At 37.1% G+C, this 72089-nt stretch overlaps 2 long non-coding RNA genes and 1 other non-coding gene across 5 annotated transcripts; all 3 read left to right on the top strand.

The window, feature by feature from the left end:
• Positions 1–5927: 5927 nt before the first annotated feature.
• TRNAV-GAC (transfer RNA valine (anticodon GAC)) lies at positions 5928–6001 on the top strand. The gene has a single exon. It is a non-coding gene; the product is annotated as a tRNA-Val (tRNA).
• A 45709-nt stretch (positions 6002–51710) lies between these two features.
• Positions 51711–62289, top strand: LOC135322855 (uncharacterized). 2 transcript variants are annotated; one of them, XR_010383750.1, is made up of 6 exons: positions 51711–51992; positions 52084–52339; positions 58610–58729; positions 59001–59220; positions 59745–59880; positions 61607–62289. It is a non-coding gene; the product is annotated as an uncharacterized LOC135322855 (long non-coding RNA). The 2 variants fall into 2 exon arrangements; XR_010383749.1 differs by lacking the exon at positions 58610–58729 and having other exon boundaries at positions 61607–62287.
• A 213-nt stretch (positions 62290–62502) lies between these two features.
• LOC135322854 (uncharacterized) lies at positions 62503–70949 on the top strand. 2 transcript variants are annotated; one of them, XR_010383748.1, is made up of 4 exons: positions 62503–62698; positions 65889–66075; positions 66193–66435; positions 68595–70949. It is a non-coding gene; the product is annotated as an uncharacterized LOC135322854 (long non-coding RNA). The 2 variants fall into 2 exon arrangements; XR_010383747.1 differs by having other exon boundaries at positions 66190–66435.
• Positions 70950–72089: the final 1140 nt, after the last annotated feature.

Raw genomic sequence — 72089 nt, 5'->3', positions numbered from 1 at the left:
TGATTTTATAGAGGCCAGTATAAGCACAGTTATCTAAATTTGGCTTTCCAATTAAGTATCATTACCAGGAAGCCTGAATGCCCACAAGATAGGCTGATGACAACTTGATTGTGTTCAGACATTTCCCAAATTAGTTGCTGTGCTTGAAAACTTGGCCAAGTGAGATTGACACAAGCTTTTCAGGGAACAGTAAAAAAAAAAAAAACAGAAGGTAGATAAAATTTGGGCCTTCTAATCTTTGACAGGCTTGCTTTAGCTCTCTCTACATGATGTTCTTTGTCTTATATTCTCTCTCCCCTGAAATTGTGACACAAAGGTTATGAAAAGCATGTGAAAATAGCTAGTGACTTATTAATGTCTTCTGTGACTTGAGCTCACAGAAGAGCACAGGATGGCTCCAGTAATCACCTTTCTTTCTGTATATTGCAGCCAATCTCTTGAGCTGTCCAGAAGTGTCATATTCCTTCAGTGAAATCAGATCAGTGCATTAATATGCTCCTTTACTTCAAAGCTCATTGTTACTTGTCAAAGTAATATTTTGCTTAAACCAACTTTCCCTGAATATAAGAATGCAGATTACTCAATTCTTGAAATTCTGTTGCAGACTCTTTTCCCACACCCAATTTACACATGCATTGAAGTGATGGACACTTTTAACAAATAGAGTTTTCATTTATTTATATTCATCTGAATAGAATTGAAAAGACAATATTGAAACAGGTTTTTTTTTAATGAAGTGGATTTAATAATTAACAGCCTCTTTACAATACTAAATTTTGAATCTTAAAAAAAAATCCTCTTTATATTCCATTTTAGGACATGATTGACTTTTTCTTCTACCCTTAGTTGCTTTTTTTTTTTAAGTAAGATTGTCACTTTTGTTCACTCATATTTGAGCACATACACAAAGACTGTCCTTTTAGAGCCATGGCTTATTTTGTTTTTCCTTCCTTCAGAAATTGAGAGCAAGGTATTGTCAATAACAATAGTAATACAAACTTTGAGAACAAGTCTGTCATTTTTGCACACCATGATGGTATTGAATTTAGAAGATAAATGAGAGGAATTTTGGGGAACCACTTAACATTCCTAGAGCGAAACAATTCTTAGTTATCTTTGTAGGAAATAGAAGACAGCAAATAAAATGATATCTTTACCTTTATTTTTATGTTTTTGACTCTTCACTCTTCTTTCAAAACTATATCAACTGCCTAATAAAGGTATATATACATTTTGATTCTATTTATTCTGGGATAAAATTTTTGTTCAGTATTACTGTTTTTTAACATCTATATTACTATTAGGAATTTTGATTGTACTAATGTGAAATAGATTAAGAGAGCAAATCATTAATCCAAGTCTTATGTTTCACTCAAATTATAATGAAACAAACTGATAATGTCATGTTTCAATATATAGTTATTAATAAAAGTAATAATATTTAAATTTATTGTTTTACCATGCAGAAAGCATTATTCTAAGTACTTTTTATATACTATTTCTTTTTATCTTCACAACAAACTGTGACAGGGTTTTATTATTCCAATTTTGCAGACAAAGAAACTATTTCAGAGATATAATAATTTATATATATATGTATATATATACATATATATATAAAATGTGTATATATATATAACTAGTTAATAGAAGGTTAACATTCTAATATTACAGAACAACCCAGAATTTATAATCATGTTTATACCTAATTGGCACCCATGTGACTCTTAAGCATTTGAAGACTTTCACTCTCCCTTAAATACACGGTATCCTAAAAGTCTAATAACTAATTATTCCAAGCCAAGAAAATAGAATGGATTGACTTCCATGGTAAATATGCATTAACACTGACTTAATATCTCTGTAAAATTTTATATTATGACTGAAAATAACTGTCTTCTGAAGAAATGATATATCTTAAGCATATTAAGTTCACACAGCCAAAGATCTGTTGAGACACTGATGAGGGAATCAAATACTACATCACATATTTTGTATCCTTTAAGCCTCCTAATAATCACACATAATAGGAGGACACATAAACACACACACACTTTGTAAAATATAAGAAAACCAGGGTTCTCAGAGATCAGGTTGCTCAGTGCTAACACTTTAACACTTTGATGATGGAGAACCTCAGATTAGTGTCTTATCTACAAACTGAAATTTTAGCACATTATTTAGTGTGGTCCTTAATGGTAGTATTTAATTAAAACAGAATTACAGAAGAGTGATCAGCATTTAACTGTTCCTAAAATAATGTGCTTTGCTGTGAACATGAATTGAGTCCCTTTGTCCTTTGTATAAAAACTATTCCACAAAATGAATGTTCACCTTCCATTTGGCAATTTATTGTGGTTTATTTGCAGCACACCCACACATGGAAGATCATTCTCTCTTTTTATTTTCTTTAAATCACTGTCATATGCCAATGTTCTGTTGGCTAGCCACCAAAAAATATGTGTGATACACAAAGAGAATTTCTTAGCGAAATTTCTGGAAACAGATCTGGATTGAGTGATCTTAAACAAGTCTCTGTTTATCTAATTAGAGAGCTGTGTGAAGATTAAATGAACATCACACACACACACTCAACCCTTTTCATGGAGCATAGTAAGTACTTGGTAAGTGTTAACTTTAGTGTTTTTATGTCAGATCTTACATAAAGACTAGATTATCTCTGTGGTTGCTTTCATAACTGAGACAAATTGTTATAATTTGTGCTATTTTGCTATTAACACAAACTATCTCTCAAGTGAAATATGAAACTGAAAATTCTCATTGGGAAATTAAATACATTAAAAAAGAGGATGTAAACATTAGGTAGTAAGATCAGAAGTCAGAGTGGCAGTTTTAGAGTTACTGTCTAAATTATTTCACATATCATTCATATTTCTCAGTAAGAAGTTAACTTTAAAATATATACAAGAAAGCACCCTTGCACTACTGATTTCTAAGTGTTTTGGCATCAAGACACTGCCTGCCTTAGTGGACCTGACCCTCAGTATATTTGTCAAAGCATTTGCTATGCAGTGACCATGCATCTATATCCTGAGTAGATGTAAGACTTCCATTGACTTGGAAATATCAAAAAATCTTATTATATTCTGGCACTTCTGTGATTTCTTAGAACTACTTCTTAGAAACCTTGTGCTAAAATTTTATAAGTTCTTATATGTTTATATTGCTGTAGAGTGTACAAAAATGTTCACATGAATTACCCATGTAATCCTGCAGACAGCTAGAGTAAAATTTTTTACTCTTTAAAATTTGATGTAATGAACATTCATTAAGAGGCATGAAGTGATCCTGTCAGGTCTTGGTAATAAGTGTGAGAACAAAGCCTAATACTTTCTGGCTTTATTCTCTGTGCATCTTATCTATATCTTGCTGCTTCCTAAAAAGACCTAGAATGTAAATGGGATGCCTAGAAGACACTTAGAAGTTCAGAATGTTTTAAAGACAAAAACAGGGGCTTTGATTTATGAGTCAATTCTTTGCTGGTTCTTTATTGGAATTTTCAATGATCCCTGTTCTGTTGTCAGATGACATATACCAGGAGAACTCTCAGTTTGGTTAGCCGGATGGTGCAGCCAGGAGACAGAGGGAAGACCCAAGTAGATTAAGTGTGGAGCTAAAGGCAGGCATATGTTTAGAATGCAAAGCATCTATTCTCCATCCATGTTTCTGATGCTGGTTTACTCTCTCCAAATGTTTTACTCAGTTGCCAAAAAGTCTGCATAGAAATAATATTCATTTGTGCTTGCAGCATTCATTAATTACCCTGCATTTTCTCTGAATATCAAATAAATGCTCAAGTGAGATGAGATATAAAAGCAGCAGGCAGTGTGATCTAATTACCCAAGGAATAATGCCGGTTCACAGAGTAGCAACCGAATGGCTGAACCACAATGCCTGGTATACATGTATTTCTAGTTGCTTCTGATTTGGAGTTTGGTTTGGTCATCATCTTTATAGAACCTAATGAATTGCTTGAAACAACACTTGGCTTTTTAAAATTTTACATGTTTGTACTTTGAACATAAATCTCATCGATCTTACTCTGAATGTCTCCATTGTAACAATCCTTCCTTGACTTGTCCTGTGATCCCTTGTACATGACCTCATATTTAATCACTCACACATTCCTTCTTCTTCTATTTCCATATCCTGTTTCCTCCTCTCTATAATTCTAGCCAGCTTAACATTTATTCCTTAAGTGACAGCATGCCTCAACATATTTTGCATTGTTTACTGATTCATTTATCCAGCTGAGCTACAGAGTGTCAGTGAACTGACTGCCAGATGACACATGTAATGCTGGCAGGCAAGGCATGGGAAAAATCAAGGGAATGTGTGTGGGCATTCTAGGTTGTTCAGTTGAGGAGATTTGTGTTACTCAATCAGTACCCTTTGTTTTAAAATTGCTCCTGGATTTATACACAGTGACACTTTCCAGAGCCATATATTTCTATCTGTGGTTATAATTGCAATTTTGATTTTTTATTGGGATTATAAACCTATCTCAGCTGGGTTTTCTTGTGTGGCTTCATTCTTGATGGTTGAAATGAGATTCATTTAGTATTATAACAATATTGCAGCTTAAAAATTTTTTGCATTCTACCTTAGGGAAGGTGGCTTCATTTACATTTTTAAAATAAGGTATTAGAGGGTATTGATTATAAGTTGTCATGCAGTGCAGCCTAATTTCATTTGATTCCATAGACTGCAAATCTCAGCCTTTCCTCAATAGGTAGTTTAAGTTAACTAAGAAGATACCCTATTACAACTACGGCCATTCAGCTTCATCTCTAACAAAACACTTCTTCACTCAGTAACTCTTTTCTGGGCCCCTTCTAAGTGCCAGACTCTCTGCAGGCTGCTGAGTGAGTGCAGGTGCTCTAGATGCCCTTGAGCCAGTGACAACTTGGTTTATGTTTCAGTAGCTCGATAGTCACTAGTGCCATTTTCCAAATAGCCCATTTCTTCTGGGAGTGTGTCAGAATTTCACCTCCTGTCTCTCTCATCCTTGTCTGGTGTGTGAAACCAGTTCAGCCCAATAGGTTGAAGTACAGGTGTCACCTCAGGTTGATTTTTTTGTTATGACACTAGGCAGTATCTCCTTCTGCCTGCTGCTGAAACCAGCAATGCTCTTAAGTAGGTAGGGGCTGTTTCATCAGCCTGGTTCTTAGAGTGAGGACACTGAAAACACAGAGAAGAGCCCACAGTTTATAAATGATAGGAATTTGGTGTGAGAAGAGATGGAGTTTTGTTTTTTAAGTTGCTGAGGTATGGAGGAATGCTGGTTACAGCTGTATAATCTTGGTTATCCTGATTGACATAGAAAGAACACTTTCAAATTGAATTGCAAACTTTATTTCAAAGGTTCCTCATGATGACTAGAAGACTTTCTCTTTCTCTCTCCCCCTGCTATATATGTGTGTGTGTGTAAATATATATATTATGTATATTAAATATAATATATATTATATGTCAATACAACATGTATAATCATTCTCTCTATCCTGTTTTGTATACATTATGCACTTATCTTTACCACTTAACACTGTTAATACATTTCAAGGTAACACATATTTAGTGAGACCATTGACTTAGGTAAGAATATTATCATTTGTTCCCAGTCCTCCAAAATTATAACCTTTTTACAAATAATTCATAAAATAAACATTTATAAACAAACCAAATACCATTAATTTTCTTATTAATATATCACTCTCAAGGGAGAATAGATGAATCTTTGAAATACATCTAAAATATTGATACTGGTTCTTGAGTCCTACTCAAATTCTGAGTCACAATAGAGATGGACTGTGGTTTCTAGTTGTTTTGGAAGTTTTAAAGTTGGAGGCTTCTTTTCTTTTCCTTATTGAGAAAACTGCTAGTAGCAAAAATGAATATGTGTTGGGGGAGGGTATAGCTCAAGTGGTAGAGTGCATGCCTGACATGCACAAGGTCCTGGGTTCAATCCCCAGTACCTCCTTCAAAATAAACAAACAAACAAACCTAATTACCTCCCTCTCCCCACAAAAAAAAAAGAAATAAAAAAAGAATATGTGTTTATCTTGGAACTATTGTGAAAAAAAGTTAATGCAAATACCATGAATGGAAAGCCATGTGCTCATGTCTGTCAGGCCCCTGCTGGGTATTATATATGCACTATTTCATTTAAGTCTCAAAATTATCCTGAAAATTGATACTATCCCTCCATTGTTTGACATCTCTCAGCTAATAAATAGACCACAGCTCCATGCCATTTCTGACTACAAAAGCTAGCCTCTTTCCACTAAGTGGGCCCAAATAACAATGATTTGTTATCATAATAGCATATCTGTCATCTAACTACAGAGAACTGAGCTTGTCTTTGAATGCACATTTCCAAGTTTTTTTGATTTAAGAAAATTAGAAATTTACAAAAGTTTGCTGTCTTCATGATACATATATTTTATAATTAAATAAATATAAATAAAGTCACTGAGCTAATATCAGTAATAGTCTCCAGGAGGTAATTTTAAATCACTGAGCAGACAAGTGGTAATGTACGCCGTGCTCCGTCATCCCAGCTACACATGACTATATGCTACTCCTAAACTCCATAAATTCAAAAAGGAAACTCAAAGAGTCCATTTTTCACACAACACCCAGCCTTCCTTTGCATAAAAGCAAGAGGCTCTAGGGAACCTTATACATTAATACCCATATCAGTAAGGGAAATAAATCTGATTTGGCTAGAAGCATACAAAACTAGGGACATCTGAAAGATTTGTATTTCTGCCCTATTAACTGAAAAGCGTCCAACTCATTTTCCTTCATGCTGTGAATGAGAGTAACTGCAGTGGAGGCTATTCCTGTAGCTGTCACCAAATAACTTGTCTCATGGTGTAACCAAGGGATGGGACAGGATGTCATACCTCAAAATGAAATTAAAATAAAGATAGGATAAAAATATAAACAAAAGGATGATTTTATCTACTATAAAATTTGAAATAGTTGAGTTTTATCCCCAGGCAGCTTTTAAATCAACCTGGTGAATTCTGAATTATTAGTACCAGAAATAGTATTTGGCTTAAGTTTTCAATACCTTGACTTAATTCCTGCCAGATCTTTCTGTACTCATGCTGTAGAGTTGTGTATGCTGGAACAGTAAGTGACAAGTGAGTGGGGCCTCTCCCTCCCCATCACTTTTTCTGGCCTGAGTAGCATTGCCATTAACTACATGAAACAAATTATAGTAGTGAAACAGAAAGTATCCACTCTTTTGTTCAACCTATTTTCTTAGTTTCTTTTAGGTTTCTCTTTTGTGGTAATAATATTTAAAAAAGGAGTCACATATAAATTTATTTAATTAGTTAAGTCAAGAGGTTTTCCATCTTAATGAAACAAAGCTCCCATAAATGAGACAGTCTAGTCACTTTTCAGTGTTTTTCTAATGTCACAAATTCCCCTGCACTGTAATGGGGTTTTACATCATTGACATGCTCATGAGATTTTTATAATGTAAATCCATAGACATGATGTAACAATGTCAAATGGAATAAGCTATCAAGTTTATGAAGATGTATATCAAAGATGCAAATATTTCTAACCTGTAGATGTTGCAATGTTAAGATGATGGCAAATAATACCAGGGGATTTCTGGGGATACTATTTTCTTGAGCAAAAACAGTGCAAAAAAGAATGACAGTACAGTTCTGTTGAGACACTGATCTGATTATCTGATTATAGAGGCTATAAATAAAAGAAAGATTGCTAATGTTTGTGTTCATTCAAGTTATTTTTTCTGTATTTGGGGAATTGATATTTTAATATACTCCATTGCAAAGCACTTAAGAGCATCTTGTATCTTAAAAGGAAAATTTCTGGTCTCATAAGAGCCCAAACAGAGAGGAAGGCAGGTTGTCCTTATTTTAATATCAAGAAGGCTATATTCTTTTACTCTATGCACTTTTTCTGAGTCTGATTATTATCTATGAAAGCAATCATTAATGTTCTCTGCTTCCATGCTTAAATTTTGGGTGTGGTTCAACTTTGGCAAAAAATCTGAGTGTGACATGGTCAAATGTGTTCATAAAACTTCTGAAGTATGATTTTTAAAAATGATGCATGACTTTAATTGGATAAATGATGAAAGGGGGAAAAGTGATTTAGTTAATTCTTTAACTAATTTATTGCCTTGAATTTAAGTGTATTTAAGATAATGCTACAAGAAGAATAATTTGACCCTACTGGGTAAAAGCAGTTATTTTGGGTGCCATTCATTTAAGTTTCTGCACAAGGATACAGTCCAAAATAAAATATTGAAATTCATGATTTTGAATTATGTGAGCTATTCAATCTTTACTGCTGTAGCACCAGACATAAGGAGTAATTTCCAACAATGGCATTAGTAGAGTGATAATGAAGTGGTTGAGAGATCCTGTTGTATAACACCACTTGAAGAAATAATCAAAATAATATCATAGCCCCTCAGGAGGAAGAGGGACTTATATACACAAACACATATACTCAAAGTACTTTCAAGCATATTTTATCTTCTTTTATCATAATATTCTTGTGATAGAGATAAGATCAAATATTATTCTTTTTTTTTTACATGGGAAGACATTGTCGTTCCTTCTGATAATGTATTTAAGTAGAATCACATAAAATTTGTATACTTATATCTAAAATACCCCAGTTTTTACTTATTTCAAAGTAGTTTGAATATGCACCTAAAATGAGACTACTTTTCTTGAATATTCTACTTCTCTCTTTATATTACATTTCTCCACACACCAAATTGGGATTAAGTCTAGTTTTTATATACCCCTATTTAGTTTTATTTAAAAATAAAATTCCACTTCTGGAGGACTGACACTACCAACATCACGACTTACTATAAAGCTACAGTAACCAAGACAGTGTGATATTGGCAAAAGAATAGACAAATAGATTGATGGACAGAATAGGGAACCCAGAGATAGGCCCATATAAATATAATCAATTGATCTTTGACAAAGGAGCAAAGGCAATGCCATAAAGCAAAGGTAGTCTTTACAACAAATGGTACAGAAATGACTGGGCATTCACGTGCAAAAAATGAATACAGACACAGACCTTACACCTTTCACAAAAATTAACTCAGAATGAATCACAAACCTAAATGCAAAATGCAGAACTATAAACTCATAGAAGATAACATAGGAGAAAACCTAGATGAGTTTCTGTATGACAATGACATTTTAGATTCAACAGCAAAGGCACAATTCATAAAAAAAAGGATAATCTGGACTTCATTAAAATCAAAAACTTCTGCCATGTAAATTATAATATTAAGAGAATGAGAAGAAAAGCCACAGACTGAGAGAAAATATTCACAAAAGACACATCTAATAAGGGACTGTTATCTCAAATACATAAAGAGCTCTTTAAACTCAACAGTAACAAACAACTTGATTAAAAACTGATCAAAGACCTTCATAGACACCTCATTAAAGATATTTGGACAACAAATAAGCACATGACAAAGTGCTCCACATCACATGTCCTCGGGGAAATGGAAATTAAAATAACAGTGAGATACCACTACACACCTATCAGAAGGGCAAAAATCCAAAACACTGACAACACCAAATGCTGGCAAGGATGTGGAGCAATAAGAACTCTTCATTCATTGCTGGTGAGAGTTAAAAAATGGCATAACCACTTTGGAAGGCAGTTTGATAGTTTCATAGAAAACAAAACATACTCAAAATGTGATTGAGCAATTGCACTGTGTATTAGTGTTCTAAAGTGAAAAATAACCAATAGAAGATAGATATAGATACAGACATAGACATATAAGAGGAAATTTATGATTGGAATTGGCTAAAATGTTTTGAAGGCCAAAAAGATCCAAGAGCTACAGTCTGTAAGCTGGAGAATCAGGAAAACTGGTGGTGTAATTCCTCCCAAGTCCAAAGGCCTGAGAACCAGAACTCTGATGACTGACGGCAAGAGATGGGTGTTTCAGCTCCAGCAGAGAGAATTTACCCTTTCTTCATCTTTTTGATCTGTTCAGCCCCTCAAGAGATTATATGATGTCTCCCACATTGGTGAAAGGGATCTTCTTTCCTTAGTCTACAGATTCAAATGCTAATCTCCTCCAGAGACACCCTTACAGACACATTCAGAAATAATGTTTTACTAGCTATCTGGACATCTTGTAACCCATTCAAGTTGATAGCTACAATTAATCATTATACACTCCTTGGTATTTACCCAAAAGTATTAAAAACTTTTGTCCACACAAAAACCTGTACATGGATGTTTATAGCTGTCTTATTCATAATTGCCAAAACTTGGAAGCAACCAAGCTGTCCTTCAGTTAGGTGAATGGATAAATTGTGGTACATCTAGACAATGGAATATTATTAAGTGTTAAGAAAAAAAGAGAGCTATCAAGCCACGAAAAGACATGGATGAAACTTAAATGTATATTACTGAGTGAAAGAAAACAATCTGAAAAGTTTATGTACTGTATGTTTGTAACTGTATGGCATTCTGAGACAGACAAAACTAAAGAGACAGTAAAAAGTTTAGTGGCTGCTAGGCTTAGGGGAGAGTGAGAGTTCAATAGGTCGAGCACAGGATTTTTAGGGCAGTGAAATTATTCCATATGATTCTATAATGATGGACTCATGTCATTATACATTTGTCCAAGCCCATAGAATGTCCACTACTGAGGGCGAATGCCAATGTAAACTATGGACTTTGGATTATAATGATGTGTCAATATAAGTTCATCAACTGTAGTAACTGTACCACTTTGGTGGGGGCTGTTGATAATGGGAAAGTTTATGAATGATTGAATTAAAGGAGTGAATGGGAAATCTCTATACTTTCTGCTTAGTATTGCTCTGAACCTAAAACTGCTCTAAAAAATAAAGTCTGTTACTTAAATTTTATATTTTTGGTAATTTGCCTGCTGTAAACTAGTACAGACTTGTTTTTATTCAGTATTTATGTTCTAGATAATTTTATTTCTTATAATAATGCTCTTTAAAAAGAAGTTATAAGTGCTGTTTTATAGGTATGAAATCTAAGACTTGGAGATGATGAGTAAATTCCCAAAATCAAATGGGCATAACTGAGAATATTCAAGGTATGAGTCTTGTGTGTGTTGGGCTCCAGAATCTGTGCCCTTCAAGGAGACTCATTGCTTCATGCATTCATCCAGCGATCCATCCAGTAAACATTTTTAGTGAGGAAAATATTTACTCAACCTTCCATTATTAATTGTGTTTTGTTCAGGGTATGAACAAACAATTCCTGGAATTTCTGTCTTCTTTCTACTGCTTGGCAAGCTGTGCCATATATTGTGGACTGGAATTAAGAATAAGAGAACTGATTATGTCTTCTGTAGAATTTTTATATTAAGAGTAAATAATGTCATTTGCAGCAACATGGATGGACCTGGAGATCATCATTCTAAGTGAAGTGAGCCAGAAAGAGAAAGAAAAATACCATATGATACCACTTATATGTGGAATCTAAAAAAATGAAAAACAAAAAACAAGACAAATGAACTTACTTACAAAACAGAAACAGACTTACAGACATAGAAAACCAGTGTATGGTTACCATACCAAGGGGGTGGGAAGGGATAAATTAGGAACTTGAGATTTGCAGATACTAATTAATATATATAAAATAGATAAGCATGATTATATGGTATAGCACAGGGATCTATATTAATTATCTTGTAGTAACACATGGTAAAAAAATATGAAAACAACTATATGTATTTTCAGGTATGACTGAAGCATTGTGCTATACACTAGAAATTGACACAACATTGTAAATTGACTATACTTCCATAAAATATATATATATGAAAGTTAACCCATGTAAACCTACATAAATGCAGGTGGGTTGTTAGGCCTTGATACAGTATCATTTTTTTTGAAACTGAGCTTATTTATTTTTATTTTTTAACATTTTTTATTGATTTATAATCATTTTACAATGTTGTGTCAAATTCCAGCATAGAGCACAATTTTTCAGTTATACATGAACATATATATATTCATTGTCACATTTTTTTCTCTGTGAGCTACCATAAGATCTTGTATATATTTCCCTGTGCTATACAGTATAATCTTGTTTATTCTACAATTTTGAAATTCCAGTCTATCTCTTCCCACCCCCTACCCCCTTGGCAACCACAAGTTTGTATTCTATGTCTGTGAGTCTATTTCTATTCTGTATTTATGTTTTGTTTGCTTGTTTGTTTGTTTTGTTTTAGATTCCACATAAGAGCGATCTCATATGGTATTTGTCTTTCTCTTTCTGGCTTACTTCACTTAGAATGACATTCTCCAGGAGCATCCACATTGCTGCAAATGGCATTATGTTGTCAGTTTTTATGGCTGAATAGTATTCCATTTTATGAATATACCACATCTTCTTTATCCAGTCATCTGTTGATGGACATTTAGGCTGTTTCCATGTCTTGGCTATTGTAAATAGTGCTGCTATGAACATTGGGGTGCAGATGTCATTTTGAAGTAGGGTTCCTTCTGGATATATGCCCAGGAGTGGAATTCCTGGGTCATATGGTAAGTCTATTTTAGTCTTTTGAGGAATCTCCGTACTGTTTTCCACAGTGGCTGCACCAAACTGCATTCCCACCAGCAATGTAGGATGGTTCCCTTTTCTCCACAGCCTCTCCAGCATTTGTCATTTGTGGACTTTTGAATCATGGCCATTCTGACTGGTGTGAGGAGACACCTCATTGTAGTTTTGATTTGCAGTTCTCTGATAATTAGTGATATTGAGCATTCTTTCATGTGCCTTTTGATCATTTGTATGTCTTCCTTGGAGAATTGCTTGTTTAGGTCTTCTGCCAATTTTTAGATTGGATTTTTTTTTCTTTATTATTAAGTCGTATGAGCTGCTTATATATTCTGGAGATCAAGCCTTTGTTGGTTTCATTTGCAAAAATTTTCTCCCATTCCATAAGTTGTCTTTTTGTTTTACTTATGGTTTCCTTCACTGTGCAGAAGCTTGTAATTTTCATTAGGTCCCATTTGTTTATTCTTGCTTTTATTTCTATTGCTTGAGTAGACTGTTGTAGGAGAACATTTTTGAGATGTATGTCAGATAATGTTTTGCCTATATTTTCTTTTAGGAGGTTTATTGTATCTTGTCTTATGTTTAAGTCTTTGATCCATTTCGAGTTTATTTTTGTGTATGGTGTAAGGGAGGGTTCTAGCTTCATTGCTTTGCATGTTGCTGTCCAGTTTTCCCAACACCATTTTCTGAAGAGACTGTCTTTATTCCATTGTATATTCTTGACTCCTTTGTCAAAGATTAGTTGACCAAAATTTGTGGGTTCATTTCTGTGCTCTCTATTCTGTTCCATTGTTCTATATGTCTGTTTTTGTACCAATACCATGCTGTCTTGATGACTGTAACTCTATAGTATTGTCTGAAGTCTGGGAGAGTTATTCCTCCAGCCTCTTTCTTTTTCTTCAGTAATGCTCTGGCAATTCTAGGTCTTTGATGGTTCCATATAAATTTTATTATGATTTGTTCTAGTTCTGTGAAATATGTCCTGGGTAATTTGATAGGGATTGCATTAAATCTATAGATTGCCTTGGGCAGTGTGACCATTTTAACAGTATTGATTCTTCCAATCCAAGAGCATGGGATATCTTTCCATTATTTAAAGTCTTATTTAATTTCCTTCATCAACGGTTTGTTGTTTTCTGTGTATAATTCTTTCACCTCCTTGGTTAGATTTTTTCCTAGGTATTTTGTTACTTTGGGTGCTATTTTAAAGGGGATTGTTTCTTTACTTTCTTTTCCTGTTGATTCATCATTAGTGTAAAGAAATGAAACTCAGGTTTGAATGTTAATCTTGTAACCTGCTACCTTGCTGAATTCTTTGATTAGTTCTAGTAGTTTCTGTAGTTTTTTTAGGGTTTTCTATATATAGTATCATGTCATCTGCATATAGTGACACTTTTACGTCTTCTTTTCCAATTTGGATCCCTTTTATTTCTCTCTGTTGTCTGATTGCTGTGGCTAGGACTTCCAAGACTATGTTGAATAGGAGTGGTGATAGTGGGCATCCTTGTCTTGTCCCAGATTTTAGTGGGAAGCTTTTGAGTTTCTCACCATTGAGTACTATGCTGGCTGTAGGTTTGTCATATATAGCTTTTATTATGTTGATATATGTTCCCTCTATGCCCACTTTGGTGAGAATTTGTGTCATAAATGGGTGCTGAATTTTATCAAATGCTTTTTCTGCAAAAATTGAGATGATCATGTGGTTTTTGTCCTTTCTCTTGTTGATGTGATGTATTACATTGATTGATTTGCATATGTTGAACCATCCTTGTGTCCCTGGGATGAACCCCACTTGGTCATGATGTATAATCTTCTTTATGTGTTGTTGGATTCTATTTGCTAATATTTTGTTAAGGACTTTGGCATCTATGTTCATCAGTGATATTGGCCCACAATTCCCTTTTTTGGTAGTGTCTTTGCCTGGTTTTGGTGTCAGGGTGATGGTGGCTTCATAGAATGAGTTTGGAAGTATTCCCTTCTTTTCAATCTTCTGGAAGAGTTTGAGAAGGACTGGTATGAGTTCTTTGTATGTTTGGTAGAATTCCCCAGTGAAGCTGTCTGGTCCTGGATTTTTATTTGTAGGGAGGTTTTTTATTGCTATTTCTATTTCAATTCTATTGATCGGTTTGTTCAAGTGGTCAGTTTCTTCTTGATTCAGTCTTGGTGGACAGTATGTTTCCAGAAACTTGTCCATCTCCTCTAGGTTATCTAGTTTGGTTCCATACAGTTTTTTCATAATATTCTCATATGATATTCTGTATTTCTATTTTATTTGTTGAAATTTCTCCATTTTCCTTTCTTATTTTGGTTTTTGTGCTCTCTCTTTTTTCTTCTTTGTGAGTTTGGCCAGAGGTTTGTTGATTTTATTTACTTTTTCAAAAACCAGCTTTTGGTTTGATTGATTTTTTTTTCTGTGGTTTTTAAAAATCTCTGTATTATTTATTTCCTCCCTGATCTTTATAATTTCCTTCCTTCTGCTGTCTTTTGGGTTTTTTTGTTCTTTTTCTAGTTCTTTCATCTGGTGGGTTAGATTGTTTATTTGGGATTATTATTCTTTTTTGAGGAAGGCCTGTATCACTATAAACTTCCTTCTTAGCACTAACTTTGTTGTGTCCCATAAATTTCATGTGGTTATGCTTTCATTTTCATTTGTCTCAGGGTATTTTTTAATTTCAACTTTGATTTGTTCATTGACCCATTGTTTTTTTAATAGCATATTGTTTAATCTCCATGCTTTCATTTTCTCTCCTTTGTTTCTCTGTTGTTGATTTCTAATTTCATGGCATTGTAGTCAGTAAAGATGCTTGAGATAATTTCTATCTTAAAATTGTTGAGGTTGCAAAGGGTTCTTTTAAACTAAAGCAATCAGTCATTTAAAGAAAAAAGGTTATTCATATACATAATTTTGCTTTGTATTAATCTACTTTTTGTTCTCCATAAATCCAAGTTAATAGGAGTAGTACTCAAAGTAGATGATCTTAAAATTTATATAGAAATACTTTTATGGACATGATACATACTGCAACTGCTGCTGTTTTATGAGATGATGCTTTATAGGATTTCATGAGAGCTTAGTAGGAACAAAAAGCAAATTAAATGTAGAGTGTATATAGGAATTCTGTGTGCAAAGAATTGAGTGAAATTTTACAGTTATGTTTTGTTTATGTAAAGTCAAAACAAAACTAAAGGCTCTGCCTCATGACTCCATTAAAATTTTGAATTAGACGTTACCTTTTTGGAGCTTTACTCAGGATTTTAAATGTCAAAAACTGATGAAGTAACTATATATATATTTTATATTTGACAAAACATTACTTGCTGATATTGATGGTGTTTCTAATAATTAATATTACTTTGTAGCTTCTGCAAAGTATTAGATCTGTCATATTTTTGAAATGATGTATTTTATATGACTCTCTTACTTTTTTCTTTTCGAGGAAAATCAGTAAGTATCTGATCACCCATTCATAACCCTAGTACTTATCTAATTATAATTTTTATAATAGTTGTTTTCAGGAAGTCCTACAAGTCAATCCTCCCTCATTGCTTTTGTTTCCTAGTGTCTAAACAGCCTCCTCCCTTTTCCTGAAAGCTTCCTGCTGTTGCTTCCAGACCTCTTACTAGGGTGGTCTTCAGAATCCCCTTCTCCAACTTGTCTGTTCCTTTTCCAAAGGAAATGCATTTTTTGTCAGCCTATTCTGGGAATGGGGCCCAGTGCAAAATCTAATATAGACCCCTTATTAGAAATTATTAATAATTTCACAAAGGTGGCAGTAGAAAATTAAGCCAAGTGTAGAGCCCTTCTAAGCATGGGAACCTGTGCACCACACATGTTATGGATTCATGAAACTGGCCTTAAGCTTTTCCCTTGGTGATTACGCCCCAGAACTTTGCTTTTTTTTTTGATGCATCCTTACCTTGACTGTATCTTTCTTTCCTGCACTCTGATTCCCTTTTTCTCTCCCTGTAGTTGTGTAGCCCCAGAGTCTTGAGCTGCAGAGAATTTTACATGCCCTCTTCCTGTTTTCATAGAAAGAAGGCAAAAAAGAGCAAATATTTGGGAATTTTTTTTTGAAATAATTGTATCATCAAGAATTGCTCCAGATATTCTTGGTAATAAATCATATTTGAGAATTGAAGTTGTCTAAGAATTCTACTATGAAATATTGTATTTTGATTTAGTTTCCTTGGCTCAAAAATAAGTATGTATCTGTTCAATGCTTGGATACATACATGTAAAAATTAATTCATTTGACAAGAGTGTCTATGCATGTGATGGCAGCAGTCCCCTAGACAACTGTTTAAAAAACAGAGTGTTAAAATATTAGCCCTTGTTATCATCATTAAAAGGGCAATACCCTCCCTTAGGCTTGGCACCATTTTAAGGATTAAAGAGTTCTTAGCTGACTCTCCTCTTTCTGATCTGTGCCCTCATATCCTCTGGGAACCATCTTTTTCCTTATCTACTTTCTATCCTGGTTTGCTTTACGTGTTTCAGAAGTAACATTAATCTGATAACCCATTAGATGGTCAGAAGGTACAAAATCATCTACTTTGTTTATCCCATTAGATAAACTAGAGGGGAAAATAGATGTGTGGGTCTCAGTATGCAAACTTATTTGTTCATAACAGGGTCATCATGCAATCTGACAGTATTTGAAGGAGGTTGCTAATATCAGCCTCACAAAAGGCTGAGACAAAAGTGGGCAGAAGAAGGAATGTTTATAAGTTGATGTACATTAGCTAAACATTCATGGAGCCTGTTTGCATGCAATTGCCTGATGCATTAGGAACAAATCTTTAGGGAAATGTACTTAGTGACATAATCATAAACAAATCTCTATAGAATTACCAAGTGTGGTGAGTAGATACCTACACTGGTAGAATGACTGTTATTAGATTGGAGGGACCCTGAATTTGCTGCCTACTTCAAAATAGTTTGCAAATCTCTCTCAGTGGCCCAGTTCTGCAGTCCTTGATAGCAGGAATCTAACTCATAGAGTCAAGACTATGTTTTCACACTTAAAAATCTAACAAAATCTAGTGATTCAAACATGTTTTTGGACATTAAGAAATACTAAACAATAAATAACTACACACACTTGCAATTGTTTATATGTATATATACAAATACATACTCACATTTTTTTAACTCTCATATAGATAATTGAAAAATACTTGGATTCATAGCAGAATAATTCTTAAGAAATCATAGATATTAGAATGTCCCTACCTTTAAATATGAGACAGTGGTTTTGCCAAACTGATGTATATTTGACAAATATTTATTGATTGTTAGTCCTTGGAGATTCAGAGACAACTGTTACCCATGTACAGCCTGAAAAAGCACACAGGAAGCTGAGGTAGACAGAGAAGTCAGTCAGATCATAGCTTAAAATGATAAGTATAAATTAAGTACAAGTTTTTATGCAAATGTGCTTTACTCTAAGAAGTAAAAGGAAGTTTTTGAACTTGGTGATGTGGAGTTGCATTCTGAAGAGTAAATGAATGGAAGGCTTTGTTGGAGTGTGGGGATGTAAGGTGAACAAGACATGGAAATATAAGAAAACCTGAACCTTAAAGATAAGGGGACATGGAACTCTTAAGACAGATCAGATGTTAGGTCACAAAACAAGTCTCAGTAATTTTAAGAAGATTCAAATTATATCAAACATGTTTAGTGACTACAGTAGTATGAAACTAGAAATCAACTACAAGAAGAAAACAGAAAAACTCACAGATATGTGGAGATTATGCAACAAGCTACTAAACAGCCAATGGATGAACAAAGAAATCAATAGAGAAATAAAAAAAAATACCTTCAGAAAAGTGAAAATGGACATACAACATAACAAAATATATGAGATGCAGCAAAAGCAGTTCTAAGGGGAAAGTTAACAGTGATGGATGCATACATCAAAAAACAAGGAAAATCTCAAAGAAAGAATCTAACTTCACCCCTAAAGCCTGGGGGGGGGGAACAAAGCCCAAAGTTAGTAGAAAGAGGAAATTAAAAAGATCAGAGTGGAATTAAATAAAACAGAGACCAATAAGACAATAGAAAAGACCGATGAAACTAAGAACTGGTCTTTGAAAAGATAAACAAGATTGGCAAATCTTTAGCTAGAATTGCTTCAAATTAGTAAATATCAGAATTGAAAGAGGAGAATTTACAACTGATATCAAAGAAATACAAAAGATTGTAAGATACTACTGTGAACAATTATACACCAATAAATTAGACAATCTTTGAGAAATAGATAAATTTCTAGAAAACGCAATCTTTCAAAACTGAACCATGAAGATATAGGAACTTTGAGTAGACCAACTTACTAGTAAGTAGATTAAATTAGTCAGAAACTTCCTAACAATAAAAAAAATCTGGAACCAGACAGCTTTACTGGTAAATCCTGCAAAAGATTCAAGGATGATTTAGTGTTATCCTTCTCAGAATCTTCCAGAAAACTGAATAGAAAAGAATGCTTCCAAATTAATTTTAAAAGACCAGCATTTCCCTGATACCAAAATGAGACATTTACACCTCACACAAAACAATTATAGGCCCATATCTCTAATAAACATAAGTGCAGAAATCCTCAACAGAATATTAACAAACCAAATTCAACAGTACATTAAATGGATCATACACCATGATCAAGTGGGATGTACTCAGGGACACAAGGATGGTTCAGCATTTGCAAATAATTCAGTGTGAAACACCACATTAACAAGTGAAGGTTAAGGGGGTGGGAAGGGATAGACTGGGATTTCAAAATGTAGAATAGATAAACAAGATTACACTGTATAGCACAGGGAAATATATACAAGATCTTATGGTAGCTCACAGAGAAAAAAAATGTGACAATGAATATATATATGTCCATGTATAACTGAAAAATTGTGCCCTACACTGGAATTTGACACAACATTGTAAAATGATTATAACTCAATAAAAATGTTAAAAATAAAACAAAACAAAACAAAATAACAAATGAAGGTTAAGTCATACTATCACCTGAATAGATGCAGAAAAAGCATTTGAGAAAATTCAGCACCTATTCATGATTTTAAAAAGCTCTCAATAAAGTGGTTATAGACAGAACTTATATCAACATAATAAAAATCATATGTGACAAGCCCATAGCTAACATCATACTCAACAGTGGAAAGTTGAAAGCTTTCCCTCTAAGATCAGGAACAAGACAAGGATTCCTGCTCTTGCCACTGTTACTCAATGTAATATTGGAAATGCTGTCCAGAACAGCTAGGCAATAAAAAGAAAAGGCAGCCAATTTGGAAATGACAAAGTAAAACCATAACTATTTGCAGACAGCATGATTTTATATATAGAAACCCTAAAAACTTCACCACAAAAACTGTCAAAGCTAATAAACAAATTCAGTAAAGTTGCAGAATACAAAATCAATATACAACTATCTGTTGTGTTTTTATATAACAACAACAAACTATTGGAAAAAAGAATTAAGAAAACAACCCTATTCACAATTACATCAAAAAGAATAATACCTATGAATAAATTTAACCAAGGAGGTGAAGTCCTGTGCACTGAAAACTGTAAGATATTGGTTAAATAAATTGAAGATGGCACAAGTAAATGGAAAGATATTGTGCTCATGAATTGGAGTGATCAATATTGTTAAAAAGTCCATTTTACCCAAAGCAATCTACAGATTCAGTGTAATCCCTGTAAAAATTCCAATGTCATTTTTCACAGATAAGTCCTAAAATTTTTATGGAACCACTAAAGATCTGGAATAGTCAAAGTCATCTTGAGAAAAAAGAGCAAAGCTGGGGATATCACAGTCCCTGATTTCACACTATATTTCAAAGATGTCATAGTCTACACAGTATGGTAGTGGCATAAAAAGAGACACATAGATCAATGGAATAGAATAGAGAGAATAGAGAGCCCCCAAAGAAAGCCACATATATATGATTAATTAAAGGGTGCAAACAAGGCAAGAATATACAATGGAAAAATGACAGTCTCTTCAATACATGGTTTTGGGAAAACTGGACAGCCACATGGAACAGAAAGAAATCAGACTTCTCTTTCACCATGAACAAAAATTTACTCAAAATAGATTAAAGACTTGAATGTAAGACCAGAAACTATACAACTCCTAGAAGAAAACATAGCGGGTAAACTCATTGGCATTGCTTTTGGTGACTTACTTTTTGATTCTGATTCCAAAGGTAGGGCAACAGAGGCAGAAATAAGCAATTGAGATCACATCAAATTAAAAAGCTTCTGCACAGCAAGGGAAGTCATCAACAAAATGAAAAGGCAATCTACTGAATGGGAGAAGATATTTGCATGTCATATAATTGATAAGAAGTTAATATCAAAAATATATAAAGAATGCATACAGCATGATAACAAAAAGAACAAACAATCCAATTTAAAAATTGGCAGAGGATCTGAATAGACATTTTTCCAGAGAAGACAATACAGATGGCTAACAAGAACATGAAAAGATATCATCATTAATCATTAGGGAAATGCAAATCAAAACCACAATGAGATGTAATTTCACACCTGGCAGAATGGTTATTATCAAAATGACAAGGAATAACAAGTGTTGGAGAAAACATGGAAAAAAAGGAAACACGTGCATTGTTGGTGGGAATGTAAATTGTTACAGTGACTGTGGAATGCAGTATGGAAATTCTTTAAAAAATTAAAAGTAGAACTACCAAATGATCCAGCAATTCCACTACTGGGCATTTATCTGAAAAATAGGAAAACATTAACTCAGAAAAGTATATGTGCCCTTATGTTGACTGCAGCATTATTTACAGTAGCCAAGCTATATTTATGATGGGATACTACTAGGTCATAAAGAAGAATAAAACCTTGCCATTTGTGACAGCATGGATAGATCTTCAGGGCATTATGCCAAGTTAAATAATTCAGATAGAGAAAGACTTGATTTTACTTAAATGTGTAATCTATAAAACAAAACATGAACAAACAAAACCAAACTAACAGATACAGAGGCTAGATTGGTAGTTGCCAGAGGGCAAGGGTGTTGAGAGGCAGATGGATTTGGAGATGGGAGTTAAGAGTTACAAACTTCTAGTTACAAAATGAATAAGTCCTGGGATTGTAATATACAGCATGACCACTTATGTCGATAAAATTTTGTTGCATATTTAAAAGTTGCTAAGAGAATAAATCTTGAAATTTCTCATCACAGGAAAAATTTTGTAACTTTGTATGGTGACAGATGGTAACTAGACTTACTGTGATCATTTTGCAGTGTATATAACTATGAAATCATTTGGTTGTTCACCTGAAACTAATATGTTCTATGTCAGTTATATCTTACTAAAACAAAAGCAAAGCAAAAATATAAGAGAACGTACAAAAAGTTTTATATTCCTTCCATAAAGCAGCTGGGTAAGTGGAGAGGGAACTGGATTGCATCCTTGCTCTGTCCAGCTACTCTTGATGGTCTTTGCAAGTACTTAACTTTGGAGTTTCATTTCTTTGCCAATAAAATGTATGTAATAAAACATTGTCTTCCAGGGATGTTGTGAAGATACACTTTGTAAATTGTACATAGGAGTAGGGTATAGTATTTAGTACTATAAATAAATAGTACAGTAAATAAATAGTACAGTAAATAGTATTTAAAGGGATTACAGTAATCAACAATGACCTTAACCAGAGGTTCCCAGTCTTGGCTGGATATTTGAATAACTTAGGGAACTTCCAAAAAGGATTCTTAAGTGCTGATGTTTACATTTCACCCCCTAGAGATTCTGACTTAACTGGACATGGTATAGTCTGGATATGAAACTTAAAGGAGAATACTGGAAAATATGAGAAAGAATAAGAAACAGTAACAACCAAAAAAAAAAAAAAAAAGAAACAGAAAAAGAGGAAATAAATGTAGAGTCTACCAATATGCTAAGGAATAGATTTCCTTCATTTTGTAGAACAGAAGGATTGCCACCACCGTTAGGTGTGGTTGAGAAGCATTTCCAGGTCTCACCTGTTCCAGAGCAGCTGCCTTGTGAGGAGGGCTCACCAACAGAGGAGGAGCTTCTGCATTCTAGAAGTCTCTTCTGTGGAGTGCGTCAATCCTATGCTTCTTATTATGGTGGAATAGGTCATAAGTTTTATTCCTTGGATTAGAAGAAGCATGGAAGATGTGGTGAGGAAATCTAAAATTGAGGATAAAAATTCTTAGAGCTCTTTAAAGTACTTCAGTTGATCCTATCTAATTAATATGCATCTAAAAAGAGACTGAGGCCCTGCTTTGAAGATGTGAAACACAGCAGAAGCTTTCCTGCCTAAGACTGTAGCCATAGGTGTGATGACTAGCAATGATATTTTAACTATGTTAGACAAAAAAGAAATAGGCTGAATTATAACAGAAAGAATTGTAAATATATACTAAAGAAAGTGAGAGCTCAGTTTGAATCTTAAAACCATTTACTCCTTTTTTTTTTTTTTTTAATAAGCTACGATATTCTACCCTGGTTACTGGAAAAGACTGCATGGCAGAATAGTATTCTCTAATATTGAACATCAAAGAAAAGCCAAAAGAAGTAAAATTATTTTTAATAAATTCAGATTCCTAAGACTAGAATTTACTTTTTATATGAAAAACAACTATGTTGATATTTTGATTATGTGAATAATATATATTACACCGTTGTGATTGTTATCTGGGACTTCCAGATAAATGAATTATTTTACCCATGTATTGTTTTTCCCATGAAAATATTTTAGACTAATTGAAAAATAATTAACTACATTTATTTTTTCCCCATGAAAATCTTTTGATATTGCAGAAATATTTCCCCATGAAATGTATAATTGCTGAAATATATCCCACTTAAAATCATTCTAGTTACTTTGTGCCATTCTTAGGATAGAAATACTTGAAATCTCATCATCAAAAGAGATTTCACTTCAGATCTTTAATTCAGTGCATGCTAAGCAACACCTATAAAGAATTTTAGGAATAGAAATTAAGTAACAGACTACAATTAGAACAGATAAGAATAGTCACTGGTGAAATGAATCCATTTTTGCTCTTCACATCAAATTCACATACTTTTAGACTTGTCTGTGAGTGCTGTTTTCATTTTTGTATGCAGTGTTTATACAAGATCCCTTTACAGTCTGACATTTGCTTCAACCACTCAAATGGACTGTTTTTGTTGTTGTTAAACACACCAGCTATTTTGATGTAAACAAATCCACTAATCACTTTTCAGTCCCCATCTTATTTCACTTCTATCAGCATTTGATACAGGTAGAAGTCCTTTTTTGAGACATTCTCTTTGTTGAGGTCCACCAGTCAAAGACCACTTGTAGTTGAACAAATTGGACTTTTGGATACCTGGTGCAGGAGGGAGACTATATTCTGTAGGAAACTGTGAGGCATCTTAATTAGAGTGTGCCAAGAAGCTCTTGTTATAGGTTTTGGGCTTGTATTATGTGATTTGGAGGAAGGTTCAAGGAACAGAATCTGTTCTAGACTGAGTGCTTTGAGGAAGCAACTAGATTCTATAGCTGTACATCTTACTTTATAGGTAGAAAGAACAGGATGAGACTAAAGCTATAATTGTGAAGGAGCAGCTGTTACTCTTATTAGTTGGGAGTTGGGAAGTTTGGTAATACTTGTAGTTTTCATAGTGTTCTTGTATTTGTCTGCAAAGAGTCCTCTTGTTTTCATTTCATGGCATCATGGTTACAGTGACCTCATCTCAAGCCAGTGAAGTTGTTCATGTTCAACTGGAAAACACCATGGCCTAGCTCTGTGCCAGGCCAGCTTCCATCTGATGGCTATCAGCATTGCCTTTTTCTTTCTCAATATCATGGTACCATATTCTCTTTGGTTTCTCTCTACTGCTTAACATGCTCCTTTTCAGTATTCCTCACACTATCTCCTATATAATTTTTAACTCTTAGAGTTTCCCAGGCCTTATATCTGAATCATCTTTTATATTATCCTACACTTCTTATGCAGTTTCATTTATTTTTATGATTTTAATTACTATCTGTTTTCTTCAGACTGGAACTATTCTCTGCCTAAAAGATGAGTTGGAAAACTATAGCCCATAGGTCAAATACAACCCAAAGTCTGTTTTTGCCCAGATGTGAGGTGGTTTTTATATGTTTAAATGGTTAGAAAAAAATCTAAATGTGAATAATATTTCATGACATAAAATTATATAAAATTCAAGTTACAATATGTAAACAAAAAAGAAGCAAAGTGTTGCTCACCACCTAGTTATTCAAAGGTTAAGTCATCAGCCACTCCATTTGCCCACCCACAGTGCAACCTGAGAGGAATTCAGGATGAAAAACAGGGTGAGGCACCTGTGCTTTTGAATAAGCAGGTCCCTTAGATAGATGTATATTTCAGAAAGAATTTTAATTACCCCACATTCTTGCATCTTCTCATACATAGAAAAGTGCTAAAGTCATTAACCTGAGATATCTGTTCTTTGTGAATAGCAGTAATCTTTTACCAAGAATGTATGCTTGACTGTAAGTATTTCTCAGCCAAAAATCATATATAAATTGGCTTCTCTCCACCTCTTTAGAGCAGTTTCCTCAGAGCTACTAAGCAGCTTTTTCCTGAGCTATAGTCCTTACTTAATAAGATCCCTGTATAAAACTTAAACTCATACCTCTCAGGTTGTACATTTTTCTTTAAGTCAACAAGTGTCCAAAGGTAAAATTTTATTGGAATCCCGGCATGTCCACTTGTTTAGGTATTTTCTATGGCTCCTTTTATTGTTACAAGAGCAGTGTTGAGCAGTTGCAATAGAGAGCCAGAATTATCTACTTGCTGTCCCTTTATAAAAAAAGATTGCCAACCCTTGCTCTAAAATCATGTATTAAACTAATCTGTGAGATTTTTCAATTGATTATTTTAGTCATCTTAAAATATTTAAAAGAGAAATTTTACTAATCTCCAATCCATACCAGTGCCTGTTCATCTTAATATTTGGGGTCCCTGCCACACAGAAATTCAAATCAGAAACCACAAATCATCCTTAATTCTTATTTTTCCTCTACCCCATATTTTAGTCCTACTGGAAATCCATTGTTTTCACTTCTGAACTATATCACAAATAGGTCAGTCAGTCTCCATCTTTTCTGCCATCATTCTGCACCATACCATCCCCACCTTGCAGCTGGTCTACTCAAACAGCCTCATCACTGGTTTCCCACTCATGTGACTCTTAAGTCCCTATCCCATGATGTTTTCTATCATTACATCTGCTCATAGCAATTATGATAATTTTTATGTAAATATTTGGGTTTAAATTCTATATATTTACTTATTTATTGTCTATCCAAACACATAAGTGCTACTGAGGTGACTTCATATGTTTTAGTTCAGTAGCAGATATAAACATTTTGAATAGCGACTGATGTGGAGTAGAAGGCCAGGAAGTATTTTTTTCACCAGTGACTGACCTACTTAAAGACCACAAAGATATAGGTACAGTTACCCCCTCACGTACACACATTTGCACACATTCCACTTCTAAGGGAAAAATATTTATATATTTTGCATGTACACATTTATCAGTTGAGTATGCATCACTTTACATTTGAACACATCTATGGGAGAGGAAGTTTGCTCTGGGAAGGATGAGTTGATGCTGATTTTATCTTGATTTTTAAGAATTACAACTTGGTCAGTTTCTGTTGTTGTTAGTGGTGATGATAGTGACCTTTTTGCTAGCAAACAAAACCAGCGATTTACTTACATCATTCTTGTGACTCAAAAGATATCTTAACTGAAATGATTATTTACTTGATAATTTGTTGTCAAACAAACATATATTTCATTTTATACAGGAGAGAACTGTCCAGTTATTTTTATGTGGATTTTAAATAGGAATGTAGACTAACTGTATATAACCACTGTTTTTGAGTGTGTAGCAATTGGAAGAAACTGCTGAAAGCATGAGTTAGGGTTTAGGTGGAACCAACATGGTGAAACGGCCATAGGCTATGGCATGGAGCATCCATTTGAGAACAGTTTTGTAAAGTGATAGAGAAAGAGGCCAGACTGCAGGGCTTTACAGGTAAGTTACCTGATAAGAAAAAATATGGTGAATTAGCAGTAAAAGGGAGAACAAAAATGGGATGGTAGACAGATGTAGAATCAAATACAGCAGGAAAGGAGGGGGAAACACTTTCAGTGTTTGCAGGTAGAAGAAAAGAAATCTAGTTAAAGTGGAAAAAATTAAATTTGGCAGTGAGGAAAACATAAGAACCACACCACTCAAAAGCTTAAGTACCTTCCCACATTTTGCATAATAATTTGGATTTCAAAAAATGTTTTTACACAATTTGTATCATATGACCCTCACAAAACTGGGTACATCTGAGTAAACTGAGACTGGTGGTTCTATTCCTATTTCACTGATTAGGAAAAAGAAGCTCAATTCCTGGGGTCATGCAGTGGGTAAGTAACATAAGGGAGAACAGAAGTGTCCTCATGCCTGTGTTTTTATACTTTCCACTATACCATGTTGACAGTGTAGTGTTAATCTTTAAACAGAAGGAAATCAAAATCTGCTGTGAGGAAGAGAAGCATTTAAGGCATTGATCCAAAGAAGTGGTCTCTTTTCCCTCCCACCCACTTAAACTATTATCACACTTAAGTGAATTTCAGTAAGCCAGAAGTTTGGAAGGAGATGACTCATGAAGAAGTGTGGGTAGCATTAATTTATTTTTTAAATTAACTGGTCATACACCATGTACAAGTGTCAGCGATACAGGTGAATAAAAATAGCCATAGTCCCAGCCTTGATAAAGCTCATTCTTTAGTGGAAAGGATCAGCTTTTAATCAAGTAAGGAAATTAAATATTTGAGTACAAACTTAAATATGAGGCTGCGTCAACAGTACTATGAAAGAATGTTACATGGGGCCTCATTGAGCCTACAAGAGGGGGAAGTGTTTGCTTTATGAGAGGATGACAGTTAATCTAAACTCTAAAGGAGGAATAGGAGTGAAAAATCTGAGAGGGAGTAGTACTGGAGCCTTTTAAGAAGACTCTTACATATGAAGAATTCAAAGGATCTGGTATGACCAGAAAACTTCTAGTTTACTAACATTTGTGTGCCCTGAATTATAATCTACATATAGAATTATTTCATTGTAAATAATTATGCAATGATATTGAGCCATATAATTCTGATTCAACAGTTTTCTCAAGTGATGGCTTAAAAACAGAGAACAGAAATGACTGCTATATAATATTAATTTCTGGTAGAATTTATTTATGTACATATATATATAATAGACTATGTATAATGATATAATATATATAATAATATTCTTGCAAAGGTCTCAAATAGTGTTTTGCACATGATAAGCAGCCATGAAGTAATAATTAGCTACTTTTTCAACATACGTTTATTGAAAACCTAGTAAGTATAATATGAACAAACACATTCCTGGATGCTGTTGTCCTCTATTTGACCAAAGAATGGTCAGGGGATGTTTTAAAGGAATACTTCTTACCATGAAAAAGCCATTACCATATGTGTTTGATGTACATATAATCTCTAGATTTATGCAGTCTTTTTTGTCTTAGCCTCAGGTAGGACAGGACAAATCCATTCTTGCAGTGCTGTAAGTGATGAAAATATTAAAATATTTTTTATCTGTGCTGTCCTCAATGGTGGTCATTATCTACATTTGGCTGCTGAGTACTTGGAATGTGGCTAGTGCAACCAAGACTTGAATATTTTAATTTATTTTAATTTAAAAGCTGCATGTGACTAGTAGCAACTGTATTGAAGTGACACTTCAGAGGGATTTAGGAAAAGACTTTGAGTTGCCATTGCAATACTTTTGATACATTTGACATGAACTTGATATTTCTTGTATCTGGTGGCCTGGATCTAATTGAAAGAGATGTTTTGTTAGTATGAGGGAGAACTTACTTTAGTTTAAAAAATTTAGGTGTGAACAGAAGCTCATTTTCCCAACTCACTTGGGGAGTAACAACTGAACTTGTTTACATCAAAAAAATCTGCAAAACCATGTAGATGAAATTGCACAGTAAGTGATTTTTTTTAATGACCTAAAAGAGTAAACAGTTTCATTTATGCTTACTGTTTGAGTAACAGCCACTTACAAAAGATAGAAATCATAAAAATAAATGAAATAAATTTATTTTATAATAAACATTCAGAAAAATCTAGTGGTCATCTAAAGAAGCAGATGGGAGCTTGTGGTTTGTGTAATCTGTGGTCAGCAAACTCACTTCTCTCCATCATATTCAATATTTACAGTCTCTAAGAGACATCCTTTCTATCTAAAATATTTATATTTAAATGTGAATGCATACAATTAATGTGTTCATTCAAAAGTTATAAAAAGAATATATAAAGTGGAAAGTATATTTCTCTTCCCTGTTTGAATGATAGCCATCTAGTACTGCTGCTTAGAGATTGTGTTTCTATCAATTTTCTTGTTTTGTAAAATTTCAGAGGTACTTAATTTACTCCTGCAACATGTTTACTAATATCTATTATATGCTAGGGATTGTTTTAAGTACTGCTTTACAAAAGTGGAAATAAAAAGCAATTAAAAATTTCTTTAAAATTACATTCTAATGGAAGGAAATAGGCAATAAACAAAATAAATAATAAAAACATGTGATTTATTAAGTAGTGATAAATGCTATCAATTTTTAAAAAGATTTAAAAGAGGTGAAGGTGTTGAAGCAGGAAAGGGAGTAAGGATTGCCTCAGCTGGGGAAGGAGATTACATTTTAAATAAAATGAGCAGAGAAGGACCTTCAGAGCTTTATTTTCATCAAAGACATAAAGGAAATGAGGGATTGAGATATGTTTAGGCAGAGAACTGCATGTGCAAAGATCTTAAGGTAGGAGCTTGTCCAGTACCTTCCAGAAAAGCATCCTTACAATCTGGCTGGAGCAAGGATCACAAGACAGAGCCTTTTTATGCCAAGTAATTAATACACCATCTAATGATAGTTATAGTATTCTATGTTGTATGTTGTTTTTCCATCAAATGTTTGCTGTCTTTAGGTTTTGAATAGGGCCTCCATGTCTCTGGTTCCTGTCATCTCTATTAACTACACATTAACTTCAGATGACATAATTACATATTAGGGTGTGATTATTTCTCTTATGGAATGTATTATATAATACTTACAAAAATAGCTAAGCCAATTTCTGTTCCAGTGTTCTGTTCAAAGTCCAAGTTCAGTTTGTAATGTAAGATTCTGTCCTATATAAGACAGATTGTTTTGCACTCAATACAGTTTAATAAAAACTTACCAAATTTTAATTTACTTGATTATAATAACATTATCGCCATTATTTTTACAGAAAAATAAAAGACTTATGGAAGAGAACATTTCACTAATTTAGTTTATTAATGAGGACATCAAAGTCTAGTGTGAGGTAAAATGATTTGCCAAAGACACATAAATGAGGCTAGTTACAGCTAGCATTATTGTGTTTATAATATGTGTTAGCCATTGTGCTGAATACCGGCACTATGCAATTTTAATCTTCCCAACAATCTGAGAGGCAGTCATTATTACTGTTTTACTAGTGAGGAAACTGAGGGAAATAAGTTCTGTAAAGTAATGCAGCAGGTAAATGGTACAGCTGGGATCCTATCAAGGTCTTTATATCTCAGAAAGAACTCACAGTGATAACTGCTACACTACTGGAGTTACAGGGACAGGAATATCCCATTAAAAACACAAGAAGCAGAGAGGTTTCTGGGAAAGAGAGCAAGTTTTCACTGTGATCAGATGTTGGATTGAATTTTGCCTCCACATAGCTGAATATTTTGGGGTAAGCAGTGTAACTTTCAGTATGTTTCTAGGTGTGAATATCAAGGGACCAAATTACAGTCCCATATTTGCTTATCAGGACTTTGGCTTTATCCAGTATGGGTAAAAGTTAGAAGCCATCAAGCTTCCTAATTTAATTTGTGAGTACATTCTTATAGAGTAAATAAAAGAAGCTGTTCAGTTGAGATGAGAACTTTTATATGCCAAAAAAACATAGATTATTATATTAAAAATAAGGCTCATAATTTAAAATGAAAGTTTGGTGCAATGCCAATAGAAAACCCATAGTATCTGCTTATTTTAAGGTTAAAAGAGAATATTGAAATTAATAAAGTGTTCATTAATTTGTCCCATGTTATCTGTTTGCTTTTCACATTTTTTCCCACATACATTTGAAATTTTACTTATATTCAATGAAGAAAGTCCATATTATCAGCATGGATCATTATGTATCGACATTGTAAATGGCATTTAAAAAGTAACTGTTTTGTTTGCACATGTAGAGCTATAAACTGCCCAGTTAGGTTCATAATAGTCACTCAGTATTTATACTGCAAGTAATTTGATCTTTTTTCAAATTTAAAATAACTTTACTTTTATGGGTAAAATAGCTTTGAACAGGCTACTAATCTGAAGTTGTAACTGCTTTTATTGTGCTTACCAAGAAGCAAAGTTTCAGTTACCTTGATTGCTGTATTTTACCAAACATCTTTTTTTTAACCTATTCTTTTGTATATGAAAATTATATGATTTACCCGCTATGAGTAGAAAAGCTTCAAGTCATTTTAACATTATTAGTAATGAATTTACAATAAGCATCCAACCTCCCACACCGAGATTTCTGGACAACCAGCTGAGATTACAAAGTGTAAGCTGTGGCTAGGGATCGGAGATTACTCTGCATAAATTTAGTTTACCCTTATGGAGATTAAAAACTCATTAATACTTCATTCTTTCCCACTGAGATAAAAGTTTGAAGCAATTAGTATTTGAAAAAATATTTTCTCCCATTAATTTATTTTTTCACTATGTAATCTATGTTGGTTCCCTTTTAAGTATTGATAGAGTGTAGTTTAAAATAGAAATCTATGGACTATATCTTAGGTTTTGTTGTTGTTATTGTTTTGGATTAGTGTTCCCTAACAACTTTTATTCCCTAACAGTTTGTATAGCAACTCAAACAACAGCAATGAAAAAGTAGCATCTAGGTGTTCATTTCATCTGCTTTCCAAATGAAGTGACCAAACACTTCAAGAGGATCTAGATTTTTCCCGCAAGGAAGAAGTGAGAAAACATTTTTAATCATTAAGACAAGAGAGTTTTGCCACTTCTCAGGGATGCAGACATTGTGTACTAGCTGCTTTATCCTGAAGGCAGTTTATTAGTTACACAGATGTGTTAGAAAGAGGGCTCCTGGCAGTGTTCAACATGGCTAGTGAATAAATAAGTGCAGTTTTTATGTACTTCACCAATGTGTTGTGTTACTCTTACCAATTATTATATGCAAGTAAAATGTAAATCTGTGTGATTATACAGCTTCTTTTATATCCAAATATTATTCATAAAGAAAATATTCATGAATGGAAAGAGATGGTAAATATTGGTGGAAAACAGCCAAAGGTTTTTTGTTTTGGTTTAAAACTCTGACGTAATTTGAAATTATGGTATATTACTCAGTCTTTTCATAATAATAGCAAGTTGACAAATGATACTGTGAATAGACAATCTGTAATGCCGGAAACCAAATATTAGGGAGACTTTTGTATAATGAGTTAGAATCATTCTTTCATTAATATCCCTCCTTGGTAGTACATCAGCTCTTTTGGCTCGTTAATGCAATGTTGAGGATTTTCAAGTGATGGTGAAAAATGGAGTAAATAAAATTACAGTGGCCCTAAAACAGAATGTCTTTATAAGTGCTTTAGTAATACACTTCTAACACTAGTAAAATGGGAATTGAAAAAGTGATTAATTTGTAATTAAGGGTTTTAGAAAGTAAAAATTTTCAACTACTTTTGATATTCCTTTTCTTTAAGAGTAGAGAATTGTAAAACATGTCTTAAGAAAATAACATATGAACTTTTTTTCTCAGTGATAATTTATTTTTTTTCCAGCTTTACTGAGGTACAATTGACAAATCAAATTGTATTATTTAAAGCATGGAACATGATGGTTTTATATACTTATTATGTATTGTGAAAGGAATCCATAGTTAATTAACAATACCACCACCTCACATTTTATCTTTTTTTAAAAATGAGAACCTTTTAAGGTCTACTCTTCTAGCAAATTTCAGTTAAATACGGTGTTGTCAGTTATAGTCCCCATGTTATACACTAGGTCCTCAGACTTTATATATATACAGACTTTATTTATCTTAAGTTGGAAGAACTTGAGACAATTAATTAAATTGGGGGCAAACTGGTGACACCATGAAGATGTCTTGCTACTTCAGAAAAGTTGCTAATATCTAAACTAAGCTTATTTTCATTATATGAGGAAGCAACCTCAGAGACAACACACTACCTTCTGCCTTGTTCTAAGTTAACTACAGTTCATGTCTCTCTAAGACAACACCTAAGTCCTTATTACTTCATCTCATTTTTGAGATATCCAGGGAGACATATAACCCCCAGCTCTTTCTATTGTGACCCATGATTTCAATATATTAGTTTGGGAATCTCATTGATGTCAAGTGTATCCTAATTCTAGTCTAAAATAAAATAAAATTGTTTAGAATTGGAAAAGCTATGATTTATCCACAGCCCTGTGGCACAATTTAGAAGAAATTTCATAAGCTACAATTTATTGAAGCTAGACATTGATCTAAATGCCTTATAGGCACTGCATTATTTACTTCCTACAATAAGCTAATTTATCAGGTAAATAAATGCCAGTATTTATCCAGTTTAGAGATGAGAAAATGGATATTTTGAAAGGTTTAGTTATTTGCCTGAAGTTAAACTAGTTATTGGCAGCATCGAGATTAAAATATTATAAACTCTGCCTTATTGTAACTACTAATATCAAATTTACTGTTTGGTTTTTTTACAAACTATATTGTCCAAAATGTAATCTACATATTTTTAATGCAGAGGCTTGACTGTAGACTTATTTTAACACTAGAGTATTAAGTCCCCAAAGTTTGAATATTTTAAATAAAAGTATCTAGCATATGTATAAGGAACAGAAATTAACTGTTACCCACATAAACACATATAAAATAAAAGTTTACTCTGATTATTTGAAATAATTTTCTGCTTATTCTTTCCTTTTGAATAAATTAGAATGTATACATAATATAGAGAAGAAAAAATACTTTAAAACTAGGAAATATTTTATATTAATTTATCTGAAAGAGTTACATTTTACTTCTTCACAGCTTGTTGTCTATACTTGTCTTCAAATAAACTGAAGCTTGAAGTAAAAAATTTCACTATACCTACACATAGTAAGTACATGATAAATACTAATTACTCAGTTGATTACATAGGATCAATTAGAGTAAACATTGTGTGCCAAGTGACTACCCAAGGAATTCTAGAAATCAGTTAACATTTTTATGTAGTGCACAAAGCAAAGCTTTATTATGTGTTACTGTATCATTATACCTTGGGTTATTTATTGTGCTAATCACTAGGGTTGCAAAAAATAAAAATACACAAGAATCTCAAATATAGCAAGAGTTGCAACCAAGCAAATCACCTCACAAAATTATGTACGAATTTCAGAGGGATGATCTTGAAGGCAGTGAAAGATATTAAAAACCTCATAGAAGAGATAATGCCAAACCAAATTCCTACTCACCCTGGACACCACACTGGTTTTGAGGTTGAGTAGGAATTTGACAAGGCCATATACAATTGAAAGTTATGTGATGTGTGTGTATATATATATACATTGTGTGTGTATGTATATGTATGTGTGTGTGTGTGTGTGTAAAATGACTGTGTGTATATGTAAAGTTATGTTGGGGGCTGGAACATTGTGGTAGGCAGAATAATGACCTCCCAAGATATCTAGATCCTGGTTCCTGGAACCTGTGAATGATACCTTATAGGGCAAACAGGACTCTGCAGATGAGATTAAATTAAAGATCCTGAGATGGGAGGAATTACCCTGGAATACCCTCATGAGCCTACCTGTGATCACAAGTGTCCTGGTAAAAGGGAGACAGAGGGAGATTTGACTACAAAAGGAGAAGAGGTGATGTGATGAGGAAAGCAGAATTTGGAAGATGTGTTTTGAAGGTGGAGAAAGAGCACAAGCCAAGGAACACAGGCCATTGGAAGCTGAAAAAGGCAAGGTGATTGGATTTTCCTCTCAGCCTTCAAAAGGAAGCATCCTTGCTGATAATTTGATGTCAGCTCGTGTATCTGATGATTTCAGACTTCAGACCTCCAGAACTGTAAGATAATGAATGCATGATTTATTAATACCAATAAGTTTGTGGTAGTTTGTTACAGTGGCAATAGGAAACTAATACAAGCATGAGCTCTCACCCTGAAAAGCCTCAACTGAATCACAAACCTGACTCCAAAGAGCATGGAATAGGAAAGAGTTCCAGTTCCAGAATCCTAGGAAACAAACATTAAAAACTGCATAAAGAAGATCCAATGAGAGAGACTGAAAAAAAAAATCAAGGGAAAGAGCATAAAGAAATGATGATGTTAAACCCAAAAGAAGAATTCTGTAGAAATCTGCCCTCTCTTGCATACCAGAGAGAGAGACAGTAGAGATAGGTGATTGCAAAGCAGTGCTGGCATTCTAAATGAGATTATAATTCAAAAATATGTATTTGTTTTTCTACCAATATTTGAGTTAATGGGATTAAAAAATCAAATGTAATGGGAATATGTACATCAAAAAGGGTATGAACTTGCAGGAATTTATAAAATGCTTCATATGCTTTCCCTTTTGTTCTTTAGGGTATTCTAAATTTTATTTTATTATGATGATATGATAGTAAGTGCATTTAAACCTGGCCCTCAATTATGAGGCTTAAAAATAACTATACTAATTTTTATGATTAAAAAAAATTCTCAGCCATTTGGTTTTATAGTATTCATGTATATTCATGGGTCTTCTCACTGCCTCTTATAAATAAAATGCTATCATGGTTTCTGGTTAGAGGTTAGGAATTTTCATTCTTTGGAAAATGAAATTAAAAGAGATGAAACACATTTATACACACTAGAAACAAGGATACCAGTTGATCTGTGAAATGTGAAGTTTCTGATGCAATCATGAAGAAAAAGGCATTTAGAAAGGAAAATGTTATCTACATTTGAGTGCCCTTTTAACTTGGTCATGATGTCACTATGGTTATTAGTCATGAGTAGTAAGGTTATTAATCTCCATTTGAATAAAAATAAGGAGCCAGACTTGTTTGTATGAAATCAGAAGGCATTCTAAAATTCGTATTTTTCTAATTCATATTTCTTAGATAAGGAAATTCTTTGATCAAAAAGCTAAAAAAAAATGAGTTTTCTGTAAGTTTTATTCACATACAAAGTTTAATTTTAGTAGACACTGCTTTTGAACTAAATATAGCCTTTCTTACTAACCACGAGTCACACCAAATTGAGCTGTTATAAAATATTAAATCAATTTTAATTAATTTCCTCTAAGGATGTAAAAGTGAGATATTTCTTTTCACTTATTTATTTATTTATTTTTTTGGTGAATAGTCAGTTTACAGTGTTGCATCAGCCTCTGGTGCACAGCATAATGCCTCAGTCATACATATACATACATGTATTCCCTTTCATATTCTTTTTCATTCTAGGTTACTACAAGATATTGAATATAGTTCCTTGTGTCCTTTTCCCATTTTTAACATATTTATTACAACAAACCTTATATTTTCATGTATAGAGGACTTAGATCTTGTTTCCAGTGTTGAATCATGGAATTCTAAAGAGCCAGACACTTCTCCACAACATTTCCTTGCCTCACCAATGACTTGGGCAGGAGAAGATCAGGGCTCAGTTCAGGATATGTGGTGATTCTCCTGGAGATTTCACTGTTTTTCCCATCAAGGCCCTCTTGATGCACAAGCATTGGTTATATGACTTTAGTAAGTGTCTCCTTTCATAAGATATTTAAACATACTTTACTGAATTAGAGACTATTGATAGGTCCCAATAGAGTGGGTGGTGAATGAAGAGCAGCTCTCTTTGGCTTTCAAGAAAGTTTTATAAAGATGTTTGATTTCCTTCTCTGACTTACTTTCTGGTTAGATGATACACTCTGAATGGTGATGATTCTGTCCCTGCCTATGATGGGGACAGTTGGCTGCTAGTGTGTTGTAATGGCTGCTGAAAGCTGGTGTTATAGATTCTCTTCAGATCCAGGAGTTGTCACTAACTATTCATGTAAATTTGGGAAAAAGTTATATTTTGTGTACATCAGTTTTGTCATTTGTAAGTGGGCATGGTAGTACTTACACATGAGTAGTTTAGAGATTTATGAAACTTCGTGAAAATAAAGTGCTTAACACAAAACCTAAGTTAACAGCAGGCATTTAGTAAGTAATAGCTATATAAATTATTATATAATGATATGTGCATTATATGTTATATAAAATTATATATTACTAGTGATTTATGGAAATGTAGGCCTGACAAGTTAATCATGGAGGAAGCCTCCTTTATTTCTCACTATATTTCTTAATCTTCTAAGCCCAATGCCTGGTGTATCTGAGGACAGAAACATAGTAAAGCCTATTATTATTGCATCAGTTGACTATTTTGATTCTACTTTCACAGCATATAGTACAGTATTCTGATATCCCACCTTTTTAATGCAAAGCTTGGGAATGATTTCAGCAGTTAAAAAAAAAAAGAAAAAGAAAAGGCAGGACATGTGTTAACATCTTTATGTTCTTGTATCATTGACTGAAGTCTACAGATAATTGAGTACAGTCTTTATGCCAGAAAAGGTTGCAGGCACTAATATCATGTTGAGTGTTTTGTGAATTAAGTCACCATCACTTGAAATTAAAATCTTTTAATGTAATAGTACAAACTGGCCTACCATCATTTACAGTTACTAAAGAAATTTACAATCCACCCACATGAAAGACAGAAGAAAATACTATTGAGAACTTACAATGAGCTATGCATTTTCATTTATAATATCTCAACTAACTTATTTATTAAAAACTGTAATGTGATATTTTATACATTAGATGAAGTAACAGAAAATCATAGAAGTTAATGAACTTTTCCAAAATTGGACACATAAATGAATAGTGTACCTGGAATTCTTCCCAATATATCAATTTTTAGGCATTAAACATTAACATAACCAAACTAAAATATGTATTTGTTATTTTTCATTTTACATTCATAAAATGCTTGTAGCCAATTCATGACTGTTAGAAAATAAAATCAAATAGTTGGATATTAGAGGTAGAAAATGTTTTGCAAGGAGAGAATATATCATATCTCTTTTCTTTTTCTTCTTTTTTGTAGCTTCTTTTAAGAGGAATTAGGAAAACAGGATTTTAAGGTGTTTATCAGATTTCTAAATGATATCTTATGTCTCAAGAAATAACAAAGTCTTAGAAATTGTAGAATGTGTTAATAAATACAAATGCATCATAATCAGTAGTGTAAGAAAATCATGCTCCTGATGTTACATATTCTGAGGGTGATTGAATTTTTCTTGGAATTATATAGTCTGTTTAGAGATTTATGTTATAAGACACAAATTTTTAGTTTCAGTTCTTCTACTAACTCCAACTTGGTGACTTAGAAAATAGACATATACATAGATAGATAGCTAGACACACTAGCCTCCTCCTCAATTAGATAGACACATAGACAGAGAGACAGACTACCCTCCTCCATTAGTTAGAGACATATATAGACAGTCACACCAGCCTCCTACTCCTCCTCTATTAGATAGATGAATAGATAGATACACAGAAAGACAGATAGAAGAACACACTAGGCTCCTCCTCCTCCTCCATTAGATAGCTAGACAGACAGACAAACTTCCTCCTCTTTCTCTGTTAGACAGTTACAAAGACAGACAGACACAGACAGACACACTGGCCTCCTCCTCCTCAATTAGGTAGATAGATAGATAGGATAGATGGATGATACATACAGACAGACACACATACAAACAGACAGACACAAGAGCCTCCTCCTCCTCAGATAGATAGATAGAAAGACATCACACACACACTAGCCACCTCCTCCTCCTCAATTAGGTAAATAGACAGACATACTAGCCTCCTCTTCCTGTATTAGATAGATATAAAACAGAAAAACACACTAGCCTTCTGTTCCATTAGATAGACACATATATAGATAGATAGACACACTAGAATCCATTGCTGGGTCCTGTGGTAGTTCTATTTTTAGTTTTTTTTAAAGAACTTCCATACTGTTTTATAGTGGCTGTACCAGTTTACATTCCCATCAACAATGTACTAGGGTTCCCTTTTCTCTGTATCCTTGCCAACATTTGTTATCTGTAGACATTTTGATGAAGGCCATTCTGACAGGTGTGATGTAGTATCTCATTGTGGCTTTGATTTGTATCTTTCTGATGATTAGCAAAGTTGAATGTCTAAAAAGGAGCCTGTTAAACATCTGTTTATCTTCTTTGGAAAAATATCTATTCAGATCTTCTGCCCATTTTTTAATCAGTTCTTTTTATATTGATGGATAATACATTCTTATGAGTACCACAAAGCCCAATACACAGAAATTTGTCAGCTCTCCCAGAAGCTTTTCCATGTGCTCTGACTCAATCATAGCCCCTTCCCTTCCTTTAAGTAAGTCCTTTCCTCTAAGTTACTGTTACAGAAATCACTTCCTTTTGTTTATGATTCTCTTACCCAAGTATATCTCCCTAGGTTCTAGTGTTTAATCTTGACCATTTACAAGGAGAGTTGCTGTTCCTTGTAAGTCTGTTTTGGTCTACAGATTTATTTTTCATACCTTCCTTGAAATATACCTGTTTGACCTGTTTTTCATAGTCTGGATTTGACTGATTGCATACAGGTGGTACAGTTTAGCCTTTTTACTTCCTCAAACTGGCAACTGGATCCAGAAGCATGATTAGGCTTAATTTGATCCTCTGTCAGAGTGTGGTGTGTTTTTTCATAGTCACCTAGTGTCTCACCTCCTTTTTATGATGTTTGCAGCTATTGATATTTGATGCCTCCATTTATTAATTTATTATGAAAAGTGTTATTAGCCTTTGAATTCTCTCATTTCTTTTTCATTTACTAACAGAAGTAATTTTATAAAGAGATGCTTTCCCTTATTTGCTATTTGATTCCTTAATGCTACAGTACAGTTCACTTAGGAAAATTAGTAATGGTGTATTATTCCAGCATTCACTAGTTTAGCTATTAGGGCCATATTTGAAAGCCAAAACCCTAAAAACTGTCGATGATAATTAAGCAGCTGTAATTTAAAATTATTTTAATGGGAGAAATAAAAATTTGCCAAACACATCGAGTACAGATTTTTCCAAATAACATAACAGCAATTATTAAACTTGACTGTCTTATACAAAAGCCCTTCAGAGGTAGAGCTTGTAAATGCTATTCTCACCATTGGTATTTTTACACAGTAGAAACTATACAGCAATAAGAATGCATAACAACAAGTTATGCATCTTAGATATATACAGTTTTCAATTGGCTACTTACACATCAGTAAGGGGGGAATGTTCTTTTTGTTAATTTTTTCAGGCCCTTTGCCTTTCCCATATAAATGTACTTTAGAACGGTATATAAGCATAGATATATGTTGAGGTAAGCCTACTCTTGTGTGTAAGAAGAAAATTATGCTTGTCTTAGATATATGGTTATGTAGTATTTATATGTAAATATTTATCTTTCTTTCATACAGATTACATATGATGTAAATATTTTATTAATGTAACCATACAGACTTCTCTATATTCATAATATGTTTTTCTTCTGTGTTATTCCAGTAGTGCTGCTTGGCTCATTAGACTGTTACCGAGGTCAGCCTTGATGAGCAGGATAAAGCAACAGCTAAGCCAAAGGCCCTGCCGGGTGTGACTGATAATGAAACCACAGGGATGGGTGAAAGTGAGAAACTAGCTGTTCTCTAAGTATGTAAGAGTCTGTGACTAGTTGACTTCTTTTCTAGGGAAATACATATAATACGTAATAATATATATAATAACTATCAACAATAAAACTTTATATTTCATATTTTCTCCCTCTTTCTGTGTAAATAATCTGAAATTGCTAATGGTGACACTTAATGCTAGCAGTCTTAGTGAAGTGTGTTTTTAAATAAATACTTTTTAAAAAATGAATGAATGCTGTTGGTACAAAGTATAGCACTGTAGATGAATATTAACTAATTTTCTGTGCCCCCAGAGTATTCAGTTAAATTTGCCATGTGTAGGAGAATTGAGACTTTGGTTTTGGGCTTTTCCATAGTTCTCTCTGTATAGGAAAAAGCTAACTCACATACCCAAATTCTGAAATGTCTAGGACCATCCAGACTTCACGAATGTTTGTAAAGGTCTTTAAGAAAATGCCTTTTCAGACTTTTTTTTTTTTTTAAAAGCAGTGGAACCCTTATCTCCAAATGGAATCTTAGATAGTACTCTCTTTACAGATAAAAATGATATTTTATCAGTATAAATATAAATGTTTACATTTATGAAATTTACTTAAAAATTAGTGATAGCAATTAAAACAGACCACTACTGTTAAAATTGGGAGTTATAGATATTTGTTATTTTCTTATATCATCAGACTTCCAATATGTTTATATATTTTGTTTTTGTTGTATAATACAAAAATATTCTTGGTTGATCCCTTAAATAGGTGCAAATGGGAACTTTTCAACTTTCTTTGCAAGTCCCAGTTGACTAGTTTGGTCAACTAAACCAACCCAGACCCTTGAAAAAAAGATCAATAGAAATGATAAATCACTAGCCAACTCTGAACATCTGCTTGAATTTTATTTTTATTTTATTATTTTTTTAATTCTTTAGTCAAACTATAATATGCTTGTAGAAGAATTCATGTATCATCATAGTGCAGATGATGAATTTTCAAATACTGAACACATCCATGTAACCAGCAACCACATCATGAAAAACAAAACATGATCAAAAGCACAAAGTCCACACAGATCTCTTATTTCTAGTCACTGCCATTCCAAGAAACACCATCTAGTTTTATCCACTTCCATTTTAAAAAGTAAATATAAAAGTTACTAAATTACAGCAGAAATTTTCCATCATGACACATCAGTCACTTACTTGTTATCACCCAATTGAATATTCTGCCATGATGAAAATGTGTGCTGGGCAAGTGCTCCTCAGTCTCACCGCTGGTTAAGTACATGTCACATATGTTCTGTGATAGTCTGCTTACACTGTTCTCAGTGAGTAGATATGAGTTCTTGTAAAAGACAAATATAGAGCTATAGCTTTTCTAGAAAGTGACCCATTATGGGAGATTCATTTATGCACAGGACGGCCAGAGGAACTTGATTCTGTGATGTGCATGAAAACAAAGCTGGAGACCAAGTTACCATGCTGGTGGTCTTCAAAATATTAGTTATATAAAAGGCACATCTGAGTGTGCAGATTACTTTCTATTACAGTTTTTATGTTTTAAAATGAAATTCCAATGAAATATCTGTGGACCCCATGATTTTCTCTGAAAACTATCATTTTGTTAAACCTAATATGAAAACCACTGCTATAGATTATAAGAAAAACTCAGAAATAAAAATGCTGTTACTGAATTTGTGAGTTCAAGATTTGCAGATATTAACTACTATGTATAAAATAGATAAACAACAAATTTCTACTGTATAGCACAGGGAACAATATTCAATATCTTTTAGTAGCCTATAATAAAAGAGGATATGAAAATGAATATATGTATGTATGTGTATGACTGAAACATGCTGTAGACCAGAAATTGACACAGCATTGTAAAATGACTATACTTCAATTTTTAAAAAAGTCAAAAAGAAGTATTACTGAAAGAAAAAGTCTATTAAGATGATCTGGGCAGCCATATAATGCTAATTTTTTAACCTTATTTCTTAAATGTTCTTGATTCTGAAATAATTTGATGAGTCACTTACTAGAAGAGTGTACAGTATGAGTTTATTGTCTTGTGGCCTTGGATTTGTATTCCCAGCCTTGCCAATTAGCAGCTGGGTGACACTGGACAATTAATGCCTCTAAGCCTGTTTCCTCTTCTTTAAAATGAGACCGTGGGTTGATCAGCTGCAATAAGGTACAGTGCCTAGTATATTGCTGAGATTCAACAAGCAGTGCCAGCTGTGTGGTTCTCAATATGTGCATCAACCTCTATTAATAGTACAGATTATGTCAAAGAACCTGAGGGCATGCATATAAATTCCTATTGGCTGTGACCTGTTAAATTTACCTAGTATTTCAAAAATACACTTGAAAAATCTTCAAATCAGTATATGAACTTAGTTTAAAAACTGAAAAGATCAGTGGGTAGGTTTTTTTTAATGATTTGTCTTCTGGGATTAAACAGGCCTGGTTTAGGTGATATGTTGTCAAAGATTATCTTTTTTATTAATATGACTCATGAAATTCCTTGTGCTTTATTGTCTTTAAAAAGTTGATGACTATAAAATGAGGGCCAGATCTAGCCTTTTGCTTGTTTTCATCTGTCTCATGGGCAGGTGCTCTTTTGTGCTGTGGCCATGTGACTGGTGGAGTCACTGGATGTGACAGTATACTACACATTGGGGCCCTTACCACTGCACAGTAGAATTTGACACTTCTCAACTTGTAAATGGGATAAAAAAGGAAGCTTTTGACCTGTAATAATACACAAAATAATGACACAGTATTTTCTCCTTCTAATGTAAAAGGCAAGAAGTCAGTGCTTTATTTTTCTTTCTATAAATACATGAATAGAGATAACATACATGACCCCGGGATTATTTTTAATATAGGTTAATGACTCAAATTAGGAGAAACATACCTTTCTCCTGCTCAGCTGTCTGAGCAGTCCCTGATGCCTCTCTGCCTTCCATTTCTAATTTCTGACTTTTAGGTCATTTGCTTTTCTGCATGTTTGCTCTGCTGTTGCTTTATGCTAGAACCCCTTCTTTCTGACACCTCTCACCTGTTAAATTAGGTTGAGTGCTCAGTACTGCTGTGCTAGTTACCATTGGGGTCACTTATTTTAACCATACTAAGCAATACTTACACCCCCTGGTATTTCTGTAGAGGAGAAAAAAACACATTGTGCCTTTTTCTTTTGTTCATAAAATCAGTTCTGTCCTTCAGTCAGGCTACTCTGAGTCTGATCAAGTATTTAGGGGGCAGGCAAGATCTTTTCCCTAGAGTCCTACTGAATATCCCTGCCACTTAATTAGTGATTCTGCTCTGATGATATACCCTACTTTTTTGTTTTTAATTTATTTAAGCAAGTCTATTCCTTTTTGGGCACGCTTCAAATAGCAGTGGTGACCTTGTTACTGAGTCCAAACTCATTCTGCTCACTGCAAAACAGGCCAGTAAATCTGGAGACAAGGTGTTGGGGCAAGGAAAAGTGATTTTATTCAGAAAGCCGGCAGACCAAGAAGATGGCCAACTAATATCTTGGAGAATCATCCTTCTCCAGTCAGAATACAGACTCCTTTTATACAACAACAATAACAGCAACAACAACAACAACAAAAAACTTCACAGGGGAGAGGTGTGGTTCATTATTGCAAACTTCTTGCTGCAGGAATTCTTTGTTCTTGCAGCCATCCATGTGTGTCCCTGTAAACCTTCAACAAAACAAAGGTTATTCTCTATTTTGCAACTTGCCATCTCTACATAAGTGCGGAAGTGCTAACATCCTTAAAGGTCAGAGCCCCAAGAATAGGCTTTCCTGTAGATTTCAGTCTAAAGGCAACATTGTTTCACAAAAGGTGCAGAGCCGGCAAGACTAAGCCTAGAAAACAGGGCACAGTGGTTAAAACTAAAGGAACAGATCCAATATGGCATCAGATTTGTTCTCCTCTATTACAACCTGAAGCATTAGATAGAAAGATAGCCCGTTGTAAGGCATTCTTACACAGTCACATGTAGGGCTTGGTTACATCTTAAGTTTAGAGTTGAAAATAGTCCCTCAGAATTTTATACTATGCAACTCACAGATTATGAAGAGGAAGAGGAGGCTATATATACTGTCTTATTTTTAGGCATTAATTACTTAGTCATGGATACCAGGAGAAAAGGAGACTGGTCTCCCTGCTTCTCTTCTTTTTTTCCACCCTTCTATGACACTTTTATTCTTTTCTCTAACTTTGAAAATTCCACTGTTAGTAATGAAAGGTACAAAGTGAGTTAATAAAAGACTTATCAAAATCTTAGATCATTATTGTCATTAGGTCCTTTGAATTCTTTTTTCCAGAGTTTGTTTCTTGGTGGGAAGGGGAGGAGTTTAATAGGGATGGAAGAGTGAACAGTGACATCAGGTTTTCTATTGTGGGTGACTGGGTGAGTAATCATGCCACGGCTAAAACATCAGATCCTGGGAGTAGAACTGGTTTTGTTGGGTAATATAATTAATTCATTTGAGGTTGTGTTAGATGTGATTTACTTATAGAACAGTCTGAATGTCTATTTGGAAATTTAATATTCAGAAAAGAATTAAGGTCAAAAGACATAGATTTGTAAGTCACAGGCATATGGGTAATAATTAAGTGAAAAGTCTTGATTAAATTATCCAGCCCTCCTCCCTAAAAAGAGAGTTTTTAAAAAAGAGGGCTAAAGATGGAGTCCTGAGATGAACAATGTACCATAAAAGATGGAGAAGTATCCATCAGAATGGTGGGGAGAGGAAGGCGCTGTATGGAAGAAACAGTTCCCAGGGAGAGGGCCGTGTTAGATGTCTCAGAGGGTGAAGAAAATTAAAAAAGGTGAAGAAATTTAAAGGCTGGATTTGGCCACTAGGAAATTACTTTTTTGTTATAGCAGCTTTAACACAGGATATTGGAACACATAGTGGATGGCAAAGTTAGAGGACTGAATTTCAGTGGAAGAAACACAGAAGATGAGATGCCTGGTGGCATCGGGAGGCAAAGAGAGAGAGGCAGAGGAGAGAGAGAATCCTTACAAAATGTCAGTCTGAGAAATTTAGGAGTAGTTTTATGCAGTGCAGAGGTTGGTTATGGGTGGTAGGAAGAGACAGTAACTAGTGGAGTGAGATTTTACAACGACCCCGTCAGGACGCATCTCCGCCTGCTGACAGGGGTTACTGAGCCCGCCGTGATTTCATGCTGGTGGGCTGTGCCACGTACTAGCAAGTTTATATTTCACCCTGTCTTTATCACATCATATTGTCCCACAGCCTTGTTTACCATTTCCGGTAGATTAAGGGGTGACATTAGTGTTTTATATTTTCATGTATTTGTGTGGTCATGCTAGAGATTACATTTATTTCAACTGATGTTTCTTACAGACAGAGCAGCAGTGACATTGAGGCTCTACACCAGACGTATTGTCATGTAGCCCTTTCTTGGGAAGATGCAGATGAGCAAGGAACTGAGAGTGATGCAGGGGGAAATACCAAGAGCTCAGTGAAAGAGCATCCTCTAGAAGAGGAACGGTCCTCAAAAGCATCTCTACCATGGAATGTGGTAAAAGCTGCTTCCTTTGAGACTCTCTCTGAACAGTTTCCAGTGTGGTGTAATTTAAATTCAATTTACTGTAGTGATTGTTTCTCAATCTGAATTTATAGGATTTGTTTAAATGGAATCTGGGAATTATCGGTTTAACTATAAAGTTAGAGCTGAACATAGGGTAAAATTTCAGTTCCTTCTATAATGTGTCTTCCCAAATTAAGAAATCGCTTAAGTATTTTCACATTATTTATGCTTTTCCATGAACATATGCTAAAGTTATTTTTTAAATAGAGAACAGTATTTGGGATCAACTAAATACATATTTAGCATGTGTGTGTTTGTGTACGTGTACGTACACCCATACTTGTATATTTGACGTGTGTAGGGGGGAGGGAGAGAAAATATATAAATATATAATTCAAATATAAATACCTAAGAAGATTTTCTTGTACAAGCAGGTTTACAGTGGGAAACTGAGATTATTATATGTGCCATTTTATTAACTGTCTCAATCAGAGACAGTGTAATTTTGGTGGTAGTAGATGTTAAATTAAGCAATTCACATAACATTTTTGGTTGCTGTTTTAACTTTTATCCCCTCTTAAATCTGCCCACGGTAGAGAAGCTGATGAAGCCTATCAGAATAGATTCCTTTGGGGTTGGTGGTTTTGATTTACAACCTGTCAGGTAAGAGTTTTTTGGAATGGATTGTGCAGGGTGTTTATTTCTTTATTGTTTTGTCACTGGAAAGGTTTGGCGTCATTTGTTCTGTGTAGCCACCCCTAGTGAAAGATTAACGGATAACTAGTATGAGTCTACCTGTGAGACACTCCTCTCTTCCTAGTCTTTATCAACTAGTTTATCAAAATTCTTCTAGTGTTAAAATTTTTTAAAAAATAGATGCCACTAAAAATGTTTGTACAATTAGGTAGATAATCTTTAAGCTTTTCACTGGAAAAATATAATCTCATCAGCTTTAATAGCTCAGGGACAGTTGATTCAAATGGTAAGAGAGAACATGGATTTTATTCTGTATATGAGTCATCCATTTGCTTCTTTTTAAACCAGTTAGTTTTGCACTTAGTCACAGACCAGCCATCATCTCCTAGGGTGAGTTCTTTGGTCACAGGATAAACAGGCTTTGTGAAAATGTTCCAGCTCCAGTAGCTTTTAATGGAAGCTTGTGGGACCTTGCTGTCATTCACCAGCACAGGGTACCATGTCACAGTAACCTTGTCATAAGACAAGTGTCACATCCATTATCTCATGAGATCCGCACAATAAGTAGGTCAGGCATCTTTATCCCCATCATTCAAGTGATGAGACTGAGGTGAACCAACTTAGTGGCGGGGCTCTCACAAGAACCAGATGATGACAGCTAACATTTTTACCCCTCGCTTACTGTGGGCTTGATACTGTGCTAGGTTCTTTACATATTAGATTTCACTTACTCTTACAGCAGCCCCATGAGGTATATATATTCCATTATCACTCCCATTTCATAGATGAGAAACCTAGGCTTAAAGAGGTTAAATAAATTGTTCAAGATCACATGGCCATAACCCAGCAATGCACTTGGATTGTCAGGTCTTTGATCTCTGTGAAATATTTCTGTGAAAAGCCTGTCATCCATTCTTGTATTATTTGTTCATTTGTGTTTTCAACAGACAAGTTTTTGAGCCCCTCCTTGAACCCCAGGCTCATCATGAAATCCACGTGCAGTGATTTCCTGGCCTTCTTTGTATTGAGTGTGCTAGTTGAGAGAAAGTGATATGCTGTAGCTTACCCTAAACCCTGTCTACTTACTGCTAAGTCTAGCGTTCTCCCCTGGTCTGCAGTGCTAGTTAGTGTTTTTATGGGGCTGATTGGGCTTCCTTATCACTGCTGTTTGGGGCTACACTTGGGTCACTGAAGGGATTTTTCTACACATCTTGTGTCTTTGTTGGCATAACTGACACAATTTTAATAATGTGAATTCTAAATAGAGATGTTTACATTTGTGTTTAGAAGCTGAAAACAAATATACTTACATTAAAGGCATAACAATAATTATAGGAATGTCAGTAGTAGGAAGTTGAATATACATATCCAAACCTCTTTAGTAAACCATAGGATAAGTAACCCTAGCTGCTGTAACAAATAATCCTTAAAATTTTAGTAGCTTAACATCATCAATTACTTATGTCTTGCTCACATCATAATTCCAAGTGTCTCATTGGAGTTAGGGGTGGGACTCTGCTCCACATAGTCATTTAGGGACCCAGGCAGCTTTCTGTCATCAACACATGGTTTTGAGGTCCTCCTGGCCTCATCAGTCAATAAGGAAAGGAAATAGATGGTTAGCATGCTTCCTTTTAACTGCCTAATCACAGGAGTGTTACCTCTCTTCAGCCCACATTGTGTTGGTAAGAACCAGCACATCCAACTAAACTAGGTCCAAGAGGGCTAGGAAGTGTGGTTTGCTCATATGGCCAGAAAGAAATGTAAATGCATTTGGTAGGCATCTAGCCAGTATCCACCAGAAACTTTCCTTCTAACAGCCAAATATCCATTCCACTCTTCCTTGAACGAAGACCTACTCAGCCCCTCCCCAAAGCAAACAGCCCAGAGTCCCACTCAGAAACATATCCATCTGAAAGGCCAGGATTTCCAGGAGAAGCACGGTTCTCTTTGTCAGGTTTCAGTGTAGCTCCTCATTGTCTACTAATCAGTGAATTAAAAGACAAGTTTCATCCTTCCTTCCCCACCCCAATATGGTGGTGAGACTAAGATTACTCCTAATCAGAAAGGAGAAGAGTGAGGAAGCTACAGCAATCAGTAGTGCAGCTTTGAGATCCACTGAAAGGCCTTATGAAGACCCCCTACCTTCAAGTTGGGCATTTTCCTTAATTAGGCCATTATTCTGCTTTTAAGGAAGAACTACTTCATAAATATACTGTTCCGTGTAACTCCTGGTTCCAGTGGTCTTGTGTTTCTTCACCACTGGCTTCAACTGAAGTGGGTAACGGGAGGAGGGGGCGCCCATCTTTGAGAAGGCACTCTTTCTCCACCCGCTTTCTGCCTGCAGGTAGGTGGTTCTAAGGCTGCCAGACAAGTCTCTAGCTTTTTTTATTTTTTTAAAGTAGAGTTGTGGTTTCTTTGTCATCTTTGTCATTACAGCTGCTTCAGAAAGTTTTTAGGCTTCTGATCAATTTGGTTCCAGTCAGTCCCATGTGCTAGTAATTACATTTAAAGAAAACTAGTTTGTTTTTTTTTTCTCAGTTTAATTGCAGCTGCCTGGTTATTATGAGGAGCAATAATCTTAAGTTTGAAGATGACACCTCTAATGTGATGTTTGCCAAGGAACTGAGTCACTCTTCAACAAAGAATTCTCATGAAATCTTGCATTTTCACAGCATTTTTCAGTGCTGAATCTTACTGTTTGAGTCCAGATGCAGAGAGTGAGCCTAAGAGGCCCTGAGTTTCTAGACTCTGTTCCCTTGGATTCCTTCTTTAAAGACCAGCCCATTCTGTCTTGAGCTCATATTTTTCCCGTAGTATCTTGTCAGCAGTAGCCAGTAGTAGCTGGCATTTCAACACTTCCTGTCCTCTCCTACCGTTCTCAGACTCTGCTGAGGGCCCCAGGTTCAGGAGCCAGTGGTCAGCCTTATAAACTACTGTAGGTGACAACTTAGCAAATGTTTTGTCACTTTTCATAAAATATGAGTTTGCTCCCTCTCCAGCCTCTAGTATCAGTTTCCTTGTCACCCAGAACCGAACCACTAAGCCCATGACACGTATTTTAGCTTCTGGTCACTGTTGCCTGACATTCTAAAGGCTGGAACTGGTGATGGTCCTGTGTAGACTGGAGGTGGAGTGGAGTGCAGTTCAGCTGGTGCACAGCACACACGGGAAGCAGTGTTAGTGAGCAGCCGGCTGGGTCCTGCTGCCACAAAGAAGAGCTCTTAGGTTTTCTGATGATTCCAGCTACTTCTCATAGTTATTTCTAGCAATTATTGAGAAGCCAATCTAACTCATATGAATTGGTAGCCTCTTAAACGTTTCTTTAATCTTATTTTATAAATTACAAAATTAAGTGAACTAACTGACCATGATTAAGGTAATTTGAAAATGACAATATCCATGTTTTTGGAGCTCCTATAATATGCTGATGTTCACCCATATTTATAACATCTTAAAGGATATTTCTGATATTTTAAAAATGCAATGTTCTGAAATGTTACATTGCATTTAAGTGTTTTAAGCCACAGAAATGATTTCATTTTAAAATCCTAGTGATTTTAAGATTTTCCTATACCATGATGAAATCCATGCTTTTTAATATTTATATTCTATGCTTTATTGATGTAAATTATGGTTGCTTCTTTAGTTTCTACTAGAAAGGTATGAAATGTTTTTCCTGCCTCAAATGTATGTTGATGTTATAATATGGACAAATGATATATTACAAAAGGGCCATTTAGAAATTCATTTTTGATTTTTCTTCAACAAAAGCAATCTCAGTCTTGTTTGGTTTGGCTTTCCTATGAAGTAGTTCTTTGAGTAAACCATGAAATCCCTTATACTGTATTAAAATTATTATCTGAAATTTAAAACAATTATGTGACACCATGTGAGTATACTCTGTTAACCAGAATTGTAATATATTTAACATTAATGACCTAATTTGAGAGTTACAGGTATTAAATATATTTAATAGTATTATATGTTAATAATATAAATGTTTCCATGTATATCATGTGTATACATATATATTTATAAAATTAATATTTGAGGAGTCATATAGGGTTCATTCTCTGTGTTCTGTTTTGTTTTATAGCTACAAGAAACTGGCTAAGAATAAAGAAACTGAATTTGTTAACCCTTTACCCCTTAAGATGAATCCAAATCTTATGTCTCAAGAAACAAAATGTGAACCAATTTTTGGACAAAAATGAGCATATAGTTTTACAAAAGTCAACAAATGAAGGTACAGAAAATAACTGTCCAAGAGTAACTACTGTGGAAGAACAAATAGATGAAATGTACCTTGATATTTTGAAGAAAGCAGTATCTGTTTGTCCTTGATTATTACCCCAGGATGACAAAATACATAAGGTAAGTGTTTATAGTTTATATTGATTGGACATAGTGATCAATGAAATTACATAAATACTGCTGACAGGTATGTACTTCGTGAGCCAGTGGGACTGATTACAGAGTAACTGCCACATGGATCTTGGGTATCTGTGAGCAGTTATCTGTTACAACACCCTGTCATCCCCAGATTTTAAAATGTCACTGTAGCATTAGCTTTCTTTTAGAAGCCATTTTTTACATTTTAAATTTTTTAAACAAACATAGTCCAGAATTTGAGTAGCATAAGAAAATTAAGTTTATTCTGGTGCTTTTTACTCAATCTTATCAGTAGTCTGTGCTGTGCAAAAGGAGGTAAGTTGGCATTTCATATAAATGCTGTTAGTGACTATTGAGAAACTTATACATCTTTGTTCCTTGTTTCTGTGTTCTTGATTTATTCTGTTTTATAGACTCATGACCACAGTATTCCATTTTTATTTTATGATTTTTATTAATATGTTTACCATAAACTAGCCATAAACTATCTCCAGTTCCTTGTGAAATAAGGCAGGGTACTAAGCAGTTTTTACCTTGAGAAATCTGGAGGAAAAAAGATAAGATTTTAAGTCATTTCAACTGTGTTCTTCTCCACTCTCCTCCATGTTCATTCTTGTAATTATGTTTTCCTTTCTGGCAAGCCTGTTTTGTTTTATTATTTTGCTATTTTTGTTCCTGACTTTGAAGATGTGCTTCAGAATGCTAAAATCCTGATGAATTAGGCTTGGAGAACTTGAATGTCGTGGCTCACCTTCTACAAACTGTGTTCTTCAGTAAGCACTATGGTTTTGCAATCTGTTAAATTGTTTTTACAACTGTCACTGATGTTTGTTTAAGTACTGAAGAATTTGTACTTGTGCACAGACTTTTAGATCTCAGCTGAGTTCCGGAGAAGCAGGAGCTGGGACTGGTACACAGCTACCACACAGGAAGGCCAGAAGCACCCATCCTTTATTTAGAGAAAACCCCAAAGTGGATTATATGCATCAGTTAGGAGCTCAGGCTAAGGCAATCCCAGTTCACCATTCAAGACATTTTCTACTCTTGAAAACTTCAAAGGACATTATGAAAAGCAAAACCTTGAGATCCATCTCTGCCTCAAATCAAGCCAGGAAAAAAGGTAATTGTACACACTTTTCATAATAAAATTCAGTACATTTTCCTTATTCTCTACTTTCCCTGTTTCCTTCTCTCCTAAGAACTTTCCTTATTTGCAGAAAAAAAAAATTTATCTTAAGGTGCTACATTCTGTCTCTTAAAGAGAGATTCAGTTCACTTCAGTTCAGGGGGTTTGTCATCATTAATTCTAGGTTTTCCTGAATGAGACCCAGAAAGTTTTGGAGGTGAATATAAGATAGGAGAATCAAACCCTTCCTCAGCTGGTTGGCTTTGTAATATCCAAAATGTTTGCCAGAAAAGAGCTATAAATGCAGAATGTAAAGGGCAATGTACAAATGAAGGTGGATACAGAGAGAAATATCTGGATATGAGTTTGTTCTAGTGTTGGAGGGTCTGGATGTTTTATTAATCACTTGTGTGTGTTTGTACATCCCAGTGCCTCTCTGAGTTATTTCCTGGTGGAGTCATCCATTTTGGCGGGAGGAAAGGAAGATAGAGTTGGCCTCGGTGAGAGAGCCCTTTGAACCAAAGACTTGTAGGAGGAATTGGAATTGGCTGTGTGGGTGTGTGGGGGAAGCATATTCCAGAAAATGAAACAGTGTGAAAGTCCCGAAGGAGGAATGCCTGGCATTTTGGGGATCAGCATAGAAACCCACATGGCTGTGGCAGAGTGGGCAGAGAGGGGAAGGGGAGGTGAGATTGGGCATCACAGGGACAGGCACGGTCGGCTTTTCTAGGGCATGAAGCAGCCTTGGGTTTCACTCAGTGTGGAAAGGTGAGTGCCTGGGAAGTTGTGAGCATGGCAGTGACTTCACCTGATGCATCCTTTAGACAGATTCCTCGGGCTGATGCCATTGACAGAATGCATTCAAGTATAGACCCACACCATAGGGGCACAGGAAGAAGCACAGAGACCTGTTAGAAGGGGATTTGAGGAATCTGGGCTGGAAGTGATGGGGCTCGATCCTGGGTGGTGGCAGTGGTGATAATGAGAAGCAGTTGGATGGTGATGTATTTAGGAGATAGAGCCAAAAGTCTAAAAGATTGGTCCGGGGTTGTGAGAGAGGCATCATGGATGATGGCAGGGTTTTTGGCTTGAGCAGCTGGAAGAATGCAGTTCCCCTCCAGCTGGGATAGAGGGGGAGGCAGAGTGGGCTTGGGGGTGGAGAGAAGACCAGGAGTTGAGCTGCTGAGATGCTAATTTTGAGATGCCTGTTCTGTGTGCAAGTGGAGATGGCAAGGAGGCAGTTAGATGGAGAAGTCTGAAGTTGAGAGGGAGGTGTGGACTGTAGGTATCAAGTGTTGTTAAAAATGAATATTTTTGAAGCCATGGGTTTTTTTTTTTAATTGAAGTATAATGAATTTACAGTATTGTGTTAGTTTCAGGAGTACAGCAAAGTGAATCAGTGTTTTTGCAGATTATATTCTGTTATGGGTTATTACAAGTCATTGAGTAGAGTTCCCTGTGCTGTACAGTAAATCCTTGTTGCTGAACTATTCTATGTACAGTAGTTTGTGTCAGTTAATCACATACCCTTGATTTCTCCTTTCCCCCACCTCCCCTTGTTAACCACAAGTTTCTTTTCTGTCTGTGAGTCTTTCTGTTTTCATATATGTTCATTTGTATTATTTTTTAAATTCCCCATGTAAGTGATATATAGTTTTTGTCTTTCTCCATCTGACTTACTTCATTACACATAATATTCTCCTAGACTTGACAAAGATTATCAAGGGAGCATATCTGGAGAGAAAAGGCAAACCAAGGCCTGAGCCTGGGGCATTCTGACCTAACGAGTTCAGGAGGGAGAGGGCTAACCTGCAAGGACAGAGCAAGGTTGAGGCAACCTGAGCATGTGCACTCCTGAAGACACGTGGGGAGAGTATACAGAGAAGAGTTGATCTGCCGTGTCCGCTGCTGCTGAGAGAGAGAGAATGAGGACTGACAGCTGACCTTGGAGTTTAGCAGGAAGGAGGCCGTAGGCATTGGACAAGCAGTTTCTGTGGGCAGGTGGCTGTGAAAGGCAGACTGGGAACAGGAGAAGTGGAATTGGCTACTTCAAGGTATAGACCCCCCTGGAGAAAAGGGTGTAAAAGGTGGGGGGAGGGCAGTATCTGGCAGGAGGGTGGAGTCAGGGGAAGCCTTTTGTCTTGCCTTGTTTTGAATTTAATGAGAGAAATCATGATATGAATGAACAATAGAATGTTTGCTCTTTTTGGAAAGATGCAGTAGCTGGGAAGAAATGCGTGATGAGGGGAGTTGTAGAGCAGAGTCCTCGAGTGCAGGGGCTATAATGGGGTCCAAGGCACAGTGGGAGGGTTGGCTTCAGGTGGGAATGTGGACAGTTCACCTGTGGAAAAGGAGAAAGGAGGAGGGGAGAGGTGGGTGTGGGTACTGGTAGGGGCAGAAGTGGTGAGAGATGGGGGTGACTTCCTCCGGTTTCCTCCACTTCCTCTGAGAAGTAAAACGTGCTGTGATGAGGCGGCAGTGAGGATGGGGCCAGGGTGCTGGAGGGGAGCAGTTGTGGGGGGGTTCTCCTGGAGGGCTGGGCTCCCAGCAGCAGGAAGTCTGCAACAGGTTGGTGACCGTGAATGTGAGCTGGGAGCAGGCAGGCAGGAGGGGTGTGTGTGTTTATCTATGAGTGTACAGCCACTTTCTCCCGCACGACTGCGTGTGTTGATAGTTGTGTAGTTGGATTTACCAAGAGAAGTGGTTTTTGACCAATGAGTGCAGTGGACTGAGAGAGGAGCATGAAGGAGCTGCCCATGTGTCTGGGATGTAAGCGGGGTCGTGAAGGAAGAAGAGACATTGGGGGTGTGGACAGTATGAGACACACAGGATCAACAGAGTGAGTCCCGGGGGCCCAAGCGCTGTGGGCATCCAGGTGCCAGAGGGCACGCCTGGTGGGGGTAGGACTGCCAGATGGTAAATACCTAAGACTGAGATTCGGGTGCAGTTGCATTACTGGTAACAGAAAAAGACCCAGAAAAACCAGTGTGAGAGAGCAGCTGGGGCGGAGAGACGTGCACAAGGAGGGAGTTGAAGGGTCTCTGGTGTGCAGTTGGAAATTACTAAGAGTGAAGCCAGACGTCAGGTCACAGTCGATGGAAACGAGGGGGGTGGCATAGAGGTTGATAGGTGAAGGCAACAATATTTTTATGAACATTTTCTCTGATTTCAAAATTTCATAGTGTCTGCTACTGCCAAAATAAATAAAAACACATCACTAAAATCCATATTTATTTGAGTACAATGGCAAACTGATTTTCAGTTTTTGTACTGATCTATTTCTCATTAGAGTCTCTGTTAAGTAGGATTTTTTAAAAAAAAATCTGTCTTTTTGTTGGAAAATTGCCCAGAATGATTTTAGTTTTATTCCAAAGAACTGGAATTCCTTGGGGTGGTTGTTACTTGTCACAGGTTGGGTGCCAGAGAAGCAGCCTCTGAGCCAAAAGTGCGTGTACAGAAAGTCTAGAGACTGTGCTTGGCATCAGCCCTGGTTCCCAGGGAGCAGCCCCTTGTGACTGGCGCTGATGCAGTTCGAAGTCTTCTCTTTCACGTAACCAGGAAGCCTGGGCCAGTTAATTCAGAGCTGGTGCACCTGTGCAAGGAACCAGACCCCCCCTTCTTTCCTGCTGCAAAATCCCTAGTCTGTGACTTCAGTCTTCCTTGTCACAAGATGGCTGCACAACCTCCAGCCCTGTCAGGAGGAAGAAGGTGAAAGCTAAAAGGTATACACCCATTAACTCAGCAGCTTAATCAGAGAAGTAGTCGCTGTCCTGGAAGCCCGGTGTTGGAAATTTTTGCTTTCATCTTACTGGTCAGAACTTTGATCCTGTGCCCCTGCCCCCCACCTCACCCCGGGTGCATGGAGTCCAGGGAGAGGGGTGTTTTTAACTGGCACATTGCTGCCCGGGGCAGAATTTTAGTGGGGAGGAAGAAGAGGTTGGCAGCTAGCAGTGTCTGCCATGTGGTGATTTTCCTTTTTATTCTAAATTAATTTTCTTTGACTGTCTACTCTTGTGTTTTTATTTTTAGATTAGTATGTTTGTTGTCACAAAAGGAATAGTTGCTCATTATTTAAATTCAAAAATACAGAAAAGTAAAAAGGAAGCAATAATTTAGTCAGAAACAGCTGGTGTCATAGTGGGTGAGCCTCATTCCATGCCTCTCGTGTGTGTGTCCTTCTGCAGATGGAAGGAAGCAGGGATGAGAGCTGGAAGGAAGGAGACAGGCAGGCACGTGGACAAATAAAAATGGATGAAGCATTTTATAGGAACAGATCACACTTTATCAGTTCTTTTCATTAAAACATTAGGTTTCATTTTACTTAAATCTGTAAGAAGAAAAAGAAACTTCATCCTGAGAAATGTTACATCCCAAAAGGTCCTTCAAGAACATAGATTATGAAAACCCCTGAAAGACTGCCAAAGCTGTATTGTTATTTTTAACTACTTTTTCCAGTTTTATACACGATCAATTTTCCCTTCTATTAAATACGTAGTAAAACTCTTACATCCCCCACTCACATGACTCCTACCCTTTTTGTTTGGGTTTTTTTTAATAAGTATATTATTTATAAATTTATTTTATATACTATATATAATGTATGTGTCATATATCATTATATATATTTATGTATGATTATATTATTTACAATTAATATATTTATTATATTCTCTCCAGCGGCTGTAATTCCCTTAAGCGTTTGAAAGTGGATCTTGGTTCTGGTTATTACAGAGCCAGAACGCCTTTCACCAGTCCATTTGCCATTGCTCCTCCATTCTGGAATTATTTTGATTGCCCTATAATTTGACTGATTTTTTTTAATCCATTGTTTTTTTAAGAAGGGCTCAGAAGTCCCAAATTCTGCGGTGTTTTCATGTTTGAATTTCATATCTAAGCAACTTTCCTTTCCTGTATAAAAGGAAAAGATACTGTCCATGTACTATTACTGAAAAATAACAACTTAGAGAAATCAAAATAAAGAACTCAGGAAGGGAGAATTCTGGTGTGAAAGCACTGGCTGACCGCAGCTGGAGCAAGAACCACCTGCCACACTCCCGCCGCCCCGTCCTGGGGAGAATCACAGTGCTGGTGGGTCTGACCCCTTCACCGGCCACGTTAATGGTCCTCCAGTGACTTGGAGGGATTAATGGCCTGATTTTACATTGACTGAAACAGATCCTTTATGAATGCTTTAAAAGGTTTCTACAGAAAACCTTCTAAATCAAACTGCCTAATTAAATGTGATTACTGCTCTATAAGGAAAAAACCTGGAAAAGATTTGAAGGAAATCTTGGGGTGAAGTACTTTTGGGGACTTGTTTTTTCTTTTGACTTTTCTGTAGTTTCCAAATCTTTAAGAACCACTTATTTCACTTTTAATGAAAGAAGTAAACTTTGCATTTAAAAAGTTAACATCCTAAAGAAATTATATTAAAATATAAAATTTTAATTCTTCACTTACCTCAAAGGCAGTCAGGGAAACTTTCACTGGGGGTCAGTTCAGGATCTGCAGGGTTTGAGTACGGGCCTCCAGATCTCTTCTAGGGAGTTCCCTGAAACTTTCTTTTTGTATTACTAACTGAATAATTATTTGCCTTAGAACTATTTCTGCTGTTTGGGGATTTACGAGGTACCTTAAAAGCCAAAAATTTGACCAAAATATACATGAATAACATTTTTTCTAATGTGATGAATGATATCACAGTATTAGAGCAGGATTATCATTTATTTCTTTAATCAAACTTAAACTTGTTGTTATAGTTTCCATGCAATTTATATTATTCCAGTGATACTATAGCTTGATATACTTTATATAGAAAAATGTCCTTTAAAGCCCACTTAATCTGAACTAAAATTCTTCATAAAGTTATCAGCTGCTCTTTGATGCCTCTTTTAGATATTTTTAGTTATTTCTGTGAACATTTAAAAGAGTAATTTATTTAAAAATGACAAAACCTGAAATTATCCTGATCCACATTCTCCTCACATTTATTTAGCTCCATGTGTCATTGGACATGAGCCTTGGGTCAGTTGGCCTCCGTGTCAAATGGAGTAGAAGCCAGTTCCGGGCAGGGGTCCCGCATGCAGGGTCCTGCGTGCAGGGGGACAGCTGTGTGAGGGCACTTGTTATGCACCTGCCTGCTGTGAGATCTTCACTTGTCTTAGTGCTCCTGTTGTATTAGTGATTCTTGTTACATAATTGCCGAATACACATTCAATGTAGTTTGTATTTGCGGTGCTTTTATCCATTGTTCATGACATTTAGGAATATCTGGAACAGGACTCACCAAGCCAGCAACTCCAGCCTCCAACGGGGAAAGCTGCGTGGCTCCCTGAGAAGTCTACAGACCCCTCAGAAACTGATGCCTGTGTTCAGTTTCTGAATGTAGGTGTTGAATTTCACAGTAATATTCATAATGGTTGTATGGTCTATAATTATATGTTAAAATTAAATTATAAATAATGAAATTTCTTCTGCACTGAGTGATACTGTACTCACTCACTCTTACTGAACATTTATTGATTTTCTTGTGTAGTAGAACATTGTTAACCGTGTCATTTTCATTTGTGTTTTTTTTTCCCTAACCCACTGTGTTCAAATCTAATATATAACTCTACATACCAAAGTAATGCTTTTCCTTAAAAACATTCTTCAGGCTACGGTGGTGGGAACAAGGAAGCAAAACTGACTATGTTTGAAAGAGTTCAGGAAGCAGAGGGAAAATGCAGAGGGGCACAGGCCCTCGGGCAGCGGATTACAGTCACATTCTCAGAAAAAGAGCGAGAGCTTTGGAAGATAAGATGGAGGAACTACAGAGACAGCAGGAGGAGGAACTATTCCAACTGAGTCAAGACAACTATATTCTTAGAGCCAAGGTACTAGACACATTGTCCTACTTTTCCTTTTACTTATGGAAAAAGAACTAGTACTCCCTGCTAAATGCATTGTCACCCTCTGTCCCTGTGGCTCTTTGACTTGATGCGTTTGCTGCCAGTGACTTGGTTCCCGAGAGTGCCTCCCATCAGAAAAGCCTAAATCAAACCCCTGGGGAAAAATCAGAATTTAAACTGGCTCATATTGATCCTTCTCTTGTTAGCAGTCCTTTTTGAAAATAAATCCCTTAGTTCACGGTGGTGACCTTCAAGGAAGACAGAGTTTCAGAAAGATTGCTGTAGAAGGGCTAAGTTCAGAGAATGACACTGTGTAGCATTTCTGAGTTAATTACATCATCAGAGCCATCAGCACAAAACATCCTGTAATGAATTAACTGTCGCTGGTGTTAAACTAATTCCAGTGTGGTTGTAAGACAGTTCTAGGTCTGTGCACCTTGTGTTTTCTTTTATTCTTCCTCACTTCATCATTTCCTTTCCCAAATAAAATAATTTCTGCATTTTCTTAGTGAAGTAGCATTGAAGAATCAAACAAGAAACAAAGGTGGTTGCCTTTTGAGGAAACATCAGCTCCTGCCACAGAGAAAAAATAAAATCAAAAAAAAGAAATAGGAACAAGAGACACTTGTTCAGGGACGTCAACAGGTAGGGTTCTTCAGCACATAATGAGTTTGTTATGAGATCCTTTGGTTTTGAAAATAAGGCATTTAAAAATATTTGTGTCCATTTATCAGGTAATGGGAATTCTGGCAATATGAGGAAGTAATCATTTGGTCTGTACATTTGTCATGGGCAGAATTAAAGTGGTTAAGAGCATGGGTTCTGGATTCAGAGTCTGGTTTTAGGCTTGGCTTCATTACCTGCTGTGCAGCCTTAGGCAAGTCACATCCCCCCTCTGAGCCAGTTTTCCCATCTGTGAAATGGGAATGAGTCTGATAGTACCTGTCTCATAAGAGTGGTTGTGAAATTAAGATAAGACAGTGCCTCATCTCCCGGAGCCTTGCAGCAAAGGTGGGCTGATTCTGCCCCCAGCCTGCCTGCCAGGGGAGCCGCCCTTCCCTAGTCAGAGTTAAAATACTACGGATTAAGGGAGTTTTCACTGGTGTAGTGAGCCAGGGGCCCAGAGGTGCCCACGGCCCCGTAGGAAACCAGGCTTCTGAGAGTGCAGGGCCTATGCCCTGGCTGTTCCTGAGGGACACGGGGACGTTGTCAAAGCTACTTCTAAACCCGCTGGTCAGGGCTTGGATGGGCTGGCGGGGCCTTCCATGGGCTCGGAGAACAGAAGCCTGGCAAGCTTTCCTTGGCTACCAGTTTTCTCTTGCTTTACACTTAAAAGCCACTTGTGTGACATTAAAGCCACATTAGGAAATATATATATTTAAATCATAAAAAAGACAGTGCAGGCCAACCTGAGTGCCCTCCACACAGTAACCAGTTAATGCGTGTTGCCTATGACTAATGTTATAGGCATGTTTCCTTAGAAACTGTCCCATTTTTCTTTCATTTTTTGTAATGATTTTCAGTAGATAATATTGGCTAGTTTTGATATTATATTCAGAAATATGAATCAGACATTAATTTCCAATGCCCTGAGATTGAAAAAAAATTTGACTTAAAATTGGGAGAAAATGTACGTGTCCTGTAGAAGTCAGACATTTGTTCTGTGTGATGCATCTTGGTGACGCTAACCTGACAGGCAGGCAGGACAGGTTTGGTGATCTCCAGCACAAACTTCACCTTCATTTCCTCCCCACCACCCCACCCCCTTCTGTCTCATTACCTTTTTCTCCTTTGACAGTAGTAACCTAAGCCTTGAGCCTGCCAATAAGAAGCAGTTTCACTCCAGGGACATCCAGAGAAAGTGCTACTGCATCAGAGATGACAGCATTTACTGCAAATGAGATAGTACTGATTTTGCAGGACACACGGCCCTAGAGTTACTGAGAGCCATCCAGACCCTCTGCCTGCAGTTCTAAGCTAGCATGGAGCATGGCGCTTTGAGGAACAGACCCATGAGTATACCAGCCACCCCTCACACACACACAGAACACAAAACTTGTGTATCAACATATGTACGTATTTTTCTGGGTTTCAAGAATTCTGCAGAATTAAGCACAGACTATCTGCCAGGCATTAGGCCAGGTGTGGTGAGACAGTTCAGAGTTTCATTAGATTCACAAAGGTCCTTGGTTTTCATCAGACTCTTAATTTTAAAGAGGTTAATAAACCAGAGCATCTAAGCACAGATTGCCACTGATCTCACTGTCTGAGTCCCTCTTTAGCTCAATCCAGGTGCTGAGCTGGGTCTAGGCTTTGCTTTGCCTCATCCTGATCTCCTGGAAACACCTAGTCTCTACCTCCTTGCTTGCAGAGAGTTCCAGAAACAAGCCTGTCTACCCACTGTGGCTCCATCCAGTTTCCTCACCACAGAAAGATGGGCCAAAAACAGAAAAAAAGAAGGTACAAATGTCACCAAGTCCAAACTCATTCTGCTCACTGCACAAAAGCCAGTAAGTTAGGAGACAGGGTCTTGGGGCAATGAACAGTTACTTTATTTAGAAAGCCGTTCAGAAAGCTGGCAGACCAAGAAGATGGCAGATTAAGGTCCTGGAGAACCATCTTCCCCAAGTCAGAATTCAGGCTCCTTTCCTACTTGCTTGGTTGTTGCAAACTTCTTGACATAAGAGTTCTTTGTTCTTGGAATCCTGTGTTCTTGCAGCTGTCCACGTAGGTCAGATCATGGTGCCCCTGTAAACTTCCAACAAAAGAAATGTTATTTTGTATTCTGCAACTTGTTATCTTTATGTGAATGGAAATGTGTTAATGTCCTTAAAAGTCAGAGCCTTGGGAACAGGCTCTCCTCTATATTTCAGGCTATTGGCAACATTGTTCCACAAAAGGTGCAGAGATGGCAAGACTGAGCCTAGAAAACAGAGCACAGGGTTAAATTCAAAGGAACAGATCTAATATGGAGTCGGGTTCTTTTTTATCACACAAACAGCCCCCCTGGCCTTTCCATCCCTGATGTGCAAAATCAGGACGTGGTTTTTCCTGCAGTCACTCACCTGCTTACCCCTGTGAAACGCAGTACATTATACTGCCAGGCTCGCTGGCTTTGGGAAGTTCTGCAACTTTTTTGTTTACTAAGCATTTGGAGCATTTTGGAAACAGTTGTTTTCAGCTAGAAAATTGTCTTCTGAGAAAATTGAAAGTTTGAAAAATGTTTTAAAGCTTACTCAAAAAAAAGAAATTTAAAGACTAAAAATATTTAAAGGATGTATCTTTCATGAGCACATATGTTAATGTTATATAGGTCCTGCTGACAACTACAATGTAACTTTCTATTTATAAAAAGGAAAATGAAAAATTGTATAATCAAGTGAAAGATCTCCATGAACAAGAAAAATGAAGAGTGAATGTTCAAGGAAAACCAGAGCTTATTCAGCAAATTAGCATCCTGAAAGTAAGTCCTTTTTAAATTCTTAAAATCAAATCGATTCTTTCTAAGCATTTTATTGTTATATTAACAATACATTTAGTTATACTTGGAAATTTTAAAAATTTTACATTGATTTTCAGTTTTGTAACTTTCATGTTTTTAGTTTTCAGTGGATTTTCTTTTGGCATTAGACAACTAATACATACTTCAGTATTTTCAGCATATTCATATTTGAATTTGACATCAGTTTTAGGAAATTGAATAGCCCTCTTGATCCGTCATTAAGCCTGGGACACTTATGTAATGCATCTCAGTAATGATGCTTTTAGTAATAATAGTAAAATAAATATACAGTATCATTTACTGTCTTAGGTCGGGTTCCGAACAAGTAGACCCTGAGCTGGGTCCTTGTGGAGGTGACTTCCTGAAGGATAACTCTCAGGAGAAGGGGAGCGAGAGATGCAATGTGGGGGTGGGCAGGGGAGGGAGGTCAAGTGAGACCGTGGTCTCAGCCAGAGGCTGGCGTCATTCTTCCCTCACCAGGAAGCTCAGGAGAGCAGACTGCACCGCAGAGTTGGTCCCCAAATGAGGCAAGTGAGGGAAAGCCATTTGTGCCCCCCAGCCAGTCAGGCCCTGGCTGAAGTGTGCTCTAGTAAGTGGGTGGGTGTACCTCTAGGCCAGGGGTCAGGGGCTGCCATTTGGTGAGGATGTTTCTCCAGAGGAGGGGAGCCTCAGTGGTGAGAACCAGCACTCACTGTGGCGGGCTGGCAGAGCTCACACTGTAAGGGATTTTGGATGTTACTACACCCACCTTTAACATGTTAAGTGAAGGAGCTGAACCAACAGCCGTGGGCAAGCTAGGGTCCTGCCTTCTTTTAAGAAGTGACTAACCATTTCACCAAAACATGCAAATAGGACTGCTGTCAGAAGAAATTTCTTTGGCTGTGAATGTCATGTATGTTACACATATTCACATACTTCTTCCATTTTTCTGTAAGATAACCTAGGGCATTGAGGCAGGGCTGCTGTTAGCTCACACTGATCTTTCATGCAAAATAAAAAAAGACACACATTGTACAGACAAAGCTAGAAAGTACACAGGTTGGCAAGTGAGGGCACTTTTGAGTAAGTAGGGGGGAAAAATCTCCTTTCTCTAGGCCAAGGCTAATCTGCCTAGTTCTGAAGCATGACGATTTACATCTGTTTCTTACCAAATGCTTCAGTAAAGTGTTTCAAAATTTCACATCTTATATTGCCTGTTTTTTAAAAGAGAAGATCTATTCCAGGGTCCAAAACTGGAGCTCTAAATAATTTTCACAATGAAATAAATGATTTCTTTAGTACATTGGGGTTAGATGATCATATATGGAGTCCTAACGTCCTTTTATAATGTCTCTGGAAAAACAGAAAAATTGATTCTAAGGTTCAGGTAGTGGACTGTATTTGGTTGGTTAGTTTCCATGTGTCTGACTGGCAATGTTTGCTTCTCAGAAGGGAGTCTAGAATGACATGACAGGGGGCACAGACCCCACAGGAAAATGCATCAAATCTTTGAAGGACATTGATTTGTTTTTTTCTCTGAGAATTGGCAGGAAGTATTTTTATATTCCTAATAAGCCAACACTCTGAGGGTTTGCGTTCTTTTAGATCCCACATCAGCGTTTCCCTTAGAGTGTACTCCTCACTTAGTGTTTTGCTCTTTAGAGAAAATAAACTTTTTGTCTTCAGTGACACAGAGTTCCACTGTGAGTTAGTTTTGAAATTTTAAGAACTGAATATTTTATATTGAAAGGAGTAAGGACCAGAGTGGTGGAAGATCAGGTCAGAGAGGCGGCCAGAGGCCCCTGAGTGTGTATCACAGTAAAATCTTGAAGAACCTCAGTAACTCTCCTGAAATGACATCCACAGAAGGTTACACAGAAGATTCAACAATGAAATGATGAAGCCAAAACCCGTGATAATACAGGGCTTTATGGGTGGATTTATTTTCTTGGTAAGACTGGGTTTTAAGGTAGTGTGAGACAAAACTTCTGACAATTTTTATTTTGAAACTGAATTGTATCAAGTGTCCTGCCATGAATCCGAGAATTCCTTCAGCAGTTCTGAGTTGAGCCCCATGTTCATTTACTGAGCAACTGCCCTCTGCTTAGTGCCGTCAGGTAACCAGGTGGTGACATCAGTCTCGGTCCCCACAGAGCTTGCAGCTTGTTAAAGAAAAAAGGCCTGCACACAGGTCAGGGTCATGGAAACAAAGCACTGAGTGCTGTGCTGGAGGGACATGGAAGGTTCGTGGGGGGGAGAGGTTATCAGGAAGAGCCGCACTTGAACTCAGTCTTGAAGGGTAAGTGTGACTCTGTGAAGCAGAGGAAGGAGGATATTGAGAGTTGTGTGGAATGTTGGGCCAAGCCTTTTTTTTTCCTGCATTTGTGACACAAAGGTGAGCAAAATCAAGTTTTGCTTTCAAGTAAATATATACAGTGTCAGGTGCTGATGAGTGTTTTGAGAAGAAAATAAGCAGCACACCTGGGGGCCAGGTTGGGGGCTGCCATTTTAGAAAGAGGGATCAGGGAAGGCCTTCCTGGGGCCGCACCTGAGCAGAAGTCCTGAGCCAGTGCAGGAGTGAGACACCGGCTCTGGGGGGCAGAGCTGCAGGCAGGGGAAGCAGTCAGTGCAACCACCATGGGGTAGGAGTGTGCTGAGCATGTTCCCAGGCAGCCAGGAGGTCTCTGCAGCCGGAGTGGAGTAGGAGGGGGAAGATTTGTGAGACATGCATCAGAGGAGCAGGCAACACTGGGTTGTGCGACACTGAAGGTCATGGTAATAAGGACTTCAGATTTACCCTAACACAGGGGAGCCACCAGAGAGTTTCAGATGAAGGAGTGATATTAATGGACTCTTCAAAACAATTCACCCCTTCTTGTGTGGAGGGCGGACCGCAGGTGCCAGGAGTGGAAGAGGCGGGCTAGTTAGGGGGTCGTCGTCATCCGGGAGCAGTGAGAGCAGCGGTGGGGAGGGCCCTGCGGCTGTGCTGGGCACATGCTCAGAGCTGGCTCCGGCGGGCTCCGGGAAGCTCGTCATCATTTGGAGGGGGCGGGGTAAAATCAGAGCTGAAATTTAGGAAAGATGACCAGCAGCAGAATAGGATGAATTGGGTAAAAGAGAGCCTATACCACAATCTGTCGTGATTAGGAATAAGTTACTTTTGTATTTCTAGGAATATCAAGAAAGAGAAAACAGGTTTATTGGAAGACCTCAAAAGACTGAAGCAAGCAAGCTCTTGAAGCAGACTTGGGAAAAACAAAGAAAGAGAGAGACCAAGCCAGAGAGCAGGTGCGGGCACCACAGGGAGCACGCCGAGCTGGGATGAGTACTTTATACTCGTAACTGTGCTGAACTTGAGTGTAAGTTATAGCAACTAATATAAGCAAAATGCTATTCCTAACGCAGCGCTCGACTGTTTTTAGGAACTTTTGAAAATTAGTTATTAAGAGGTATGTACATTTGATTGGTTTCAGCAGCAATAATTGCAAGAGTTGAAGAAACTCAAAAATTATTTTGAAGTCGTGGCATTGTGTGCGCAGCTGTTTGCAGTCCTCCCAGCTGGACCGCGACCTTCCAGGGCCGGACACCCTTTTTATCCCTGGGCCTGACACATAGCTCTCAAGTGTTTGACAAGTGAACAGACAACACCGTGCTGTGTTTGTAGAAGACACGAGGGTGAATATGGCGTTCCCCACCGGGGAAAACAAAGGAGGAGTAAGGTAAGAATGCAGAAATGTTTAATATTTAAAAAAAAATTAGAAATAAACAGGAGGTTCCTGGTAAGGGTTTCAGGGAGAAGAAGCATTTGAGCTGGGTCCTGGCAGGTGGAGGGCCTCAGGAGGAGAGGAGGGAGGCCGTGCAGCTGTGTCTCTTGGGCGTGTCACTGAGCGAACCTGTCCTGGGGTGCAGGCGGTCAGGGCACGGGGCTGGAAAGGTCGATCAGATGAGCCCTTATTGCCAAAGGAAGGCTCTTTTCTCTGTGATTTTATGATCTTCAGTGTAAGATATGTACAAATAAAGTCCACTAGCATGTTCGTAAGAAATGTACTTTCCTCTTCTGCAAAATACACTAATAATAATTGCTCCCATCATGTGTTTGTCGTGTTAAATAAAATCATACAAACTTTGAGAATTCAGACTGTGAACACAACCTTCTTTTACTAACACACTATGCTGTGCAAAACCTAGCTAAATCCATTGTTTGTTTGTTTGTTTGTTTTTGCCCCTTATTTTTTCATGATGCTTTCATTAAATAAGCATTGGTTTTCATGTGAAATCTTTTAATTTAGTTATTTCCATATTTTGAAAAATTACATTCAGGTTATTGAGTTACTTTACCTTATAGGTGAAAAATTATATGAAATAAAAATTTTGGAAGAAACACATAAGAAATGAGTGGCCTGCAGAAAAGATTACAGCAGTGTGCTGAAAACAAGGAGATTCTGGGTAATGATACAGTTCAGCTTAAGAAAGCAACAGAATAAACAAAAGCTGACATCTGGGGTGATAGATGGTTCTAGAACATGCTTCTGTAGATGAACACTGTTCACCAAAATAGTCAGCTCGGAGACTTGTGTCACTGAACCACTGCTCTAAATGCTGTTAATTAAAACAGCTCATTTGGGTTTGGTTTGCTTTACTTTGGGTAGTCTGTTTTAGATTAGACTGAGAATACAGCCCACTGTCATATCTAGGGGCCCCCTATTCAGCAGATTGAACGAACTGTGGATGGAAAATATTCAGAATAATGGAAAGTTTCAAAAAGCAAAACTTGAATTGGCCACGGGCTGGCAACTACTTACATAGTATTCACATTGCCTCAGATACTGTGAGTAATCTAGAGATGATTTAAAGTACACGGGTAGGAGCACGAAAGATCCGTGTAAGTCCTCTGAAATTTTATACAAGAGGTGTCAGAATCCATGGATGTTGGTATTAAGGGGAAGTCCTGGAACCAGTGGCCAAAGGTTACCAAGGGATGACTGGAAGCCAAGGCTCCTGATCCCAGCCTGGCACATCCCCATGTGATCTGAACCCTGCCTGTACCACAATGCCCTGGTCACTCTCCTCCAGCCCTGCCAGACTGCCCTCTTCTTCTGGAACAGACCAAGCTCACTGCACTTCATGTCTGACCTCTAGAAATACCCGTTACAGTCTGAGCATGGCTCTGCTTCAGTAAGGTGGGCTGCATTGCCACTAGAGAAGACAGGATGGAGGTTCCTTAAAAAAATAAAAATGGACTTACCTTATTATCCAGCATTCCCACGCCTGGGGATACGTCAGGAGAAAACTCTAATTCAAAAAGTCACATGCACCTCAATGCTCACAGCAGCCCTATTTATAAAAGCCAGGACGTGGAACCAACCCAAACGTCCATCGGCAGGTGACTGGATAAAGAAGTAGTGGTCTACTGATGCCACAGAATACTACTCAGCCATGAAAAATGTAAAAGAATGCCATTTGCAACAACATGGATGGACACAGAGATAGCCATTCTGAGTGAAGTAAGCCAGAAGAGAGAAAAATGCTGTATGATACCACTTCCATGCAGAATCTAAAAAAAAGACAGCAATGAACTTAATGACAAAAGAGGAACAGACCCACAGACATAGAGAAACAAGCTGATGATTACCAGGGAGGGAAGGGTGTGCGAAGGGGTAAATATGGGAATTGGAAAATTTCCCCTCTTGGGGAGTGATGGAAATGGTAGCTATCTTGATGGTGGTGATGGTTTTCTGGGTGTAGACATCTATGAAAATTCATGAAATACTACACGTGAGCTGTGTCTAATTTATGGAACAGAAATCGTACCACAATAAAGGTGTTTTTTAAAAAAGAGATGGGCTGCATTGTGTCCTATGTTTCTATGTGTCTTCAGGGAGTCCTCGAGAGGGCGGTGCTGGCCTTCCTGCCAACATGATGACAAGAAGCCCGAATGATCCATCGATGGGAAGAAGATAAGAGCCGTGGTCACATCTGGACCCCAAGCTTAGACATGGTGCACGGGTGACATTTATCGACAATCTGGCGAGGTTCCAGCCAGAGCTTGAGGCCGGGGCAGCAAACCGGGAGTGGCACTAAGGAGCATCGTGGCGCAGAGGCTGGACTGGGGGCCCGCAAGCTCCTCCCAGGAGGAGCCTCAGGGTTTGGGAGGTGGCTAACGTGCCTGCTTCGTGTCACCAGCAAGTGATGCCACCTGTGGAAAATCAGCTGGAATCCTGAGCCGGGTCAGCCTTGGGTGACGCGGTAAAGGCTCCTACCAGAGGAGGCGCCAGACGGACAGTGAACCAAGCAACAGGCTGCTGAGTTTGGGGCCTGTGTTTATCGTGCTTTCCGTGTCTCTCTGCATTTCATTGTCACCCAGAGGAATTGGGGCGGTGTTTCGAGGCTGATGGCCTCTCTGTTCCTCATCAGCCTGGCAAGCCCCCCAGCCCTGTCTGGCCAGACCTTGGCAAGCGCCTTCCCTTGTTCTAACAAAAGCCTTCCCACCCTCACCTGCGGTGAGCTTTTGTTATCTTAATTGATGGGAATGAGGATACCTTACAGCCTCCTCAGGCCCTTCCTTAGGGCTTCTGCCCTTAGACCCCGGCAAGGGGGCCCTCTGCCCTGGGTCCTGCACTACAGAGGGTCCCTCTGGCCCTGACACTCCCTCTGGCCACGCCCTCCACGGGGTGGAGTCAGCAGGGCCAAGGGGACACGCCCATTGGCTCCACCCCGTGCTCTGGAAACCCAGGACCCCAAAGGCCCTGCCCCAGCAGCCCCTGACCCACTTGTAGTGTCTGCATTGACTCTCCCCAGAGTTCAGCTTCCCAGGACTCACACAGAGGCCAATGGGCAGCTGTTGGCATGGAGGGTATGGACAGAACCCGGACGTGAGGTCTGAGTGTCCCCCTGTGCACATCCAAGGCCCCTTGGGGCATGGGATGGACCCAGCATTGGGAAGAAAAGGGTCAGGCTAGTGGTCAGAGACTGGGAATCGGCTCTCCCCACAGTCACTTTCTGTGCGGGACTCCCCTGAGTCTGGGAATTCTAAAGTTAAGCCTGGCCTTCCCCCTTCTAATGAATGTGTCATTGTAAAGACAGGAGTTTAGAACCTACTGCACTTAAAATGTTGACATCTATAGGATGGGAACTCCCAGGTATGCTCTGGCCCTGCACTTCCAAAGGTCCAGAGCAGTTCTGTTGGCTCTGCTGAGACTGCAAGAGGCAAAGACCATCTCCAGAGAGGAGGGGCTCCTGCTTCATGCTCCGAAGTCAGGAGCTTCTGAGCGGATGAAACAATGGACACTGAGACCCTTGATTGTAAGTTGGTTTAGAGTGACGCCAAAGGTGTGTGTGAGGTGTGTGTGCGTGCGGGCTCGTGTGCATCTGGGGACGTGTGTGGTACGTGACAGTGACTTTGCGTGTGTGTGCACGCCTGAGGACGTGTGTGGTTGTGTGTATGTTATGGGTGTGCGTGTGGCACATGATTCCGTGTGTGTGCGTGGGGATGTATGTGGAACAGAGGCAGTGTGTCTGCACGTGTGTTTGTGTGTACGTGCATGCATTAGTTTTAAGAATAGCAGAAGCTGTCCTTTAGAAGTCTAAAGTCGTAAAAATTGTATGGTGTTCCTCACTGTATAATTCAAAATGAAAATAATCTTCAATCACCAGAAATGTAGTCCCCCCCCAATTCTGATTTTTCCCCCATATTGATTACGTCTTCATTTGACTGATGAGGAAACTAGCTTAGAGATGTTAACTGACTCAGCCAAGGGCATGGAGCTCGCGAGCCCAGGGCCAGGACGCAGTCCAAGCGGCGCGGCTCCAGAGGCCTGGAGGCCTGCTCACGACCGCACGTGGCCTCTTGGCTGGGGTAACAGATTCTGATGGGCCGGGGCCAGCGTGCAGGCTGCCCAAGCCGCGGACTCTGCAAGTCGGGTGGAGAGTACCAGACAGCAGACGAGGGTAAAGGGCTGCTGAGAAATAAGATAGGTTCCTAGATCTTTGATGAGTAAGGAGGCTCACTGCTCAACCTCGATCCCTTTGCTGGTGGCTAACAGGGACCAAGGCCCACCAGAGCGCTCCTGGGAGCTGCCTGCCGAAACCTGGAACAGGACTGCTCAGGACTGGCTCTGCAGCAGGAGCAGAGGGAGGCAATGATGCCACATGGTGGACATCCTGGGTAGTGGCAGTAGGAGGCCTAGCAGCCTTGGTATGGAGGTGGCAGGACGAGGTCCTAGGGGATGATCATTTCCACGTGTCTTAAAAATCATTGCTTCATATATTTTATCCATCTTGGAGTTTATTCTAGGATGGTAAATATGGTCTCCGTTACTCCTTCTTAGCTGAATTGATGAATTTTTTTTGAGGTTAATTTTCTCTTCAATGATTTGGAAGCTGTATTGCCTTTTAATGAAAATTCTCTCTACATTTTTATAAGTCATCTCCAAATTCATAACTCCGTATGTAATTGGACCAGTATTGCTAGAACAGTCTCAAAAATGAAATCATCTATTAGATCTTGTTTCTCAATCATGATACATTTAGCATATTTTACCTCTCTGCTCTTCCCAATTGTGTGTGTGTGTGTGTGTGTGTGTGCGCGCGCACTACACTTACTGCTTTTTAGACAGTTGCTTTAAGTCTGTTACATTCCCAATGAATATATAGGTATAAACATCTTGGATTTCTTTGCTCACTACCACTACTTAATCCCATGTCTTTCCCATTTTTGAGTTCTTTACTTCTTTCCCAATCAAATGGACACATGATTGGCTAATTTTTTTCGAGCGGTGGACTTGGAACCCTTCCCTGTCTATACGCAGCTTTATGTTCTTGCCATAACTCTGCTTCATTGAGAAGCATGTTTTTACCATTTCTCAGAAGGGCTTCCGCTTTGAACCACTAAACCATCACTGCACTCTTTCTCTCCATGCTTATTCCTGAAAAAGTGAGCTCTCTACTGGAGTAAAGATGCTTCCCGTCAGAGATGTGTGGCTCCCAGTCCCAAGGTCCAAAAGAAGAGAAAGGGAAAGATTCCTGGTTCCGATGGTCCCATTTTGTCAGCTGAGAGATCTAGTTATCCGTGTGGCTGAGGTGGAATCTGCAATATCTTGCCTCAGAGTTCCCTTTTTCTGTCTTACTAGGGGAGCCGCATTAGCTGAGGTCAGGGCGCTCTGGCCCTTGTCAGGATCCCGGTGCTAAGACAGCCCCTTCCCCCCACCCCCACTCCTTGTTCTTTTGATTGTGCAAACTGGGTGCCAGCCCTGCGAACCCTGTACCTGGCAGCCAGGATTGCCCCCTACGCGACGTGTCCCCAGTTCCTTGGCATCCCTCACTGCTAGCAGCTAGCTCAAGGAAGGGTGCGATCTGACTTCCACTGCCGTCCTTC

This window comes from Camelus dromedarius, chromosome 14, assembly GCF_036321535.1.
Source record: "Camelus dromedarius isolate mCamDro1 chromosome 14, mCamDro1.pat, whole genome shotgun sequence".
Lineage (NCBI taxonomy): Eukaryota > Metazoa > Chordata > Mammalia > Artiodactyla > Camelidae > Camelus > Camelus dromedarius.
The sequence above is the reverse complement of the archived record's forward strand: the minus strand, read 5'-3'. Positions and strand labels throughout refer to the sequence as shown.